This window comes from Cyclopterus lumpus, chromosome 10, assembly GCF_009769545.1.
Source record: "Cyclopterus lumpus isolate fCycLum1 chromosome 10, fCycLum1.pri, whole genome shotgun sequence".
NCBI lineage: Eukaryota > Metazoa > Chordata > Actinopteri > Perciformes > Cyclopteridae > Cyclopterus > Cyclopterus lumpus.
Window position 1 is genome coordinate 8648 of NC_046975.1, and position 63853 is coordinate 72500.

The 63853-nt window shown below is 40.4% G+C and overlaps 2 protein-coding genes, 1 long non-coding RNA gene and 2 other non-coding genes across 7 annotated transcripts; 4 read left to right on the forward strand and 1 right to left on the reverse strand.

Annotated features, from left to right (window-relative positions):
* The first annotated feature begins 9838 nt into the window (after positions 1-9838).
* Positions 9839-15267, forward strand: LOC117737768. 2 transcript variants are annotated; one of them, XR_004610063.1, is made up of 7 exons: positions 9839-9896; positions 12415-12491; positions 13339-13386; positions 13566-13631; positions 13904-14288; positions 14472-14519; positions 14801-15267. It is a non-coding gene; the product is annotated as an uncharacterized LOC117737768 (long non-coding RNA). The 2 variants fall into 2 exon arrangements; XR_004610064.1 differs by lacking the exon at positions 13904-14288.
* LOC117738075 lies at positions 11193-11390 on the forward strand. Its single transcript, XR_004610080.1, has one exon. It is a non-coding gene; the product is annotated as a small nucleolar RNA SNORA74 (small nucleolar RNA).
* On the forward strand, positions 12667-12864 carry LOC117738071. Its single transcript, XR_004610076.1, has one exon. It is a non-coding gene; the product is annotated as a small nucleolar RNA SNORA74 (small nucleolar RNA).
* Positions 15268-23073: 7806 nt separating the features above from the next.
* Positions 23074-26871, forward strand: hvcn1 (hydrogen voltage-gated channel 1). Of its 2 annotated transcripts, none has more exons than XM_034543282.1 (6): positions 23074-23302; positions 23794-24019; positions 24362-24466; positions 24557-24788; positions 25975-26087; positions 26439-26871. In XM_034543282.1, exons 2-6 carry the CDS (start codon positions 23846-23848, stop codon positions 26493-26495), a joined length of 681 nt encoding a protein of 226 aa, XP_034399173.1. In that variant the 5' UTR covers positions 23074-23302; positions 23794-23845; the 3' UTR covers positions 26496-26871. The 2 variants fall into 2 exon arrangements, with proteins under 2 accessions (XP_034399173.1, XP_034399171.1); XM_034543280.1 differs by lacking the exon at positions 23074-23302 and adding an exon at positions 23309-23695.
* A 48-nt stretch (positions 26872-26919) lies between these two features.
* Positions 26920-37543, reverse strand: tctn1 (tectonic family member 1). The gene is made up of 14 exons (XM_034543283.1): positions 37247-37543; positions 36806-36923; positions 34156-34289; positions 33432-33583; positions 33226-33328; positions 31990-32102; positions 31321-31341; positions 29720-29854; positions 29467-29592; positions 28702-28790; positions 28375-28512; positions 28139-28289; positions 27410-27541; positions 26920-27295 (listed from the first exon to the last, which is right to left on the reverse strand). The coding sequence occupies exons 1-14, from the start codon at positions 37530-37532 to the stop codon at positions 27149-27151; spliced, it is 1845 nt and encodes a 614-aa protein (XP_034399174.1). The 5' UTR covers positions 37533-37543; the 3' UTR covers positions 26920-27148.
* Positions 37544-63853: the final 26310 nt, after the last annotated feature.

Sequence of the window (63853 nt, forward strand, 5' to 3'; positions counted from 1 at the left end):
GTATTCTTTAGGAAAATTCATTTTTTGGCTGTTTCAAGGCTGATACGTCTTTTAAAACCATAAAAACATGGAGATGCAGTTTTAGGCAGTAAAGTTATGAAACCATCAGGTATTCATGGAAATGTCATGAAACTTGTAAGTCTTGTGTTCTGACACACTTTCTTGAAGAAAATCCACTTTTGGACTCTGTACAGTCTAAAAAGTTGTTTCGGACCATAAAAAGAAGTACATGTATTTTTTAAGCAGAAGAGTGATGAAAGCACCAGATATTCATTAAAATGCAAAGAAACATGTAAGTCTTGTGTTCTGAGACACTTTCTTGAAGAAAATCAAAGAACTTTGTATTCTTAAAGAAAATTCACTTTTGGACTCTGTACAGGCTAAAAAGTTGTTTCGGACCATAAAAAGAAGTACATGTATTTTTTAAGCAGTAAAGTGATGGAAGCACCAGATATTCATTAAAATGCAAAGAAACATGTGTTCCAAGACACTTTCTTGAAGAAAATCAAGGAACTTTGTATTCTTTAGGAAAAATCATTTTTGGGCTGTTCCAAGGCTGATACGTCTTTTAAAACCATAAAAACATGGAGATGCAGTTTGAGGCAGTAAAGTTATGAAACCATCAGGTATTCATGGAAATGTCATGAAACTTTCAAGTCTTGTGTTCTGACACACTTTCTTGAAGAAAATCCACTTTTGGACTCTGTACAGTCTAAAAAAATGTTTCGGACCATAAAAAGAAGTACATTTATTTTTTAAGCAGTAGATTGATGAAAGCACCAGATATTTATTAAAATGCAAAGATATATGTAAGTCTTGTGTTCTGAGACACTTTCTTGAAGAAAATCAAGGAACTTTGTATTCTTTAGGAATAATCATTTTTGGGCTGTTTCAAGGCTGATACGTCTTTTAAGACCATAAAAAGATGGAGATTCAGTTTGAGGCAGTAAATTTATAAAACCATCAGGTATTCATGGAAATGTCATGAAACTTGAAAGTCAGAGACACTTTCTTGAAGAAAATCAAGGAACTTTGTATTCTTTAGGAAAAAATTACTTTTGGCCTGTTTCAAGGCTGATTCGTCTTTTAAGACCATAAAAACATGGAGATTCAGTTTGAGGCAGTAAAGTTATGAAACCATCAGGTATTCATGGAAATGTCATGAAACTTGTAAGTCTTGTGTTCTGAGACACTTTCTTAAAGAAAATCAACAAAACCAAGTATTCTAAAGAAAATCCACTTTTGGACTCTGTACAGGCTAAAAAGTTGTTTCGGACCATAAAAAGAAGTACATTTATTTTTTAAGCAGTAGAGTGATGAAAGCACCAGATATTCATTAAAATGCGAAGAAACATGTAAGTCTTGTGTTCTGATACACTTTCTTGAAGAAAATCACGGAACTTTGTATTCTTTAGGAAAATTCATTTTTTGGCTGTTTCAAGGCTGATACGTCTTTTAAGACCATAAAAACATGGAGATTCAGTTTGAGGCAGTACATTTATAAAACCATCAGGTATTCATGGAAATGTCATGAAACTTGAAAGTCAGAGACACTTTCTTGAAGAAAATCAACAGACCAAGTATTCTTAAAGAAAATCCACTTTTGGACTCTGTACAGCCTAAAAAGTTGTTTCGGACCATAAAAAGAAGTACATGTATTTTTTAAGCAGTAGAGTAATGAAAGCACCAGATATTTATTAAAATGCAAAGTAACAGGTAAGTCTTGTGTTCTGAGACACTTTCTTGAAGAAAATCAACAAAACCAAGTATTCTAAAGAAAATCCACTTTTGGACTCTGTACAGGCTAAAAAGTTGTTTCGGACCATAAAAAGAATAACATTTATTTTTTAAGCAGTAAAGTGATGAAAGCACCAGATATTCATTAAAATGCGAAGAAACATGTAAGTCTTGTGTTCTGATACACTTTCTTGAAGAAAATCACGGAACTTTGTATTCTTTAGGAAAATTCATTTTTTGGCTGTTTCAAGGCTGATACGTCTTTTAAAACCATAAAAACATGGAGATGCAGTTTTAGGCAGTAAAGTTATGAAACCATCAGGTATTCATGGAAATGTCATGAAACTTGTAAGTCTTGTGTTCTGACACACTTTCTTGAAGAAAATCCACTTTTGGACTCTGTACAAACTAAAAAGTTGTTTCGGACCATAAAAAGAAGTACATGTATTTTTTAAGCAGAAGAGTGATGAAAGCACCAGATATTCATTAAAATGCAAAGAAACATGTAAGTCTTGTGTTCTGAGACACTTTCTTGAAGAAAATCAAAGAACTTTGTATTCTTAAAGAAAATTCACTTTTGGACTCTGTACAGGCTAAAAAGTTGTTTCGGACCATAAAAAGAAGTACATGTATTTTTTAAGCAGTAAAGTGATGGAAGCACCAGATATTCATTAAAATGCAAAGAAACATGTGTTCCAAGACACTTTCTTGAAGAAAATCAAGGAACTTTGTATTCTTTAGGAAAAATCATTTTTGGGCTGTTCCAAGGCTGATACGTCTTTTAAAACCATAAAAACATGGAGATGCAGTTTGAGGCAGTAAAGTTATGAAACCATCAGGTATTCATGGAAATGTCATGAAACTTGTAAGTCTTGTGTTCTGACACTTTCTTGAAGAAAATCCACTTTTGGACTCTGTACAGTCTAAAAAAATGTTTCGGACCATAAAAAGAAGTACATTTATTTTTTAAGCAGTAGATTGATGAAAGCACCAGATATTTATTAAAATGCAAAGATATATGTAAGTCTTGTGTTCTGAGACACTTTCTTGAAGAAAATCAAGGAACTTTGTATTCTTTAGGAATAATCATTTTTGGGCTGTTTCAAGGCTGATACGTCTTTCAAGACCATAAAAAGATGGAGATTCAGTTTGAGGCAGTAAATTTATAAAACCATCAGGTATTCATGGAAATGTCATGAAACTTGAAAGTCAGAGACACTTTCTTGAAGAAAATCAAGGAACTTTGTATTCTTTAGGAAAAAATTACTTTTGGCCTGTTTCAAGAATGATTCGTCTTTTAAGACCATAAAAACATGGAGATTCAGTTTGAGGCAGTAAAGTTATGAAACCATTAGGTATTCATGGAATGTCATGAAACTTGTAAGTATTGTGTTCTGACACACATTCTTGAAGAAAATCAAGGAACTTTGTATTCTTTAGGAAAAATTACTTTTGGGCTGTTTCAAGGCTGATACGTCTTTTAAGACCATAGAAACATGGAGATTCAGTTTGAGGCAGTAAAGTTATGAAACCATCAGGTATTCATGGAAATGTCATGAAACTTGTAAGTCTTGTGTTCTGAGACACTTTCTAGAGATAGATACGTCTTTAAAGACCATAGAAACATGGAGATTCAGTTTGAGGCAGGAAAGTTATGAAACCATCAGGTATTCATGGAAATGTCATGAAACTTGTAAGTCTTGTGTTCTGAGACACTTTCTTAAAGAAAATCAACAAAACCAAGTATTCTAAAGAAAATCCACTTTTGGACTCTGTACAGGCTAAAATGTTGTTTCGGACCATAAAAAGAACATTTATTTTTTAAGCAGTAAAGTGATGGAAGCACCAGATATTCATTAAAATGCAAAGAAACATGTCAGTCTTGTGTTCTGAGACACTTTCTTGAAGAACATCAAAGAACTTTGTATTATTAAAGAAAATTCACTTTTGGACTCTGTACAGGCTAAAAAGTTGTTTCGGACCATAAAAAGAAGTACATGTATTTTTTAAGCAGAAGAGTGATGAAAGCACCAGATATTCATTAAAATGCAAAGAAACATGTAAGTCTTGTGTTCTGAGACACTTTCTTGAAGAAAATCAAGGAACTTTGTATTCTTTAGGAAAAAATATTTTGGGCTGTTCCAAAGGCTGATAAGTCTTTTAAGACCATAAAAACATGGAGATGCAGTTTGAGGCAGTAAAGTTATGAAACCATCAGGTATTCATGGAAATGTCATTAACTTGTAAGTATTGTGTTCTGAGACACTTTCTTGAAGAAAATCAAGGAACTTTGTAATCTTTAGGAAAAATCATTTTTGGGCTGTTCCAAGTGTGATATGTCTTTTAAGACCATAAAAACATGGAGATGCAGTTTGAGGCAGTAAAGTTATGAAACCATCAGGTATTCTTGGAAATGTCATGAAACTTGTAAGTCAGAGACACTTTCTTGAAGAAAATCAACAGACCAAGTATTCTTAAAGAAAATCCACTTTTGGACTCTGTACAGCCTAAAAAGTTGTTTCGGACCATAAAAAGAAGTACATGTATTTTTTAAGCAGTAGAGTGATGAAAGCACCAGATATTCATTAAAATGCAAAGAAACATGTAAGTCTTGTATTCTGAGACACTTTCTTGAAGAAAATCAAAGAACTTTGTATTCTTAAAGAAAATCCACTTTTGGACTCTGTACAGGCTAAAAAGTTGTTTCGGACCATAAAAAGAAGTAAATGTATTTTTTAAGCAGTAAAGTGATGGAAGCACCAGATATTCATTAAAATGCAAAGAAACATGTGTTCCAAGACACTTTCTTGAAGAAAATCAAGGAACTTTGTGTTCTTAAAGAAAATCCACTTTTGGACTCTGTACAGGCTAAAAAGTTGTTTCGGACCATAAAAAGAAGTATATGTATTTTTTAAGCAGTAAAGTGATGAAAGCACCAGATATTCATTAAAATGCAAAGTCACATGTAAGTCTTGTGTTCTGAGAAAATCAAGGAACTTTGTATTCTTTAGGAGAAATCATGTTTGGACCATAAAAACATGGAGATGCAGTTTGAGGCAGTAAATTTATAAAACCATCAGGTATTCATGGAAATGTCATGAAACTTGAAAGTCAAAGACACATTCTTGAAGAAAATCAAGGAACTTTGTATTCTTTAGGAAAAATCATTTTTGGGCTGTTACAAGGCTGATACGTCTTTAAAGACCATAATAACATGGAGATGCAGTTTGACGCAGTAAAGTTATGAAACCATCAGGTATTCATGGAAATGTCATGAAACTTGTAAGTATTGTGTTCTGAGACACTTTCTTGAAGAAAATCAAGGAACTTTGTATTCTTTAGGAAAAATCATTTTTGGGCTGTTCCAAGGCTAAAACGTCTTTTAAGACCATAAAAACATGGAGATGCAGTTTAGGGCAGTAAAGTTATGAAAATATCATGTATTCATGGAAATGTCATGAAACGTGTAAGTCTTGTGTTCTGAGACACTTTCTTGAAGAAAATCAACAGACCAAGTATGCTTAAAGAAAATCCACTTTTGGACTCTGTACAGTCTAAAAAGTTGTTTCGGACCATAAAAAGAACATTTTTTTTTTAAGCAGTAATGGACGCACCAGATATTCATTAAAATGCAAAGAAACATGTAAGTATTGTGTTCTGAGACACTTTCTTGAAGAAAATCAAGGAACTTTGTATTCTTTAGGAAAAATTATTTTTGGGCTGTTACAAGGCTGATACGTCTTTAAAGACCATAATAACATGGAGATGCAGTTTGACGCAGTAAAGTTATGAAACCATCAGGTATTCATGGAAATGTCATGAAACTTGTAAGTATTGTGTTCTGAGACACTTTCTTGAAGAAAATCAAGGAACTTTGTATTCTTTAGGAAAAATCATTTTTGGGCTGTTCCAAGGCTGATATGTCTTTTAAGACCATAAAAACATGGAGATGCAGTTTGAGGCAGTAAATTTATAAAACCATCAGGTATTCATGGAAATGTCATGAAACTTGAAAGTCAGAGACACTTTCTTGAAGAAAATCGACAGACCAAGTATTCTTAAAGAAAATCCACTTTTGCACTCTGTACAGCCTAAAAAGTTGTTTCGGACCATAAAAAGAAGTACATGTATTTTTAAAGCAGTAGAGTGATGAAAGCACCAGATATTCATTAAAATGCGAAGAAACATGTAAGTCTTGTGTTCTGATACACTTTCATGAAGAAAATCACGGAACTTTGTATTCTTTAGGAAAATTCATTTTTTGGCTGTTTCAAGGCTGATACGTCTTTTAAGACCATAAAAACATGGAGATTCAGTTTGAGGCAGTAAATTTATAAAACCATCAGGTATTCATGGAAATGTCATGAAACTTGAAAGTCAGAGACACTTTCTTGAAGAAAATCAACAAACCAAGTATTCTTAATGAAAATCCACTCTTGGACTCTGTACAGGCTAAAAAGTTGTTTCGGACCATAAAAAGAATAACATTTATTTTTTAAGCAGTAAAGTGATGAAAGCACCAGATATTCATTAAAATGCGAAGAAACATGTAAGTCTTGTGTTCTGATACACTTTCTTGAAGAGAATCAAGGAACTTTGTATTCTTTAGTAAAAATCATTTTTGGACTGTTCCAAGTCTGATATGTCTTTTAAGACCATAAAAACATGGAGATTCAGTTTGAGGCAGTAAAGTTATGAAACCATCAGGTATTCATGGAAATGTCATGAAACTTGTAAGTCTTGTGTTCTGAGACACTTTCTTGAAGAAAATCAAGGAACTTTGTAATCTTTAGGAAAAATTACTTTTGGCCTTTTTCAAGGCTGATTCGTCTTTAAAGACCATAAAAACATGGAGATTCAGTTTGAGGCAGTAAAGTTATGAAACCATTAGGTATTCATGGAAATGTCATGAAACTTGTAAGTATTGTGTTCTGACACACATTCTTGAAGAAAATCAAGGAACTTTGTATTCTTTAGGAAAAATTACTTTTGGGCTGTTTCAAGGCTGATACGTCTTTTAAGACCATAAAAACATGGAGATTCAGTTTGAGGCAGTAAAGTTATGAAACCATCAGGTATTTATGAAAATGTCATGAAACTTGTAAGTCTTGTGTTCTGACACACTTTCTTGAAGAAAATCAACAGACCAAGTATTCTTAAAGAAAAACCACTTATGGACACTCTCTGTACAGCCTAAAAAGTTGTTTCGGACCATAAAAAGATCATTTATTTTTTAAGCAGTAAAGTAATGAAAGTACCAGATATTTATTCAAAATGCAAAGAAACATGTAAGTCTTGTGTTCTGAGACACTTTCTTGAAGAAAATCAAAGAACTTTGTATTCTTAAAGAAAATCCACTTTTGGACTCTGTACAGGCTAAAAAGTTGTTTCGGACCATAAAAAGAAGTACATGTATTTTTTAAGCAGTAAAGTGATGAAAGCACCAGATATACATTAAAATGCAAAGAAACATGTAAGTCGTGTGTTCTGAGACACTTTCTTGAAGAAAATCAAGGAACTTTGTAATCTTTAGGAAAAATCATTTTTGGGCTGTTCCAAGTCTGATATGTCTTTTAAGACCATAAAAACATGGAGATGCAGTTTGAGGCAGTAAAGTTATGAAACCATCAGGTATTCTTGGAAATGTCATGAAACTTGTAAGTCAGAGACACTTTCTTGAAGAAAATCAACAAACCAAGTATTCTTAAAGAAAATCCACTTTTGGACTCTGTACAGGCTAAAAAGTTGTTTCGGACCATAAAAAGAAGTAAATGTATTTTTTAAGCAGTAAAGTGATGAAAGCACCAGATATACATTAAAATGCAAAGATACATGTAAGTCTTGTGTTCTGAGAAAATCAAGGAACTTTGTATTCTTTAGGAGAAATAATTTTTGGGCTGTTCAAAGGCTGATACGTCTTTTAAGACCATAAAAACATGGAGATGCAGTTTAAGGCAGTAAAGTTATGAAAACATCAGGTATTCATGGCAATGTCATGAAACGTGTAAGTCTTGTGTTCTGAGACACTTTCTTGAAGAAAATCAACAGACCAAGTATTCTTAAAGAAAATCCACTTTTGGACTCTGTACAGCCTAAAAAGTTGTTTCGGACCATAAAAAGAAGTACATGTATTTTTTAAGCAGTAGAGTGATGAAAGCACCAGATATTCATTAAAATGCAAAGAAACATGTAAGTCTTGTGTTCTGAGACACTTTCTTGAAGAAAATCAAAGAACTTTGTATTCTTAAAGAAAATCCACTTTTGGACTCTGTACAGGCTAAAAAGTTGTTTCGGACCATAAAAAGAAGTAAATGTAGTTTCTTGAGTAGTAAAGTGATGAAAGCACCAGATATTCATTAAAATGCAAAGAAACATGTAAGTCCTGTGTTACGAGACACTTTCTTGAAGAAAATCAAGGAACTTTGTATTCTTTAGGAAAAATCATTTTTGGGTTGTTCCGAAGGCTGATACGAAACCATCGATTATGAAGCAAAATGGAAAAACCTTGAACGATATAAGGAAGGGATTTTCAACATACTTTAGAGTGCTTCTTAGATCCTCCAAAACCAAATCATATCTCATGTTCAATTGCTACGGAGACATCAGAGCCAGCGTGTCATTTAAAAAAAGTCAGCCTGTTCTCGGTGGCCACACTGAGCAATGACCGCCCGGTGCTGCGAGGCTCACTGGTCCTGCGAGCAGGACTTCTGATTCATCGGTGAAATGGGCGGATCAAGTCACATCCGTGCATTTGGACCGTGCTTGGCGAGAAGTGGACTTTGCATTGGCACATGTACTTGGGCTCCGACTGATGACGGACGTTTCTCAATACCAAGTACGCTGAGTATAAACGTGTGTACTTTTGGAATTTGGACTTGGGACTGGAGGACGCAGGACAGTCTTTTTGCAATTGGAACAGCAGCGAACTTGATGACGTCACCATGTCAGCTGTTCTTGCTCATGAGTTTACTCCAATTATTCACTGTAAATTATTTTTACAGTCAAACTAAATATGACAACCCTGCTTTTTTCGTTTTCCTTTAAAATATAATTATTTTATTTTGAATTGTGTGTGGGGGTTTATATATATATATGTGAACAAACATTAAACTCTAGAGTGCTCGTTAGATCCTCCAAACCCGAATGATATCTCATGTGTAACCGCTACGGAGACATCAGAGCCAGCGGATCATTTAAAAAAGTCATGCCGAGATGAGGCTGTTCTCGGCGGCCACACTGAGCGCTGACCACCTGGTGCTGCGAGGGTCACCGGTCCCGCGAGCAGGACATCAAATCTCCAAAACCTTCAGCGCATTTTTTTTGTCGGCTAAATCTCGACAAACCGACCACAGATTTGATGCTTAAACTAATAACATCTGAAAACATCCTAAAATTATATTCCGTGACTCAACAACAGTAGTATTTAGAAAAAGTATTTTCTCGTCCGCCATTGTTCCCCATCGCTGTTGCGAAATGCATTGTGGGATATTACCTGTCCAAAGTATGCACAAGTCTCCTCTGATGCATCCTTTGGGAACTGGGCGGATCAAGTCACATCCGGGCATTTTTACCGTGCTTTGCGAGAAGCGGACTTTTGAATTGGAACAGTACTTGGGCCGCGACTGATGACGTTTCACAAGTCCACGAGAACACAAGTACGGACAAGAACACATATTGAGAAACGGCCATTGATAAACGGCCAGTGCTCCTCCTGATTATATTGGCCTCTGTCTTAATTGACAGTGTCCCAACGCCCCCTAGTGGTGGGAGGTTAAACAAAACAAAATCAAACAAAATGGCTCTTACACCCCTAGATAACCAAATGGTTGTACCTGCTCAAGAGGTTCATATAATTTTAAGGAGACAGGTGCGATTTTAAGTTATTTAGAGAGATAGATTACATGTGTTTTTGCTACAGAAAGATGTAATACCCATTTACTTGAACATTTTCCCGCCTGGTTTCTTGTTCAGGAGAAGATGCGGTAGTGGTACATCTGCATGATGCATTTTTAGGAAGATCTTTGGAAGCGGAGAGCTTCCTTTCCCACAATGCATAGCGGTATCATCTACTTTATAAATCGGCGCTTGACTTCCGTTCTGCCTTTCAAACTGCTTGAATCTTCTTGTATGGTGGATCGCCGGACTTACTGTCAACTAGGGTACGTGTTTCACCATGTGTTGGTTTATGAATGAATCCATATCACGTACTTTATTAGATAAAGTAATACCCGCTCCAAAAAGTAAAATAGCTAGCTCTATAATAATGTTTTTCTAATGAACCTTTCGCGTCACTAAAACTGAAGATGCATTGAACCCTTTCCTGAATATTTCTGATAGCTAACGTTGATTTATTTTATACCCATCACGAAGCGGGACAAAAGCACAAACATCAAATATGTGAGTTAAATAAAAGGCTTGCGGTAAGACAACGTCATAGTGTAACGCCATGAACACGAATGTTACTTGTAGATTTAATAACGAGCTCTTACGTGAAACACTAAACCTCGACGTGTGCTAGGCATACTGTGCCTCGTGTAGGACTACTTAAGAGACGGCCCTGCATATGGCTAACGTTGATGCAGTCCTTGCAAGAGTTCTTGTTTCTGCAGACAAACTATAAAAATAATTTCATTCACTTACCAGTGTTAACGATTCTCCAAAATGTAAATTTGTTGACTATAAAACCAAACTTCCATGATGCCTAGTAGCATTTAAAAGACAATTTGGACCAAACTTTTTAGTGCAAGTTTTTACCAAAACTAAAGATGCATCGAACACTTTCCTGAATTTTTCTGGTAGCTAACATTGATTAATGTTTACCCATCACGAAGTGGAACAAATGCGCTAACGTCAACCATGTGAGTTAAATAAAAGGGTAAGACATTATGGCGTAATACCATGAACACGAATGTTAATAATGGATTATTTCAATAACAAGCTTCTAACTGAAACCCAAAACCTCGAAGTGTAGTAGGCATACTGTGGCTCGCATAGGACTACTTAAAAGAAAACTCTGCATATGACCATTGTTTGCACAAGTCCTTGCAAGAGTTCTTGTTTCTGCAGACAAACCATAAAATAACTAATTTCATTCACATGTTTTAGTGATAGACTGTTAAAAAGTTGTTTATTGACTAAAACCAAACTTCCATGATGCTTACTGTTGCAGCTAAAAGACAATTTTGGCTACATTTTCTAGTGCCGGTTTAAAAGCAAGTGGGCTGTTCTGCACATGGGATTCCCCTTTAATTGAAAGAGTAGCAACTGCTTTTCATTGTAGACTGCATGCCTTTATTGTGATGTTTGTTGTCCAGTCCAGAGATGCTGGAAATCATCAGTCCCTTTTGACTTGCAAGTAGGGCACAACTTGACATTAAAAAGTCATAACGATGCAAAAGTTGAGGCTCTGCTCACTTACTGTAGCAGAGCCTACATGGCTTTTCCATCCCGCCCACACCAGTGCTCAGTCAGCTGACCAGGTGATGTGTCTGGCTCAGTGTTACAGCGCTGGTAGAGTATGTGGCTGTACTGGTTCTAAGCTCTGCAGGTTCTGTTTTAGAGTCTGCTGCATCTGAGCCGTACAGTGCATGGCCCAACGAGAGTGGCCTGTCCTGATCCAACAGCAGGACAGGCCTAGTGCAGGGCCGCACATTCATATACTGACCGCAACGGATGATTTTGGGTTTGTCATCATAGAACGTTAATTTACCTCAACCCCAGATGAACCTTAACTTTCATTCTTCCCCTGATCATATTGAAGGTTGAATATTATTTGGCTTTTAGGGTTTAGGAAAATATCTAATGTGATTTAAGTTTATTATTCATAAATTAAACTACAGGGCTTAATTTGTCTACAATTGAATATGCATTGTACCTAGCATAATAAACTTCTTTTTTTTTTTAACATAAGTAATCTTGATGCAGTTTAACTGGCAAGAGTTAAAGAATGAATTTACAGGCAAAACGATGAAACATATCTTTGACAGAAACATGGCAACTGAATGTGTCCTGTTTGTTGATTGTGCAATTTTTTGTTTATTCCTGTGCAGAAATGGCAGTCCAGGTTAATTTGATTATCTTATAAGTTACCTTTCTAAAACTAAAGATGCATCGAACACTTTCCTGATTTTTTCTGGTAGCTAACATTGATTAACGTTTACCCATCACGAAGTGGAACAAATGCGCTAAAGTCAACCATGTGAGTTAAATAAAAGGGTAAGACAATAACATTATGGTGTAATACCATGAACACAAATGTTAATAGTGGATTATTTCAATAACAAGCTTCTAACTGAAACCCAAAACCTCGAAGTGTAGTAGGCATACTGTGGCTCGCATAGGACTACTTAAAAGAAAACTCTGCATATGACCATTGTTTGCACAAGTCCTTCCAAGAGTTCTTGTTTCTGCAGACAAACCATAAAATAACTAATTTCATTCACATGTTTTAGTGATAGACTGTTAAAAAGTTGTTTATTGACTAAAACCAAACTTCCATGATGCATACTGTTGCAGCTAAAAGACAATTTTGGCTACATTTTCTAGTGCCGGTTTAAAAGCAAGTGGGCTGTTCTGCACATGGGATTCCCCTTTAATTGAAAGAGTAGCAACTTCTTCTCTTTGTAGACTGCATGCCTTTATTGTGCACCAATGTAATGTTTGTGTTGTCCTGTCCAGAGATGCTGTGTCTCCTGTTGGTGAAGTGCTGTGGCAGCCATGGGATAGAGCTACAAACAATGCCTTAGAATCTAAAGGTGAATACACAAAACTTAATGTCGTATTACATAAATCATCAGTCACTTAACTTGCAAGGAGGGCACAACTTGACATTAAAGTCTTAAGATGTACAAGATGAGGCTTTGCTCAAGTTTCCCCCAACCCTCTTCAGTTACTGTAGCAGAACCTACATGGCTTTTCCATCCCGCCCACACCAGTGCTCAGTCAGCTGACCAGGTGATGTGTCTGGCTCAGTGTTACAGCGCTGGTAGAGTATGTGGCTGTACTGGTTCTCAGCTCTGCAGGTTCTGTTTTAGAGTCTGCTGCATCTGAGCCGTACAGTGCATGGCCCAACGAGAGTGGCCTGTCCTGATCCAACAGCAGGACAGGCCTAGTGCAGGGCCGCACATTCATATACTGACCACAACAGATGCTTTTGGGTTTGTCATCGTAGAAAGTTAATTTACCTCAACCCCAGATGAACCTTAACTTTCATCCTTTCCCCTGATCACATTGAAGGTTAAATATGGTTTGGCTTATAGGGTTTAGGAAAATATACAATGTTGTGATTTAAGTTTTATTATTCATGAATTGAATTACGGGGCTAAATTTACTGTCTACAATTTAATAAGCATAATAAATCTTTTTTATAAACATAATTGATAATCATGATGCAGTTTAACTTTCAAGATCTGCCAAGGGAGCTAAAGACTGCATTTACAGGAAAAGCGATAAAACATAACAGAAACATGGCAACTGAATGTGTCATTTTGTTTGGTTATGCAATTGGTTTGGAAGCGGCAAGCTCAAATTGCGTCATTAAAATCCGAGAAATGTCTGGTAGACTTGACTGAACCAAATATTTATTTTTTCCTTGTGTTGCAGGCAGATGCACAGCGTGGGACTAAAAGTAATGCTGAATGCCGACTGATGGTGAGTGTAATGTAACCAGTTGTTGGTTGTACCAAGTCATATCAATGCAGTGATGACTCTAGATGTAACGCATCATGCTGACAACACCATGGTGAACCATAAACCCAGAGCATATCTGCTAACTGTCTTCAATGATCAATAGGGTGATTTTCGTTTTATTGACCTTCATTTCTCTACAGGGGCATGTGGAGCAGCTGGGCTGCTTGGGGCAGCAGACAACTTGCAGTAAACTGAGACTTCCCTGGGTATGTATGACTTCTGTCTGCTTGGAATTAAGTGATGTTCACTTTTATGTATGTAGATTGTGTAAACCCAATTGTGTACTGCCACGGCAGAGGCCTCCCCTCAGTCGTGGAATCTTTACATTGGGAGAAAAACCTCAGGACTTGGCACAGGTTTACGTAAAAACACAATTACCAGAACCTGACTTAAGACCTGAAACACTGTTGTAAATATGTCTATGACACTAAACTTGGTTTGTGGGCTGTTTGGTGATACTTGCTCTTTGTGTGTGCAGTGTAATCCTCGCATGCCGGATAGATTGCCTGGGTCGTCAGTACACCGCAATGGTGCAACTCTGTCGGCTCAACCTGATTTAAGGCAATAGGTCGCATTGGGCTCAATCTCCACACTGTCTTTGAGGCGTGCTCCTGCTAAGTTAATGAGGTGTTAGGTGTCAAATCGTTGAGTGTTTGAGGGCTCTCGCGGACATTTTGAGCCCATTTTGAGCCCTTTCCGCAAGTCAGCATTAGATGTAGACTGCCCTAGGGGATTATCCACAATTCATTGCAATGTGCCATTAAACACGAGGTAACCGGTGGTATCATAAAGATGTAAATGGAGAATGGCACATATCGGATGCACAGCGTGGGACTAAAAGTAATGCTGCAGTCCGACTGATGGTAAGTGTGACCTAACCGGTTGTTAATTGTACACAGTCATGTCAATGCAGTGATGACTCTAAATGTAACACATCATGCTGACAACACCATGGTGAACCATAAACCCTGAGCATATCGGCTAACTGTCGGCAGTGATCAATAGGGTACTTTTCGTTTTATTGACTGTTCTTCATTTCCGTACAGAAGCATGTGGAGCAGCTGGCCTGCTTGCAGTGGACTGAGACTTCATGGGTATGTATGACTTCCCGTCGGCCAGGGATTAAAAGTGATGCTCACTATTATATATGTAGATGGTGTAAACCCAATTGTGTACTCCCACGGCAGAGGCCTCCCCTCAGTCGTGGAATCTTTACATTGGGAGAAAAACCTCAGGACTTGGCACAGGTTTACGTAAAGACACAATTACCAGAACCTGACTTAAGACCTGAAACACTTCTGTAAATAAGTCTATTACAAGAATGTACAATTTAGAATGTGGCTGTTTAGTGATACTTGCTCTTTGTGGTTTCTAGTGTTTAGTGTAATCCTGCCAGGCCGGATAAGTTCCTTTCAGTCCACCCGCTGGGATCTGCCTAGGTTGTCAGTACACCGCCAAGGCTCAACCTGATCAAGACTGTAACATACAACACTCGGTCTTAGAGCTCCTTCTAGTCTATGAGGTCTTGGGGATGTCCAAAAAAACCTGCTCAAAACCAAAAACCAGTAACTGGATTATTTGAAATGACCTCATCTTGTGAGGAAAGAGCCTCCAAGACATTCCAATAGGAGAGTAAAAAGTATAAAAAATGGCCACAATTATCTAACCGTGCTGCTGCAACATTGCCTTTGTTTGGCGCTGCCTGTATATAAATGACTGTCTTGAAGACCCCTTTTCAACCCCAAAGGTTACTAGGATTTGATTGCTCCATCTACAGGAAGTGCTTGTTTTCTGATCATGTCAATGTTAATGTCTCTGTAATAAACTTAGTTTGGTACCCAATTTGTGTCCTTTTATGATTTGTCACTTTAGCAAGTCACGTTAAAAGTATAATTCTAGTACGGTGTGTTTTTTTTTTTTTTTTTTCTCATTATTAACCCATGCAATGTCCCACCTGCCCAATAGGACTAACTAAAATGTACCCACCGCAGGCATAGAGGGGTTGCCAATTTTAACAAGCATGTACAATGATAACTTTAAAATGGACTGAATAAGTTCAGATAATTAGTTATATCATTCTGGATTCAGTTAATTTTGTGGCTGTTTGACCACTGAAAATGGTGTCCAAAAAATTAATAATTTACAACTGCAAAATTGATTTTAGAATTTAATTGTATAACATTCGTAATTGCAGTTGGTGAATGCAGGATGTGGTGGCTGAACAGGCATCTGGTACAAGAACTGAACTCGCTGCCGTTAATAGGGAGGACAGTTCTTATTTCAGAAAGCAGATTCAGTTTTTGTATAAAAACGGCCCTGTTAAGTCCAAACGGGTTTGGTAAAATCCACAAAATATTAAAATAACTGGAGTCACCAAATCTGTTATTATATAATAAGCTTATATTATATTGCACGACTAGTCATGTGTTGAATTTTTTTTACATTTAGAATGGAATTTAAATGTCAACTGATCAATAGTCTCCATTCCAACTTAATGTGTAGCCCTGTCTACACATTAACATTACCGAGAGGTGTTTATATACATATATATATATATTACATTACTGGGAGTGAGATGTGTTAATGAGGTCAGTTTGAGATGTGTTAATGAGGTCAGTTTGCCAGGGGAGACACACAGAGAGAGCACAGGGTGGGGGGAGAGACATAAGCAGAGAGCGCGAGGGGGGGGGGGTCCTTCCCTCCCTCCCTTCCTTCCCTCCCTTCCTTTTTTCCCTTCCTTCCTTTCTTTCCTTCCTTCCTTCCTTCCTGTGTGTGTATCATTGGACACAGACACACCCACATTTCCCTATCTCCTCCGCATATATATAATAAGATATAATGGCGCTCTATGGGGCAGAGAGGTGGACTTGCTCCCTCGTTAAGGCTTCTCTTGACAAATGTGGGAAACATTGTGGATTCCATCGACACGTGAGGACGAGCACAAAATTCCCTACGTTTTGATCCATAAATGGTGTAAAAAGACTGAAAATTCGGGGCAACTGGGTCAGTCGTTAGCAGGTCCGTCTTTCAATCGGGGTTGGCGGTTCAATCCCCGCCCTAGTCGATGTGTCCTTGAGCAAGACACTTAACCCTAATTGTTCCCTGTAGCAGTGTATGATTGTAAGTCACTTTGGATAAAAGCATCAGCTAAATGACATGTATTGTAATTGTGAGACTTGTGGCAAATACGTTTTATTTTTTTAGGACTTTCGGTTGCTCCCCCTAAAATCCACAAAATATTAAAATAACATGAGTCACCAAATCTGTTATTATATAATAAGCCTATATAATATTGCACGACTAGTCATGTGTTGAATTTTTTTTACATTTAGAACGGAACTTAAATGTAAACTTTGATCAATAGTCTCCATTCCAACATCCCTGTGTAGCCCTGTCTACACATTAACATTTAGACATCAGGATGTAAATAGTTTTATAGTTGCTCCCTCTCACTCTAGCAGTTGGCTCTCTCACTCTAGATCAATCAAGGTTATATGAGCCTGGCTGCTTCACATAGCCACACTGAATAATAGCAGGTGTTAGGCAGGACCATGGTCTAAACACAACCACGATTAATGCAAAACTGTGAGAAAGCCCAAGATGTGCCTGATTTTTGAAAGGCAAAAAAATATCAGGCACATCTTGAGGCATTCCTTGAGATTGTTTTTACGTGGGAGTTAAAGAACAAGGCCTGTTGAAAGATAACTCAGAGATTCTTTACGCAGGTGCTAGATGCCAGGGCATGCCATCTAGACAAACTATATCATAAGATAATTGAATTTGAAGGTGTTCGGGGTCTAGAAACAGTTTTGTCTGAGTTCAACATCTCAACGTTTCAGGTCATCCAGGTTTTTATGTCTCTGTAACAAGTGTGTGTTACCGCTGGTGGTATCCCCTAGCACAGGGACACTGTAGACAGGAACTGATTAGTTATCTTTATTAATACTCGAGGCAGATGCGGTTTCCGTCGTGCTCGTGGATCTGCTCCTGGGGATGGCAGCGTAGGTCCGGTGCTCTGCCGAATTCCCGCATACCTCTCCTTCGTCCCTACTGCCTTTTATAATGGGAAGCAAATTGTCATTAGCCCCAGCTGAGGCCAATTAGGGATCCACCTGGTACCGTTCCCTGAGCGCACTCCCCCATTCCCCTCTGCAGCTGAGCCTAACCACACCCGCCACCACAGTCTCTAAGACATGCTTTAAGTTAAGCAAATGTTTTGGTTTTGCTGGCTTGATCGATAGATATAATTGAGTATCATCTGCATAACAATTTTATTGAGTGTTTTCTGATAATATTGGCTTAAGGAAGCAACTATGAAGTGAATAAAATTTGTCCAAGCACAGAATCTTGTGGAACGCCGCGACTAATGTTGGTGGTCATCGAGACTTCATTGTTTACAAATACAAATTGAGATCGATCTGATGAATAGGATGTCAACCAACTTAGTGCGGTACCTTTAATTCCAATCGAGTGATCCAGTCTCTGTAATAGGATGTCTTGATCAACGGTGTTGAACGCAGCACTAAGGTCTAACAAAACAAGTACAGAGATGAGTCCTTTATCTGATGCAATTAGGTCATTAGCAATTTTCACCAGCATTGTCTCTGTGCTATGATGCTTTCTAAATCCTGATTAAAAATCCTCAAAGGATCTTAGAGAGGAAGGGAAGGTTAGAGATTGTTCTGTAGTTAGCCAACACCTCTGGCTCAAGAGTGGGCTTCTTCAGGGAAGGTTTAATTATAGATACTATGAAGGACTGTGGTACATGGCCTGTTAGCAAAGACACATTGACAATATCTAACAGAGAGGTGCCAATTAAAGGTTAAACTTCTTTGTACAGCCTCGTCGGGATGGGGTCTAAGACAGGTAAAAGGTTTAGAAGTAGAACTTCTTAAAGACAATTGGTCACGGTCAATGTGAGAAAAGTCATCTAAATATATAGCAGGGCTTACAGCTGGTTCTGAGGTTACTTAGGATAGATCGGTACTGGTTGAGGGCAGGAGATTATTAATCTTGTCTAATCTTATCATTAGGTCTATAAGAATACACGATTCCACAGAGCTGTGACTATCAGCCTCGCTATAGCGCTAAAGAGAAACCTGGGGTTGTTCTTATTTTTTTTCTATTACTGATGAGTAATATAATGCTCTGGCATTACGGAGGGACTTCTTAGATGTTTTAAGACTATCTCGCCAAACTAAGCAAGATTCTTCTAAATTGGTGGAATGCCATATGCTTTCACGATGTTTGCTTTAATTTGTGGGTCTGAGTGTTATACCAGAGTGAACTTCCTTTCTTGTATTATCTTCTTCAGAGGGGCTATCGAGTCAAGTGTCATTCTCAGTGAGCCTGTAGCACAATCGACAAGATGATCAATCTGGGACGGACTAAAGTTAGAACGGGAGTCCTGTTATATTGTATGGGGTCAGATCAGTCTCAATAATTGCAAATGCACACAGAGAGACTTACAAATGCAAACACAAAGATTTACAAATGCGCACAGAACAATTTACAAATATGTTCGATTTACAAATGCACAGAAGGATTTACAAATGCGCACAGAACAATTTACAAATATGTTTGTGTTTATTTAGTTGTCAATCGCACTGCATTTGTTTGTGGATTGCTTCACATGTGTGTGCGGATTTATGAGACTCCCCTGCCGTGGCTAGATTCATATGAGCATTTGTAAATCAAACATATTTGTAAATTGTTCTGTGCGCATTTTTAAAACTTTGTGTTTGCATTTGTAAGTCTCTCTGTGTGCATTTGCAATTATTGAGACTGATCTGACCCCATAATATTGAGACATGGTATTGAATTACCGCTGTACCGGTCCGTCTTGGTGAAGAGGGAGCTGAGCCGGAAGGCAAAGCTCTCCATTTACTGGTCGGTCTACGTTCCAACCCTCACCTATGGTCACGAACTCTGGGTCGTGACCGAAAGAACGAGATCTCGGATACAAGCGGCCGAAATGAGCTTCCTCTGTAGTGTGGCCGGGCTCAGCCTTAGAGATAGGGTAAGGAGCTCGGACATCAGGGGGGAGCTTGGAGTCGAGTCGCTGCTCCTTCGTGTCGAAAGGAGTCAGCTGAGGTGGTTCGGGCATCTAGTCAGGATGCCTCCTGGACGCCTCCCATTAGAGGTTTTCCGGGCACGTCCAACTGGTAGGAGGCCCCGGGGAAGACCGAGGACACGCTGGAGGGATTATATCTCCCGGCTGGCCTTGGAACGCCTCGGGATCCCCCAGAATGAGCTGGAAAGTGTTGCGGGTGAGAAGGAAGCCTGGGTCGGCCTGTTGAACCTGCTGCCACCGCGACCCGACCCCGGATAAGCGGGTGATAATGGATTGAATTAAATGCAGAAGGAATCACTTCTTTAAGTTCAGTTACAGTACTGTGAGTTAGACATCTGGTGTAGAAACCTTTGTCTAACTGTTTACACTCCGGTTGTAAGACTTCAAAAGTTATGAGGTAATGGTCTGATAAAAGAGGTTTCTGAGGAAAGACTATTAAATAAGGTTGAGGGTGTGAGTGGGTTTCTGTACTCTCTGACAGAAGCAAGTCAAATCTAATAATGAGATAAATGCAGCATGAAGGCAATCATTATTGACATCCAAGTGAATATTAAAATCTCCTACAATAATAATGATCCGTTTTAAGGACTAAACTTGATTGAAACTGAAATTTAGTATACGGACCTGTTGATTTAATTAATTTAAGCGGTGGGGCAGATACAGTCTCTATAGAGTTATGGCTGGGTAACTGCTCTAATGGAAGTGCAGAGAAGGGTGGAAGACTACAACTCTGCGTCCTGTTCTGTTCTGGGTTGTCATGGATTAAGTTCACTAATAAAATGTATCACATTTGCAGAAATAAGACCCGCTTCATCCAAAGTGGGATGAATGCCATCTCGACTCATCAGATCAGGTTTTTATCTATGTAGCCCACATTGTTTGCTGGACACCACCTGGACAACCAGCGGTTGAATGACAACATGCGGCTATACATGTCATCATTGATCAGATTGGGGAGAGGGCCAGAGAAAACTACGGAGTCCGACATTGTTTTGGAGTATGTACACACCGAACTCCACATTAAATTAAGACAATTGAGAGAAAAACATACATATGCAAATATGTATGTTTTTGTTCTGTATATCATGTGTTAAAAAAATGGCCTAAAACTGCATTTCATTGTGGTTTCATTGTTGCATAATGACAATAAATTCTTAAAGCACCTGTCATAAGATGAATTAAAAGGAATCTGAGGAATCATAAAATCGAAATAGTAAAGTTGTTAAAATCTCCCAAAGACAGACCTCAAGACAGGTAAAAAAGAAGGACCATCCTTTTGGCCCTTATTATGTCAGTTGATGTGCTTTGGTTCATTTAAATACAAAACATTTATACACACTACGTATACTAATGTATTTCAGCTTGGAGCTGCGTTATATACATTAGATTAGATTAGAAAACATTTTTTACAATTCAGTCAAATAAAACAACAGGACATATTACATTTAATTCAATTTAAATACTAAAAATTAAAAAAAATTCAATACAAATTAAAGTGTATACAGTGTTTCCTAAAGTATAAAGTGACAGCGGTGCAAGTTTTGTTGATTATCAATTTGAGGAGGATTTGGCCAGAGGTGATTTATTATAAAGTTTAATAGCAGTGGGCAGGAATGTTCTCCTGTATCAGGAATGTTCTTCTGTATCTGTCCTTGTGAAAGCGGAGCTGAAGCAGTCTGTTGGAGAACATGCTCCGCTGTCCATGCAGTAGGTGGTAGAGAGGGTGGTCCAGGTTATCCAATAAGGACAATAATTTCTTCAGTGTCCTCCTCTCCACCACCTGTTCTGGATAGTCCTGTTTGCAGCCAATGATGGAGCCGGCCTTCTGACTCCAATGCTGCTCCTCCAGCAGACTACGGAGAAGTACAGAGCACTGGCCACAACAGACTGGTAGAACATCTCCAACATTTTGCTGCACACATCGAAGGATCGAAGTTTCCTCAAGAAAAAGAGTCTACTCATCCCCTTGTTGTACACAGCGTTGATGTTGGCCTTCCAGTTCAGTCTGTTGTCGATGGAGACACCCAGGAAACTGTACTCCTGCACCATATCCACATCCTCTCCCAGAACTCTCAGCGGTTGTGGAGCCGTCGTCTTCCTCATCTCTCTGATCTTGGCCACATTCAGCACCGCCCCACTCCACAAAGTCATCCACTGTGCTCTACTTCCCGCGTGCAATAAACAGATGCAATGTCCAGTTTTTAACGTGAAAGGTTATTTATTTCTAAAGTTGTATGTTTTCCAACTACTAACAGATACATTCCCTGTCAAAACCCATTTGTCTGTTCCAAAAAGAAAGAAAGACATCAAAACATTCGTTGTGACACAGTGTCTGTTCTCCCACGCTCAAAAACGGTGTGCTCCTGCCAGTCTAGCAACACCTGGCTCCTCTTCTTCTTTTAGGGTTTTTATGGCAGATGGCATCCAACAAAAGGTGCAAACACCTGGCTCTAGTGCTCCTCCTGATTTATATTGGCATATGTCCTCGTTGACAGTGGCCCTACGCCCCCTAGTGGTGGGAGGTCCAACAACAAAAAATGGCTCTTACATGCTATATTGAAGACTCCTCAAAACATCCGTGAACTTCGAGGTATCTGAAGGTCTCTATGGTAACACAAGACGGTTTCATCCAATCAAATCATCAGATCCATTTCTAAATATGAATATATCTCACTGCGTCTGTTAGAACACTTCTCGGGTATAACATTTGGCCTTTATATTATTATAAATGCATACAGTAATGGAGCTCTGCTATATTGTCTGTGCAATAATTATGTAAGAATATGAACTTGAATGTTATTTTATTTTAATGTGTGTCATGAGTTATGGTCGACCAATAAAGTACCTCATAGCGTAATTATAAAATTTGAATTTTTCAACAGCAATTTGCTACATTTTTGTAACAGCCATAAATCTCCTCCAAATGAATTGCATGTGATGCGCCAGTTCTTGGTTTGGGCATAATAATAAATTTCTCTAAGTAATTCTAAAGCCAGTAGTTGGCAGTATGATCACAGACTTGTGGGTTATCAGTGCAGACTCAGAGTTGTAACTTGGAGAGCACAACTTGTGTAGCTGCAAATAGTTTATTAAAAGGTTGTAAATGTGCTAACTTTGACAACACAACATTAACACTTTTATAATTTGTGTTTTAGATACACAGCAGCGTAAAATGCATAGAATAGCCGGATTTAATCTGGGTCTACTGAAAGGTATTTAGGCCTGCTCAAGAGGATCCAAAAGGATGCAGAGAAAATAATCCCCCCAATAAATACGTTCTATTAAAATATTGGCACACCTAAATCATGTGATTAGTGCCATTTGAAATTGTTTTCGAAAGAGTGAAATAATGCAAATCCCCTTGAGGAAATGGGAATTAGAATCAGCTTCTATAGGCTACACATAAATTACTTCAAAGCAAACTTCATCCACAAATAGGTACAATTCATCCTAATTTCCATTCAAGACCATGTCCAAAATATTTTAGGAGCAGCATTTATTCGGCTCGTATATAATCTACCAAGAAACATTTATAGGAACGTCGATTTTAGAAACGTCATGAGGTACTTTATTGGTCGATCTGCTGGGAGGCGGGGCAAGCCTGGAAACAGTAGTGTCATACAAGTATTGTATCATAAATGAAATAAAAGTTTGTTTAATAGAACGTTCACATTTTAACGTGGACTCTGTTTCTGCTCAGAACGGTTTGTGTTCAAGAGTTTTTCTGCTCGAAGTTCAGAGTTTTCAGAGTTTTGCTCTGAGGAGAAGAAGATTGTGTTTTAAACGTCAAAGTGGAAGAGAAAGGTACGTAATTCAACCCGGTGACATTACTTTTAGGATACTATACAAAGAAACAAGGCCAGCGTTACATCTTTGCCTCTCGCGAAACGCGCAACGTCAGTAAAAACGCTGGGATGGCAAACCAAACGGATGTTTTTATCACGAGTTTCAGCCTGCGGTCCAACAGCTGCGACCCCTAAACATTCATTTTAAGGAAGCCTACAGCTCCTTTTGACAAGAAGCTTTGCTTTCTCAATAACATGTTGCAAACTTTAAAAAAAAAGCAGAAGTAAACTCAGATTGTTAGCGTATGGAGAAATCTGCCCCAAAAGTCTGCAACTTTTACAATATTTGGCTGTGCTATTATCGAGTGGCACAGACAACCGGAGGGGTTTCCTGAAATAACAACAACATTTTGTAAGTCGCAAGTTCTAAAATGAGTGTAGAGAAAGCTCTTGCTGTTGTGTCTGATAGACATTTGAATTGAAACACACCCTTCTCTTCTTCCCTCCGAGGTGAGCTGCTGAGGTGGGGCTTTGGTCCACTCCTTTTGTTGAGCCTGCCGTCATGGCTCGGTACCTGGGCTACTTCACCACCGTGGGCGATGGGCAACCGGTCCAGTGGGAGGATGACGAGCTGCACGTAAACAGTGAGGAGCTGAGTCCGGCCACTGGCCAGTTTCCAACAACGCTGACCTTCAGGGAGTCACTGCAGAGGCTCTACGGCTCAGAGCAGTTCCAGGTAAAGAAAGAAAGAAAGTTGCATGGTTTCTCCACGTTGATGGCCTTGATGTTTGTACAAGGTAACAGGTGGCATTTTCAAATTGCTTGTTTTGTGGACCATTGTCCACAACACAGATATATAGAGATGAGCTACAGAGGTATGGGAAGATACTTCTTTCTAACTCCCCACAGATTTTTGATCAGCCTTTCCCCCTCTGGAGACTATATAACATGTTTCCACTTATACAGTAGTTCTCCCCAGTATCTGAAAACCCACTTTGATGGGTAAGATTGGTGCAGTTCCCTTTTAAGTTGCTGTATAAAGAGGCACCTCCCACTGATTGACTGACTTTGCTTCCAGGTGTTGGTGGTGTGTCTGGTAATCCTGGATGCCATCTTTGTTCTGGCAGAGCTGCTTATCGATCTGTCTGTGATCCAGTTGGAACATGACCACCTTGCTCCTGAGGTGAGACACAGATTTGTTCACTTGCTCCATGCAAAACTCACATTTCTCATCAAGACCTTTGTATAACACCATTTACTGATTGTTGTACAGGTGTTCCACTACCTGAGCTTAGCTCTTCTCACATTCTTCATGGTGGAGCTGGTTGGTAAGCTGTACGCGTACCGCCTAGAGTTCCTTCAACACAAGTTTGAGGTGTTTGATGGTGCGGTGGTGGTGGTTTCTTTTGTGTTGGACATTGTGTTCATCTTCCATGAGGACGCCTTTGATGGAATGGGTCTCCTCATCCTGCTTCGACTCTGGAGGGTGGCCAGAATTATCAATGGTCAGTAACATGCCTTGAAGTATTGTTGTTTTGAATGACAATTGTTGTGTATATGAGGGTAGCGTGCTCTGCCTGGGAAGACACATTGCTCATAAAAGGTCTTTTTGTCTCTGCTGTAAGACAGGGAGGTGGAGCTTTTGTTACCCTTTTGATAAGAGTCACTGTGTTGTAGCGAAGCCTGTGCCTCTATAACAAGACTTTTTCTCTGCTGGGGGTGTCGGTGCATACCAGCAGACATTAAAATTAAGGGATGGTTCAGGTTCTTATCCTTACTCAGTGTTGGAACACCCCCAGTTTGAAGAAACATACAGAAGTATTGGGAGAGGAGCAAAGTAATGTATTGCTGTGGACAGGAGCTGCTTAAAAAATGTATATTTGACACCTACAAATAAATCTATATCAGTTTAAGTATACGCTATAATTTGAGTACTCTTTTATCGCTTTACCATGCCGTCACACATCTATGCTCTTTTTAGACTCCTTTGACAAAAACAGGGGTTTTACCTAACAGTACATGGGAGTTGCTGGTCACCACTTCACATTCTCTTGACGTTAGTTAATTTTTCGAATGTTTTAAAGTAAAATTACAACAATTCTGGCCACAGCTTACACACCTTGCTTAACCTCATGTTTGTCATCAGTTAAAAATATTGCGGTTTATCTGCACTCAAGTAACCTAACCTAGCTGCCTAAACTAAACTAAATCCCTAAACTAGGTAGTTCTGGAGGTAAATCTTTGGAAAATGATCACAACAAATTGCAACGGGCAAGGTCGGCATGTTTCAAAAATAAATATTATTCAAAATGAATGGTTTACATTTTATAAAGAGGTATATCACGCAGAAATACTTTATTTATTTGAGGCTAATTAGTCTTTGGTGAAATTTTGTTCCAACATGGTCATTTAGATTGTTATAGTATATTATATAACAATAATACTTGCTACTTAAAGACTATGGGCTGATTGTGATATTATGGACACCCAATCAAATCAATTCAGTTTATTTTGTATCACCCAGAATCACAAATTACAATTTTGCCTCAGAGGGCTTTCACAGACTCCCACCTCCTCTCACTGCAGCTCATTTACTTGAGTTTGCAGTAAAAATGTGCATGCCAAAAAAGAAGAGCACTACAAGCCTGCATAGTTGCTACATACCAAGATGACTATTTGAATGTGTTACAGGTATCATGGTGTCAGTGAAAACCCGTGCAGACCAGAGGATTCACAAGCTGAAGGAGAGCTATGACCACCTCGTTCAAAGAGTCACAGAGCTACAGGAGTGCAGTGATAAACTGGTGATCAATTATAACTTCTTCATACTAGATCAGAAAGATTATTTAGATTTACTTCGGTGAAAAAAAGTTTTCTAATGATCCACATACAGGAGCAGATATTTATATTATTTGTATCCTATGGTCAAAAACTTAGAGATGGTGGGTCAAATCGTTTTGACTTGAGCAGTCAGACAATCCAGCATCATCAGGCTATGCATTATGCATTATGCATAATGCGTCTTACCTGCACAAAACCTTGGGGGAATCTGGGCACAAGTATTTTGAAGCTCGCACAATTGACCCGAGTGTAAGCTTTGAATGATGTTCAACAACAGACTGACTCTTCTCTCTGTCTGTCTCCATCCATCTTAGGAACAAGAGAACCAGAAACTGCAAGCCCTCCTGCAGAAGAACAGCATAGTCTTCTAACTCATCGAGCTAACTCTTGTGGAGCACATACCTCTCTGTTATATTAAAACTACATACTCTATGAACTTTTATTTTATACCTGATTTCAGTATTCCTTCTACTAATTGACAGATCCTTAACTGTTCCCAAGTTACCTGAAGGGAAACAATCTTTTTTGAATACCTGTATCAGTGGATCCATATCCAGGTTTCGCGTCATGCGATGGAGGTCTGCATACCGTATGTTTAATGAATGTCCAGCCTGATATTGCTGGATGTCACACCATAAAGCTACAAAGCCATGGTCTTGAGTTAATAGTAAATATTTGAAACAAATCCTCACACTGATGACTTGTACATAAAACTACTGAGTGACGTTTATGTATGTATGTATGTATGTATGTTGTGAAAAATAAATGAAGTCATTTCATTTGTTTGTTGAAGTTCTTTATTATTTTTTACAAACTAAATTATATTTACATTATTCACACACTATACAGGAACACATAGGGTATATAGTAAATGTTATATACTAGTGAGAGGAATTAAAATGGACTGTTGAGACAAAGTACATGTACTGTTCGGAAAAAGGGGAACGTCAGGTCCTTCTAGACAGCTCGGACAAAAAAGAAGATTCCACATGAACTCTTTCCTTTTTCCATGTGTGTTCTGTGTTCAAACAAAAGGGAAGAAGAAGTCAAAGGGGAGTTTGGCGTTGATGGTGGGCATGGCTCTGTAACCAGGAAGAGCAGCAGTAGAAACTGGTACGAAGGCCACTGAGCTCCTGATTGAAAGGAGGCTGCTTCCTCCAGACAACTTGTCCTAAGGTAAAACAAAGAGTCAGACACAGTAGAAATGATTCAACTGCCATTGCAGGTTCTTTTTCTGTTAAAACTGGAAAGTTTTTGCCAGTATTTATGAAAAAGCGACTCTTACCAAACTGGTGGTGTTGGTTTGGATTACTTCTTTGATGCTCACTATCTGAGCTTGAGGGTTGACCAACGATCCATATTTAGTCCATTCAATTTCTATGTGAAGCGACAGTGGGATGCTGCACCTCTGTGCTTCCTGCAAAACACAAACAAACTACTGGATTGTGGCCCACAACAATGGTGTGGGAGACTGTGGCTCAGTCGTGAGCAGGGTCGTCCTTCAAATCAGAGAATACGTGGTTCGATCCCCGGCTCTGCTATTGTCATTGGGCAAGACACTTAACCCCAACATTGCTCCGCCTGCATGTGTGTGGCTGAATGATGACATGAAATGTTAAAGTACTTTGAGTGGTCGGAAGACTAGAAAAGCTCTACAGGTCCATTTAACACAGATTCCATGAATTAAATCAGCTTTTTATCTCAGCCAAAATACAACATCTCAACCTGAAACTTGAATGTTGAACTCACAGTTGTATAGAAAAACAACCCTCAAAAAAGTAGTGATTAGGAAATTATTAGAGATTAGCAAATTCAAACATATGTACAAATTAGGTTTAACCACTTCCAACAATCAATATATGTGTCATGAATTGAAAAAGTAAATTATATGAAATTATATTGTGGACAAAAGATGGTATCGTAATTATATGCTCTGATTTGACTTACACTTCTCCAATTAGATTCAGGATAAGACTAGACCTGAAGCTCTTTTCCGTTTTGAAACCATGCTCACCCCAGGATTGAAGGTGCTCTCAATTGGCACCCAGTCCAATGGATAGTCTAGCGGGGAGTTTCCAAAAGATGCCACAAACATTGCATGGGGTCCTCTCAGAACATCCAAAAGCACCTGAAGGACCAAGGAGCAGTTGACAGCATCTTCCAGTCTGCGGGGACAAGACCATCACCATCATATATGCATTAGGACGCAAGGAAGCACTGTACATTGAGCAGATGTGTTGTATGTGTTGCCTTAATGCGCAGCCAGACACAGAGTCCAGGCCGAACAAGACAGGGGAGCGTTGATGAGGTCCCTGCAGACAGTCCTGGTCCTCAGCACTATGGAGAAGAGATACTGTGTCTCGAGGGTTGACGCTTCGAGCAATCCCTGTGACGACAACTGCTAAGGACAAATCCGGGGCATTGTAGCACATCAGAGCATCATTCCTGCCTCATCAAACACTGTCAAAGTATCCATACTACTGCTGTCAAAAATATATAACTTAAATGTTCACACTGATTCATACTGTCTGTAAATCAAGGTGAGGGAAATCCAGCATCCAGGCAAGTAAAGGATATTCTGCTGTTCTTGTTCCAGAAACAAGAGGTAGTCCAACCACATAACCTGGATTTCCACTGTAGTGGACAGCCGCCTCCTCCCCATTCTCCTGTTTAATAGACACAAGCTCCGGTACATTATTAGGGCACCAAGTAGTCAGATCAAAGGACTGATTCACTGGCAGTGCTCCATAGTATGGTCTGCTTCTCCACATTCACGGTTGGGCCAGTCTTGTAGCCCCACCTGACCAGAGCAACTTTTGATAAAATTAGCTAACAATAATTTGAAAGCTATGTCAGTAGGCATACATCATCAAAATATCTGCAATCAAGACACAGGTTGAGTGCTACAGGTGTCTACATCATCGGACTAGTTTCTAAAATGTTTTACAACTCTGCATCCTTACATGTACAGGTTCACTCTAGTTTTTTTAAGTTTCAGTCATTTCTCAAGCTTTGTCCCCTCTGCAGCTTAGAGTATAATATAAAAAATGGCAACTTTCGAGGCAAATAAAGTTAAAGTTGTGAGTCAACCGAAAACTGTTCTATTAGTTTCAACAACTCATATACAATAGAAAGCTCAAGCTATCCTCCTAATGCAGATATGTTCCTTTTGGCTATGCCATCCTTTAACTCGTACTGATCTTGTTTTATTAAACCTTTTTTTAAAGAAAATTCGGTGTCTACTAAAATAGTGTTTCTGAGTGCAACATAGCACTCCTATGATTTCCTAAAAAAAGCAACCCCCTTGAGGACAACACTCCAAGACACTTAGACATTGCCAACCTGGACAAATGTGATGTGAAACTCCTGTTCCAGGCGTAGTGCTGCTTTACGGACGAATCCAAGTACCAAAGACACCGTCACATTCACTATCTCACCAGCTGGGTTGTACTTAGTCACATAAGCAACCTATGGAGAGAAAAATGTCTAATTGGTCCAGCAGACGAGGACTTCTTTTTTTAAAGAGTTTGAATTTTACGTCTTAAACTTCAGATATAAATCTCAAAATACAGGTTGTGTGTTGGATTAGGCTCACCTTCAGCACCACATTAGCACAGAAGGTCGGGTTCAGGTGAACAGGGTTGAGGTTTTCTCCTCCACTGACCTTCAGCTCTGTCTGAGTCCCATCGACAGACTGCAGGACGACTGAAGCCACCTCCACAGGAACAAGCTTAAGCAACATCATAAACACCCACTTTATTCAACATTTATTTAACCCAAATATCTTTTCAAATTTTTTACCCTCTGCTTTACCATCAGAGGTTTTACTCTGGATAACAAAGACAATGGATCGGTTTCTCCATCACTTTGGTCCAGACTGAAACAACTCAACTATTGGATGGATGGCCATTTTTACAGACATCAGGATAAGGACTTTTCATCTAGTGCAACCATCAGGTCAAAAGGTGAATGTGTCCAATACTTTGGTTTAGAGGGTCAGACAAAACTATTGACATTCTCGTTGTTGCAGATAGTGTGTGTATTTCAAAAGAAATGGGCCTTTGGAACAATGGCTGTTATTCTTGAAAACAGGCTGTCGGACAATAGGGCTTTTGGTCCAATGGGACAACTTTTGGACTAGTAATAGTAGGCCATCAGAAAAATGGTATGGCACCTTTTTATTCGGATTGTTTTATTGCTGCGGACTAGACTTTTAGTCTTATTTCAGTGTGTTTTACCAGCATAAAAATGTCCTTTAGCGTCCATTTTCTTCATTTTTTAACAGACATGTTGTTAACATGGGGTAATTACAGTTTACAAAACAAAGTTGGTCATGCATGTTCACTGTTGTGGATTACATACACATACACCACTGCTTGATTTTCATTGTCGGAAAAAATCTTTCTGAGAAATCTAAGACACTAACTATTTGTTTTGATTTAATAGTTTGCAGCAATGTAAAGCAAAAAGTAAAGTGTTGTGTCAATGCAAATGTGAAAACTGAATACTTCCTTCTTCTCGGTAACTGAGAGAGAAATGTAAAAATGTTTTTGGTCATCAGAAACTATCTGCCATTTAGTACAGCCCAACATGCATGCCATGATATTTTCACACCTATCACAAGCCTCACAACAACTATACAACCCATCATATCACTCTATAACCAGACAAAAAAACAATGAAAGTTGTATAAGCTATTCTTTTTAAATGCCTACATGGTCATGCCCCTTCCTGCTTATTGAATGTGTTACAAGACACCAGCAGAGTGAACACACGGGCCTCAGGAAACAGGAACTGTCGTATTGTGCAATACCTCATTTGGACAATCAGTTTTCTCTGTTCAAGGAGCAAAAGCATGGCACTGTCTACCAACAGATTGAAAATGGAACACAATTGTAATATTTTTAATAGAGGTATTAAATCATGGTTAAGAGAATCAACATTATTCTCACACCTAACACCCCTTTAAACACACTTGTACTTTGTGTAGTAATGTGAAGACATCATTTTCAGATAATGGAGAGAACATGCGACAATATACACATATATGACGACAGGATTGTGTTTCAAGATGTTTGTTATGAGTTTGTTTTAAACCTTATTCTGACTCACTTAAATGATGAATCGCTTATCAAAATAAGTCAATTAATTTTCTGTCGATCACCTAAACCTAAACAAAAAAGTAAACATACTTACTGCAGCATCTTGAGTCTTCCCCTGTTGAGTGGAAAAGATGTGGTCTTAAAATTACCATCAACTGATTATCTGTGTTTTCAGCATTACTCATTAATCTTGTGCACAAACATCCATGCTACTTGTTTTGTTTGTGAATGGTAAATGGTTGACTGTAAACTGTACTCGTATAGCACTTTTCTAGTCTTCCAACCACTCAAAGACACTACATGTCATCATTCACACCCATTCATACACTGATGGTAGGGGCTAAGGTGCCAGCTGCCCATCAGGACTAACTAACATTCATAAAATATGTATACAGTGCAGGAAAGGCCTGCGGGAGCAATCTCGGGTTAAGTGTCTTGCCCAAGGACACATCAACAAGGACTAGGAAACCGGGGATTGAACCGCTGACCCTGCTCAATAGAGCAGGCTTATTAGAGCAGGGTCATCGGTTCAATCCCCGATCATTAAAACTCACCAAAGAGGAAATTACAACACCTAAGAGATCAGCTGTTGGGTATTGCACTTTCATAAAATTAGAGAACCCGCAAAAGACTTTACTGTAAATCAGGTGGATTAACATTTTAATACCAGTGCATCTTCTGGAGTGCATTAAACGTCCCTAACTGATGATGTCTTTGACAGTGAGTGTTTGAAGGTAAATGTTCTGCAGAGTAAATCACTTACTGCAAAGATCCAGATGTCGGTGTAGGTGTTCATGCTGAGAGCGGGCAGAGATCCACAGTCCTGCTGCAGGACTACACGCCGAGAACACCAACTGCTCTGATCCTTTAGAAACGCTGGGGAGATAAACAGGAAAAGGGTAAGCAACAACATGCAAAAACTATTTTAAGCATGTTTGAATTATATTATTACTATTATTATTATTACTTATTATAATTATTATTATTATGTATTTCCGAAGATGACAGACTATTACAAAAATACAAGTATCAAATTGTGGATTTGACAGAACTATTAAACTGATGCAGTATGAAACATGCAAAGATGAAATAATCTCAATATGATTACATAATAGTATGGAGGGATTTTCGCCTTATGTCTATGACATATCATATCTACACCACTCTCCTGAATGTCTCCTGTATAACCCAGATGTTACAAGGTATAAAGTAAAAAGTGAGCCCATGTAGAATAATCTATAATATGAATTAGGCTGGGTGAGGTTTGATTATATTTTACAAAACTTCACGTTGCATTACTTTACGGCCTTGCTCTGAAACAAACAAAAACAATTCGCTGTAGTATTAATGAAAACGTCACATACAGGCACGATTTAAAAACTATTGTATTCAATTTTCCACATTTTTAGATCTTTAAGTCTTTTTTCTAGTGGTGTGTCAACAAACCCTTTTAATAAGTTCATTGTTTGGACCACAGTATAGAATCCTGCTTACGGCTACGAACAACAATTATCTGAAAGTTACAGATGTCTCTTTCCCAATGTAAGTCATGGGGAAAAAGTCTTTTTGGGCCCCCGTGGAACTCGAGACGGAGCTAAAATTGTAATTCCACCATTTGGCCACGATTTAAAATCAGCCTCAAAGCGTGCTGTTCTTCTTTCTATGCCCGCTTGTGCATTAATTACACATTAAATAGCAAGCCACTTCCTTGTTTTGGTACAGTTGGTTTATAAACCTGATGCAACTGTATTCAAATACACACCAACTGTACTCAAACAAAGTACAAAGTAAGATGTTTGAGGTCTCTGCTATGAAAGCCTCATTAGTCTGATAATCTGACAGAATTGACACTGTTTTCTAATTTGTGTTACAAATCAGTCAGTTTGCTGACTTAATGACTCCACTCTACTTGTTAGCATTCATCATAATCCCATAATCATCACAGTTGCCACAGTTTAGCAAAAGTTACACTGTCCCACATACAGTGGGTAGAAGTTACCTGCAGGACTGGTGTCCATACAGTCAGCAGTGATACAAGGAGCTGGCAGCCAGAACATCCCTCTTTGTCCACTCTCTCCTGCTGTCACCATCACATCCCCACACTGAAACCATAAACCATCAGCAGAGAATGAACATTGCTCTTTTGCGAATACTCAGTTGTTTGAGACAAATAAAACAGATTAACAGTTCAAAACAGAGACTTGCCTGGTATCCAGACAAGGACTGGAGCTGTGCAGGGGTCACCAGACCACCGTTCTCCTCTGAGCCAAAAATAAAGCTGGTGAATTCCTTAAAGAGTGAGTCAAAGTTGCTGTCAGTTGGAAGAGCAGGTGAAGGGTGAGATAATCCATCAACACCTAGACAGAACAAATAGTCAGCAAATGAGACAAACTTGGAGATAGTAAAGTACTTTGTTACATGGCTGCATACTGTACGTACAAGTATCCATACAATTCTGCATAATATACTCTGAAATTTAGAAAGATTACACCAGCCTTATCATTTCAATTCAGCATAAAAGGAATGGTTTGGTGTGATTGAGGTACTTATCCTTAATCAGTGTGTTATCTTGAGCACAGCCCTTTCTGACGCCGTTATGGCCATCTCCAATAATCTAAATATAGCGTACACTCCAACTGATATGGATTTTATTAAGGTGTAAAATACGTTTGGCTCCTGCACCTGTCCACAGCATTACATGACTTTGCTCCTGCACTTGTACTCCTGTCTGTTTCTTCAAACTGGGGGCATGCCGGCAGATATCTACTGTAGGTAATACACTGGCTATAGAGTAGAACAACCCCACTTTAAAAAAAAATCCAAACACTCCCTTTAATGTTCATTTAAATCCAATAATTGAAAAATTGGTGTAAAAATGCTATATTCATAGTTCATTTCAAATCCAAATGAAAGACCATTAATGACTTACGGTTCTGTGACTGAATGCAGAAGACGTCATAATTAGTTTTGTTCTGGACAGATGACTGTAGTTCTGAGAAGCCATCAACAGTTCTCCCTAAAGAGTAAGTTGCTACATCAATGCTGCACAGCTGCTTTTTGCCACTTCAAACAAAAAAAAACACCAATGATTAGCCAGAACATATATTGTATGTACAGATGTTACATTGCTTATCCATTGTGAATAACCACCGGCCTAGAATCGGCCACTGCCCTCGGGTCAATAACCATTTCCTCAGTCTCCTTCACCCGATGGTTACTGTCACACCATTCATTGCATAAATCTCTATTTGTGCATTAGGCCCTTGATGGATAGTTTTCAGGGTGGATTCTGGTGCAGATAGAAGAGGACGAGGGTTTCGACACAGCCCTGAGGGGCATCAGTGCTGATTAATTCTGGGATATGAGGTTGCATTGTTAACCTAACACACTGGGAACTATTAGGTACAAAAGAAAAAATATCATTTAAAAATGTTAATAAATAATAATTAAATTAAATTGATTTAGGATAGCCCCAAATCACACCCATCTGTTTTAATTTCTGAATTAATATGTGAGAAAGAAGTGTATTAAAAAGCTGAGCTAAAATCAACAAACAGTAGGAGTACATAAGATTTTTGGTCTTCCAGATGTCGATGTGTGTGTGATGCTATTAATTCCATCATCTGTGCAAAAAATTAATGTTTTTTCAGGAACAGGTGCAGTTATTGATTTCTTCCATAGGGTGGGGATGGTGTATCTACAGATGGGGAATCATGCTGATGTCAGTTCCTCTGCACATGTTTAAGGAGAAATGCAGAGATACCATCTAGCCCTGTAGCATTCTAAGTTAAAGGTCTGCCTAAAGGTGATTGGACTTAATACCAGCCTTGCATCCTGGTCTTGATTGGTGATGCACCATCATAGCTTAAGGAGCATGTAGTACCATATTGCCCCACTAGAGAGCTGCGCTTACTAAATGCGGGGCTACTTGTGGTTCCTAGAGTCTTCAAAATTAGGATGGGAGCCAGAGCCTTCAGTTAAGCTTGTCTTTTATGGAACCAGCTTCCACTTTCAGTCTGAGAGGCAGACACAGTCACCTCATTTAAGAGTAGACTTAAGACTTTCCTCTTTAATAGTGCTTATAGTTAGGGCTGAATCAGGTTTGCCCTGGTCCAGCCCCTAGAAATACTGCTATAGGCTTATAGGCTGCTGGGGGACGTTTTAGGATACTGAGCACCTATCTCCTCTTCTCTCTTTATGGATGAATTTACATCTCTCCATTGCACTTTACTAACTCTGCTTCCTCCCCGGAGTCTTTGTGACTTCACGTCTCATAGGGTCCATTGGACCTGGCTGTATCTGATGCCTCCAGCCTGGTGAGCCGGCCTCCTGGGTTGGCCCTGCTGATCGCCCCTGCTTCCATCCTCTCCACCTCCTTCTGTTTCATGGATTGTGGAGGTCCATTCATACATTGTCATATTCATTGAATGTGTTTATGTAACTCTGTAATGCTGTTAATTCTGTACACATGACATCTACTCATCTGTCCATCCGGGGAGAGGGATCCTCCTCTGTTGCTCTCCTGAAGGTTTCTTCCCTTTTTTCCCTGTGAAAGGTTATTTTTGGGAGTTTTTCCTGATCCGATGTGAGGTCCTGGGACAGGGATGTCGTATGTGTACAGATTGTAAAGCCCTCTGAGGCAAATTTGTAATTTGTGATATTGAGCTATACAAAATAAACTGAATTGAATTGAACATTGAAGAGGCGTGTCAGCCCAACAATGTCCAGTGCCTTCAGCATCTCAGGGCTAATCTCGTCCACCCCCGGCGACCTATTGAAGGACCTATTGTTCTTCTACTCTTTATTATTATTAGAGACCGAGCACCGACGTAGTCGGAGAGAAGGACCTATTGTTCTTCTAATGTTTATTATTATTAGAGCCCGAGCACCGATGTAGTCGGAGGGAAGGACCTATTGTTCTTCTAATGTTTATTATTATTAGAGCCCGAGCACCGACGTAGTCGGAGAGAAGGACCTATTGTTCTTCTACTCTTTATTATTATTAGAGACCGAGCACCGACGTAGTCGGAGAGAAGGACCTATTGTTCTTTTAATGTATATTATTATTAGGGCCCGAGCACCAACGTAGTCGGAGCGAAGGACCTATTGTTCTACTAATGTTTATTATTATTAGAGACCGAGCACCGAAACGGTCAAATCGAAGGACCTATTGTTATTCCTGATGGTTATTATTATTAGCCCTACAAATATTAATGCCAGCCCACAAGGCTTTTGATGTTTCGTGGAACAATGTTGAAAAAAGAAGGTGCTTTTTTTAAATCATAACTGTACAACTATATATGTGGTGTTACAATGAGGTGGCTTCTGAAGCAGTGTCTCCTGTCTAATCTTATTTTAAGTAGAATGAAACATGTTGTGTGCAGCACCTCCACATAGGATTTAAGATTGATAAGATATATTTTGTGTGTAACATAGGGTCCACTTCAGCAATACATATAAGATAGGCAACCTTGCCACAGATGGTTGAGACCTTGTAACTAAAGACAAGGTCTCAAAAGACACAGCAGGCTAGTCAGCAGCAACCCCCCTTTTCCCTTTGGACTAGGTGGGACACTTGCCTGACAGAGTCCACTAAGCAGCCGGTAAACAGAGCCACCTCCTCACTACATGCTCTATCACAGCAGCAGTTGATGTCACACACATCCTTGTGTATGTCACAGGGACACAGGCTGCCGACTGAAACACAGCAATGCTCAGGTTAGACAAATAAATTCCCACAACAAAGCCTGTTTATCCACCTTGGTGTGGGTGTGTTGTTTGCTGAAAGAATATACATTACAAGGCCATTATGTCAGCATGTGCATTGTGTAAAGCCATGTTCCAGCACCTGTACATCTTTGATATGTTTGCGTGTGCTCAAGAAGATTGGACGATATATATATACATATACATATACATGTATTATTTTTAAAAACATATTGTCCCTACAATAATATACACAATATCTTAACGTAATACGTAATAACTGAGGAGTGCATTGAGGTCTAGCCACAGATTACCTTCAGTCACAGGAGGGAGCAGGCGGCCGGTGACGGGCAGAGGTTCAGCGGGCGATGTCGGCTGAACAGTACTGCTGTAGCTCGATGTTGTTGGGGTTGTCGAGTCAAACTCTGTCGGCTGTGTGGTTGTATAGTTGTCCGTAACATTAAATGTTAAGTTCTGGTCACCATATGTCGTATTAAAGTTGTAGCTTGTTATATTTCCGTGTGTAGTTCCGGCAGTAGACAAGAGAAACAAACATAATAGGTTTGAAGTGGACAAAAACACAGCGGCTGAAACCGCCATCTTTGTTTTGATCGTTGCTATGGTTCTTCTTCTTCGTTTATTCCGTTTACGGGTTACTGCCTTTAATTAAATATTACTGCCACCTGCTGTCCGAACGTGATTGTTTAAATTAAACCAGGTTTGACGGATGTTGCCATTTTGAGAGGCTATTAGCCTCAGAAACTCCTAACCCTGTCAAAACACACGGTGAATGATGTTGCTCATGGAATTTGTCTTTCCAAAAACACTGTCCCAACAATAAAAAGTGTAAATTCCTAATTCACAGTATTGGATACATCAAGTCTTCTGAAGTAATTACTTGAAAGTCAATGTAGAATTTAGCCTAAATGTTATTTGAAAATGGTACATTTACTAGCTTTCCCCACTGTGGGACTAATAAAGGATTCTCTTATTTTATCACATGATATTATCTTTTCTTAAAGCCACATCTGCTTGCCTGTTTCTGTCCCCTTTATGGATCTAAGTTCAACAAAGACTCCCTCTTTCACTCTTTCTTTAGCTCAGACACATGTTCTTGTTCACTTATTGCTTGGTGTCAGTTTGAGATTTTAAGCCAAGATTGCATGTAAGGAAGCGTATTTTTTAATACAGCCTTAATTCTCTACAGTTTGTAAAAAATGTTGTTTGCAGTGTTTTTGTTATCCACAAGATGGCAGCACAAGACAGTGAAACACAGAAATACTTAACTTTACTGGAATCATACTTTAATCCAGAGAGAGAACAATTAATATATATATATAGATATATCTATTAAGAAAACGAGAATTGCTGTCATTGGATAAAATCACTTAAAATAGATCCGCTAGAAAGGAAATAATATGTGGGGTAAAATTATTGGATGGGACAAATTATAGGTCTGTGTGAAGGTGCCGAGGTGAGGTCACCGGTTGAACTTCCACTATAGTTTCATAAATCATTCTGATTGTCTGCTGATCCCATACGTAAATTACATGTCATGTGTGCCAACCCTACAGAGACCTTAGTTAATTTAAACACTGACTTAGTTTTTAGGCCTCTGCGAAATAACATACCCAAACTAAGAAGGGTGTATCTCCTCTACTGCAAGAGCTATTTGAATAAGTTTGGTGTTATAATAAAAGTAAACACTTGTGATAATACTTCAGATGTGTAGATATCAGCCTTTATGCTACTGGTTAAGATTAAATGAAGATGGCACACAGCATACATTAAACACGTTACTGGTTCGCCTTGTAAAAAACACTTATTATTATGATTATGTCTTTGAAATGATGCAGCTGAAAGGTTTTAACTTCCTCAGAATCCTAGCACAATATATGAACAGTATCTATGCAAAGTGAAGCAGAACAAAATTAGAGCCTTGATAGTAAAGATAGTTTAGGGGAGGTCTCCAAAATGGGCATTTGGGCCCATTGGGCACCATCTGTGCCATTTGAGTTTTCTCAATTACCAGACTATATATCTCACTTTTATATTACTAATGGGGTTCAATACATGCACATGTATGCACAAACATTTCTTCATCTAATCTTCAAAAGGTAAGCAGAATTTGCGGACCGTAAAGCGATGATGCAATTTGTGTTACTGTGTTCTTTTGCCTGGATCTCGGTGATGGTTTGGTGCAGAGGGATTTTAAATATGTTTGGAATCTGTGTTGAATCCTCTTGGTGTCTAGCTTGGGTCGCTAGGCCCGGAAAACTATCAAGTGAGCTTGCTTAAGGCGTATTATAAATATGATACTTGAGTTCTTATTTTAGTATTGTGTGAGTTGTGTTTGGAGCATTTGAAAACGGCTTACTAATTATTGTAGCGCATGTTGTGCTGTTTAATGTGATTAACATAATTATATTATTTTGTCATTATCTTTCTGGTTTTGCCTGAACCCCACCTGAATCAAGGTGACAAAAGGTTGTTAAGGCATTCCAAATTGTAATCTATGAACTATGCAACAATTTTCACCAGAGATATTCACACATTTACAAGGATATAAAACAGAGAAATGCAGCACATCCTCACATTTGAGAAGCTAAAATCAGAAATGTTAATTATTTATCACATTTTTGGCTCGTACATTTTTGTAAATTACCTAATCATCCTAAACTAAACATCCCTTCCAGGAAATACTGAGCACCGTTTCTGCAGGTTGCCAAATGTAGCTGTTAAATTCTCCATTGTGTTCACCAGCTTGTCTCTAACTGTGTCTGTCTGCTGTTTGCTGCTGAGCAGGTAGTGTACAGTGGGTTTATCAGAGCCTTTTCATTGAAACAGCTGCCTGCTGCATCTACAGCTGAAAATTAATGAGAATTAATGAATTATTTTCCAATAACATAGCTGGCAGCACTAGTTAAAAAAATTGCTGAAACAGCCAGTCCCTTGAGACCTTCCTCTAAAGCCACTCCCCCAACAGCTGTACAGCTAGCACAGGCAGGTAGGACATTTTTTTTTTACAGTCCTGCAACATCCACATACACCTCCTTTTTTGTCAAAGCATTTGACAGTGATTGGTGTCGGATTTAAAGAGAATTTCAACAAATATAACAAAAAAGTTTTTGGAAGATTACCAGGCCAAGCTGTAAATGACATTAATAGGCACACAAGAGTCATTTAATTTGTTCACTAATTTGGCAGATTATAGACACAGACTGGAAATGGAGCGAGAAAGAAGGGTATGACATGCAACATGCAAATGTCCCGAAGCTGGAATCTAACCTAATCTTATCGCTATGAGAACTGTTTTTACTTTGAAATTAAATAGTTTAGGAGGAGAAAAAAAATAGGTAAACAGCTCTACGGACCTGAACACTTTTTCATTTTTAGAGGGCTATAACACACACACACACACACACACACACACGCACACACACACACACACACACACACACACACACACACACACACACACACACACACACACACACATATTATCCTTCAATTAAGCAAACTGTGAGCGACCTCAAGAAGTCAAATGGGGTCAAACGGGGAAGTCAAATGGGGTCCTTTTCTCGCTCTCCTGATTCAAATCTGACTCCTTGACCTCTGATCCCTCCTGTCACTCCCTCTCTTTATATGGACTTGTGCAGCTTGTGTTTCCTGTTACAGCTCACTCTGCCTCTCTCCCAGTAGTGTGTCCTGCCCTATATACTCATTAATTAATTCTCAATGGCCATATAGGCAGCGTGGGCCGGTCCACTGATAAATATATTAAGTCTTTGTGGATAATGTGGGCGGGGGAGGGGGGTGGGTTGTGGCACACCTGCTGTATGGATGGTGATGTTCAAGGTGTGAGTGTGTGTGTGAGTGCTGGGGCATGGTCATTGAACGATAAACACAGGTTATCACAAGGTCACCACCTCAATTGCATCGCTTGTGTTGTGTGTGTGTCTGTGTGGTTGGGTGGCAGTGAGAGGAAGGAAGTCTAATTAAGCATTAATTAAGAAGCAAACCGTTTATTGAATAAATAACAGGGTCATTAACAGAACACACAGCAGCCGGCCTCTCCCCATCAGTGTTTCCTCCCTCTGATGTCACCGTGACAACGCTGCTGTAACTCGACTAATAAACCATGTATACTTACTCTCAGGATTACTGAGAGACTAATAGACTTTCAGATGCCAGCTAGTAGCTTCTGGGGACTCATTTCAGTCTCTCATTTAGATCCTTCCTGAAGATCTAAAACATGTTTCTTGGGTTAAATATCCATATTATAAGAAAAAATGTAATATATGCTACATCACTCGCTGACTCGGTCGTAGTTCTAAACGAGCTGAGGGGTATTCAATTAAGCCGCGATCGGAATACAGCTATTTGATTGTCCGAATAGCATCACGTGAGATGATTAAAACACATGTTATTGGTCGATGTGTTTTCTGGAACGCTGAACGCCGTAAAGGCCAGAAAAGCTGTGCCGTTTAAAATAGAAGCGTGCCGTCAACATTTTATAATTCTCAATTATCGGTTATAGGTCCAGGGTCCAGATGCGTATGTGTACAGATTGTAAAGCCCTCTGAAGCAAATTCATAATTTGTGATATTGGGCTACAGAAAATAAAGTGAATTGAATTGAATTGAATTGAATACAACGGCGTCTGGGCCGGACTCGGACCGCGTTTTGTCTTTTAGCGACCCCTGCAATAAAAGGTGGTGTTAAAACATCCTGCACAAACCCACCATTGTTAAAATAGCCAAGCTACGGTCATTAGCATTTTTTTATTCACTCAAACAAGATTTGAAGGAAAATCTTGTTTAGCAAAACTCTACCGTACACTACGCTGTAAGATTGAACTGCAGATGTTGCTCTGTTTAGTCAAAAACTCAAAGCGCTTTACACCCTTTCATACACTGATGGTATGGTCTACCATGTAAGGTGCCACCTGTCCAGACTAACTAATCATTTATACCCATCACACACCGGTAGCACAGCCTTCGGGAACAATTTGGGATTAAGTGTCCTGACCAAGAACTGACATCGACGAGAGGATCCATAGAAAACAAAAAAGAGATGAGGACCTGGTATATAAAGTGAGTCAAATTGAGTTGAGGTAAATCAAACCAAAATGAGAAAATGAGGCAGAAAACATCATCATCATCAGTTTCATCAGTTACAATAACATGTACTCACCTAGGGAATAGCTGAAATCTATGGACATAGACTCTCTCATGCTGTGTGCCCTTTACTGTGCTTTGTGTCATGTTCCACTGCTTCTCAGGAAATAGTATCCTTGTCTGTAAATCTGCTGTATTCCTGCCTTCAACTGGCTGTAACTCACCATACAAAGCATGTACAGTGGGGCAAAAAAGTATTTAGTCAGCCACCATTTGTGCAAGTTCTCCCATTTAAAAAGATGAGAGATGCCTGTATTTTTCATCATAGGTATACCTCAACTATGAGAGACAGAATGGGGGGAAAGAATCCAGGAAATCACATTGTAGGATTTTTAATGAATTAATTTGTAAATTCCTTGGTAAAATAAGTATTTGGTTAACTACACACAAGCAAGATTTCTGGCTCTCACAGACCTGTAACTTCTTCTTCAAGAGGCTCCTCTGTCCTCCACTTGTTACCTGTATTAATGGCACCTGTTTGAACTTGTTATCAGTATAAAGGACACCTATCCACAACCTCAAACAGTCACACTCTAAACTCCACTATGGCCAAGACCAAAGAGCTGTCAAAGGACACCAGAAACATGATTGTAGACCTGCACCAGGCTGGGAAGACTGAATCTGCAATAGGTAAGCAGCTTGGTGTGAAGAAATCAACTGTGGGAGCAATTATTAAAAAATGGAAGACATACAAGACCACTGATAGTCTCCCTCGATCTGGGGCTCCATGCAAGATCTCACTCCGTGGGGTCAAAATGATCACAAGAACAGTGAACAAAAATCCCAGAACCACACGGGGGGACCTAGTGAATGACCTGCAGAGAGCTGGGACCAAAGTAACAAAGGCTAACATCAGTAACACACTACGCCGCCAGGGACTCAAATCCTGCAGTGCCAGACGTGTCCCCCTACTTAAGCCAGTACATGTCCAGGCCCCTCTGAAGTTTGCTAGGGAGCATTTGGATGATCCAGAAGAGGATTGGGAGAATGTCATATGGTCAGATGAAACCAAAATATAACTTTTTGGTAAAAACTCAACTCGTCGTGTTTGGAGGAGAAAGAATGCCGAGTTGCATCCAAAGAACACCATACCTACTGTGAAGCATTGGGGGTGGAAACATCATGCTTTGGGGCTGTTTTTCTGCAAGGGGACCAGGACGACTGATCCGTGTAAAGGAAAGAATGAATGGGGCCATGTATCGTGAGATTTTGAGTAAAACCCTCCTTCCATCAGCAAGGGCATTGAAGATGAAACGTGGCTGGGTCTTTCAGCGTGACAATGATCCCAAACACACCGCCCGGGTAACGAAGGGAGTGGCTTCGTAAGAAGCATTTCAAGGTCCTGGAGTGGCCTAGCCAGTCTCCAGATCTCAACCCCATAGAAAATCTGTGGAGGGAGTTGAAAGTCTGTGTTGCTCAGTGACAGCCCCAAAACATCACTGCTCTAGAGGAGATCTGCATGGAGCAATGGGCCAAAATACCAGCAACAGTGTGTAAAAAGCTTGTGAAGACTTACAGAAAACGTTTGACCTCTGTCATTGCCAACAAAGGGAATATAACAAAGTATTGAGATGAACTTTTGTTATTGACAAATATTGTTATTAAGTGGGAGAACTTGCACAATTGGTGGCTGACTAAATACTTTTTTGCCCCACTGTATGTGTGTTTGCAGTGTATCATGTCCCAGTGCTACTGAGCCCCACCTCTGCTCCTCTAATCCTCTCGGCCTAACCCACTCTCGGTCTCTGTCTCCATCTATCTGTCCATTTATCTTTCTATCTCTCATCAGGTCATCGTCTCTACTGTTTCTGCCTTCAAAATGTCCCCCCTCTCTCTCGCTGTCGAGACCAGTGTCCTTCATAACAACACGTGCACAGATAACAAACAGTTTTTAGAAGCCTTGGGCTGTAACTCCAGGATTCAGCAATACACTTTGATACTTGTACGGTCTCTCAATGAATAAAGCATGCTTTAATAAAGAAAATCATCATTTGTGAAGAATTTTGCAGAATCAAACAATATATGTAACACTATACACTAATATATTTCTGCATAAAACAGTATCTGTAAATCAAAAAAGAAAAGAAAAGAAAATGATTCAAATATAAATATTATCTGGAAGCGTTGTCTTTGTCTTTCTATAGCTTTTCATCTCTTATTCTGTCCTCTCCCTCTGTCTGTCATTCTGTCATCTTTCTGTCCTGATAACATCTTGTTATCAGCTTTCCAAATTAAAACACCAGCCTCATGCCCTTCGCTGACACATACTCGGTCTGTGTCTTTACGCGTGTATGTAGGTCACAGTGTTTTGCCATTCTCTTGCTACAAAGGTCGTGCGGGGGGAGGTTTTTAATCGGAGTCAAACTACCACAGTTTGGTTTATGGTAAAACATGGAAACATTGTTTTCTATCTTTTTCAATTGGATGTATGCAAATACAATAGACGTTGATAGGTGTGCATCTGAGGTTTAGAAAAGTTATGTTACCGCCAATATTATACTCCATCCATTTTCAATACCGCTTATCCTCATTAGGGTTGCGGGGGCGCTGGAGCCTATCCCAGCTGACATAGGGCGAAGGCAGAGGACACCCTGGACAGGCCGCCAGTCCATCGAGGGCACATGTAGGGACATACAACCATTCACTCTCACATTCACACCTATGGGACATTTAGAGATCAATTAACCTGCAGCATGTCTTTGGACTGTGGGAGGAAGCCGGAGAGCCCGGAGAGAACCCACGCTGCCACGGGGAGAACATGCAAACTCCACACAGAAGGACCGCTCCGACCGGGAATTGAACCCGCGGCCCTCTTGCTGTGAGGCGACAGTGCTAGCCACTACACCACCGTGCAGCAATATTATACTCTTTGGCCCAAATTTTCTTGGCACATAAAAAGGGATTTTTGCACAAGAAAGGCTCTAACTTTGGAAAATCATCTACTGCATGAAAGAAAGCTGTGATGTAACAGCTGTGGGCCAGTGATCGAGAGAACAAATCAGTCCTGCAAAGGTTCCGCTGTCGAAGGTTCTTGGAATCCACCGGATTTTAACTCGATCTTGTCTCAGTCTCAGACAAAAAGGATTCTGGATTTTATTTCAAGACCTCTCAAGGCTACTACAAGTGCTGGGGTAACACTAAACTGCCTGTGCATTTTCATTTATTTGTTCAGTTTTATTTCAGTTTATTTGTTGACATCATTACTGTGATTGAATGTTGCTGCTTCAAATACAACCAATAAATTGACAAATTTCTAATTAAAATTCTTTGTCACCCCTCCCAACATCCCTTCATATTATGTCCAAAAAAGTGAACAGGACAAGAAGCTGTGGCTGTCCGAGTTGTCAGTAATAAATACACTGCTGCCATGTTTCTACAGTAGGCCAGAATGGCCGAACAATTTGACTTTTAATGTTTTTCCGTTGGCTACCGTAGTTCTCCCACCCATTTGCAACACAGTAGAAGTTTCGGTTGGTTGCAATCTTAAAGTGTTTATTAATGTACATAATTAGTCAACAATTAAAACCTCTACTATGAAGACATATTTTATAATATTACTGCCATATAGTTAAATATAACTATATGTCAGTTATCCCATGTTTCCTTGTTATAGCAAATACATTCATAAAGACTTATACCTGCCTACAGCTATATTCTGAGGCATTATAAACGATTTAAAATATGTTTATAATACTGCTATGAATGTTAAATAGGGGAACTTGGAATAAAGTGTTAGCTGTCTAACTTTAATATACAGTAGATGAACAGTCATTCATATCATATTCACTCTATAGAATGAGAATTATAAATCATAACAATGACCTTGGCGTTGCCAGATTTCCATCCAGTTATTACTGGTTATTACTGCCAATGAAAATAGAAAAACACAACCACTGATTTATCCCCAGCAGCTGTGTTTGCAGAGCTCAGCTCATTTCAATCACAAATGGCAGTATCTTGATTTAAACCGGCCACTGTTTTAATAGGCCAAATTTAAACTTGCCCGATTAATCAAGTAAACATTCAATATCTCCCATTCAGCAGGCAAGCGGTGAGCTTCTCAATATGAATTTTCCGGGAGATTTCTCTATTGATCGACAGACAGATGATTTGTGAGATACATTGTGTGGAGATCAATAGGCGGTTAGTCAATAGCTCATGGCGAGAAATGAACTGTGGTGACGTGAAGGCCACAAAGTCAAGTCTACATGTAGTCTGGCATGAAAATGAAAATGTGCATGGTGTTTCCATACGGGGCCAAGGACAACCAGTAACCTCTTGGTCGCAAAACTGCTCCGCTACAAGCAGCCAATGAGGTTTAATAAAGTAGAGAAGCACAGAGCCTGAGGAGACAGCAGGGTGGCCAGTGACTTTTACAGCAATCAGGCTCATGTTTCTCCTACACACACACACACACACGCATGCACGCATGCACGCACGCACGCACGCACGCACGCACGCACGCACGCATGCACACACACACACACACACACACACACGCACACACACACACACACACACACACACACACACACACACACACACACACATAGAGCTATTGTACAGGGGTTCCACTTTGCTGCTCTGCTCTGTTGGGAGACCTCTGTATTTGGGGGAGACTGCTGTGGGTGTGCTGTATATGTGCACTCTATGTATTTCTCTTTATGGTGTGTTCAGCCATTCAACCCACTAGGTTTGGCCTGACCGCTGTATGTGTATGTGAAAGAACAGTAAGGTTAGAGCAGTGTCAAAGCCAAGCCGATGATGAATGGCATTAGTTTAGTCTGTCATTACATACTGGTGTTTTATGTAGGGGTCAACTGTAATGGAGGAGAGGTGGGGAGAGGAGAGAAAAGGAGCGGAAAGGATGAGAGTACCGGAGAGGCGAGGAAGGAAAGTGAACAGTGCTAACATTGCAATGATGTCCTCTAGATGGTACCACAGAAAATGAACGGGTGCACCAGCTATTTGTAAAATATCTGTGTGAAGTCCTTCTTACATTCTTAGTACATACTTAAGCTCTTATCAAACTATTGGCTTAGAGAGAGAGAGAGAGATTTAAAACACATACTCCCTGTGGTCCCTTCGGGGGTCAGTCATGCCCCATCGGGCATGACTGACCCCAACCACACACACACACACGCACACGCACACAAACGCACACGCACACAGACACACACGCACGCTCTCACGCACGCACGCACACACACACACACACACACGCACACACACGCACACACGCGCACACACACGCACACACACACACACACACACACACACACATACACACACTGTGTAATAAAGAGAGAGAGAGAGAGAGAGAGAGGGGAAGAGAGGGAGAGGGTATGTGTAGGGGATTTGCTCTAGTTGTTTTAAACTACATCCTGTACTCTCTAGGTGAATAACCCCTCATCTACACACACTGTCACAACACACACACACACACACACACACACACACACGCACACACACACACACTCACACACCACTGCCACCACCAATGGCCAATGAACGCTGTATTAGCCACCTTAAAATAGGCTGAGGTGCTGTGTGGAGACCCAAACACATAGGGTCCTGCTGGCTGACCAACCTTGTTATTAAGTTAATATGGCCAAACACAACCTAACGGTGACATGATTTAAAGTGGCCCCTCAGCAGCCTGTCACCCGGGTAGCTGTTTTACTCCTGGCCACACCAGGTGACACCTTAAACCCTGAAGCAGGTGAACAACAAATAGTTGTTTCCAGCAAGCACTTCGGGGATGCAGGGTTACATGCGGGCATGAGACCTGGGACCTGACCGGTGCAAATTTCATCCTCGCAAGCGCCTGTTGACTGGGAGGGTATGCGTCAGCAAATAGTCAGGAAATAACAACCAGTAACTCTGTTATAATCTGTTAGCAACATGGATGATGTTGTGTTTTGTAGGTCTATTTCGATATAATATGACCAACAAAAATAAGCAGAAAGCATGAAACAGTCCTCTACAAATCAGTCTCTCAGGAAAAATAGTAACTATTACAGTAAAGACCTGATAAAAACAATGTAATGAACTGTTATCAGATCCATTTGGCAGGTCAGGTTAAGTGAGAACGCCCTGCTCAAACAGTTCAACCGCAGTACTAAATGACTTTGGTCATTAATATCTGTTTGTCTTTTGATGTGTGTGCCAGAGATAATCCCATTATGGATTGAGCAGGAGGTGGGTTACATAGACAGGTGACTATTACAAGGATATCATGGAGTTTAAATCAGTGTCTGGACCCTCAAGTCCAAACTCTAAAGAGAATTTGGATTTACGTAGAATTACGTAGGTCAGAGAAGTTATTTCAAATAGTGTCCTCCAAAAAGAAAAATGTCGTCAGCGACACCAGAGCCAATAACCAGCAATGGCCAGACTCCCAAAAGTTAACTTTTTCCACGAACCGTTTAAACCAGTATGTCTCATATGTTCAGAGACCGTGACGATTAATAGAAGTGGCAATGGGAAGCACCACTAGGAGACAAAACAAATCAAAGGAAGGCACAGAAAATAAACCTGAGAGCCCAATATGATCAGAATTCTGATACATTAATTAACTCCCCAACATGGTAACAGGGGGTAATAGAGCTGAACCAAGTAGTTTTAATAACCACACATAAAGTCCCTGAACACACATTTCTCTTATTAGAAGATGAGAAGAATACAATATCGTGACTCTTTTTAGTGACATCACTTCACAACTGAATGAACTGAATTTAAAGCTGTCGGGCAGTTCAGTTCAATTCATTATTCTTAAATGGAGAGCTGTATTTTAAAATTAAAAATGTTCCAAAGCTTTCTGTAATGTAATTTATTCTTAGATGTGGTCCTTATTTAACTTGAAACGAGAGAAGAACATTTCCTTATCATTAGAGTATGTATTATTTATAGATATTATTCAATTGAACTTCCTTTATTTAGTTAGTTAGTTAGTTGTTGACTACATACAGACGTTAATACAACTGCTAGGCTACTTCAATATATATTGGACTAAATCATAGCGCTAGTTAGACATGTTCTGGACCTTACATGAGGAAATAATCTCTAAATGGACCTTGTTGAATATGAATTGAATATCACTGGGCTATAATTGACTCCATGGTATTGTATTTACCATTGATTGTTTAAATATATTATCCTATCACTGATAGGCTCAGATTGTTATTGTAAGTGTCTGACAAAATTACGAAAAAGGACCTTTCCATAATGTTGTCAGACATTTACAATAACAATAACAAAGAAATAAAACAATTTTCTTTACTTTTTACTTGATCCGGTCTGTAAGTCTCACTCTAAGGGAAGCCTCCTTCTGAAATGTCATGAGAGGTGACCACAGTAAAAACATGAGGGAGACTTGGAGAGAGGAAAATAGTTTGTTGTAATGGGAGTAAGAAAGTGTAGATAAGTGTTATCTAAAAAATTGTTAATGGCATGGCTAAATATTTAGCTGATCTGTAACAGTTCAGCTCCACACCTTCTTTCTGTTAATAGTTGTTTTCATTATATCTGTTTGTCTATTAACTCTCTTGTCATTTCAGACCTGTGTCTGTGTCCCTGTTTCTGTCTGTTCTGTTCCTGCCGTTACTCCAGTAAAGGATTATTATTTGCTTACTCTGTTTTGTCCATTGTGCTTGGGTCCCTGGTCTTCGATCCGTGACATGATCTCAACAATGTGGATGAAGCATAACTTCTAAACAGAACTCTGGACATTTTTTTCCCCTTATTTCCAGTAAAAACAAGATTAAACTCACTGTACTCTGCCTTTTCAGCAATAAACAGCAACAAGACATGGTTAGAGACTTGCTGGTGAACATAGTGAAGCATTTAGCAGCTGAAAAGGGAGATATTCCTGTAGGAGTTGATTGGAGAAGGTGGAGACCAAAACAGAGCAAAAAGGAGAGGACTTACAACCATTAGTCACCAGAAACATGAATTTAACTGAATGCTAATTTGCTATAAAAATAGCCACGACAATGAGTTAATTTACTGTTGTATATACAGTTTATAAATTCAATAAATATAAGGCTCTGCCCTTTCACTTTTTTTGACATAGGTTACTCCTCATTGTTGCCTGACCTGAAGTGGAGACCTCCAACATTGTTGGCTTTTGGGTGCAAGGTGAGCGTCCAGGGTGCTGTGTGGGTTAGAGTAATGGTGCGGATTCAAGCGCAGCCCTCAGCCCTCAGCTGGATGTCATCCCCACTCTGCCTGCTGGGCTTCAGCAAAGCTAACCTCTGTCTGTGGTGGGTCCACAGGTCAATATGGTGTTTTACCAACAGGAAAGTGATTCTCCGCAGCTGTCAACATCTATCAGCCTCAATCACACACACACACACGCAAACACACACAGTCCAGCCAATCACCCACACGCACACACCCGCAAAAACGCAGAAACACTGGGGCCAGCCACTCATAAAGCCGTAAACAACAGAAAATGGTATGTGGCTGAAAAAGTGTCAGCTCAATTGGATTCTGCAAACACTGCTGTGTTTTTCCACAGCTCTTTTATTTCCTCTGTCCATGTTGATATGTCTGCTATCTTCTCGGCTTGCCTGGAGGTTTTTACTCCATCTAAAGGCTATCAGAGTGATGATGCTCATGGCTCTGTATTTTTCCCCTATTCACTCATCAGTTGAATCCTTCAGACGCCAATGCCAAGAATGTGAGTGCTTGGGTTAGAGCAAAATTAGCCATGCTTTCTCAATTGTTACCTAATTGGCTGGATAGTAATGGACAATGGTTTTAGACATGTTACTGTAAATAAAGCATGCTTAAAAATACAAATATTAGTAATCCATAGCTAATTTAGTCAAGTTTTCTTTTCTTATTAAGTCTTAACAGTCAAAAGCCCTGTTAGCAGCTTCGAGAGGTTACTGTGGAAAAAGCCACTCAAAAACATACAGACAATATTCCTATACTCTTAAGCATGGCTGCCTAGTTATGTTTTAAAATGGGGGAGTGAACGGGCAAAGATACATACTTGGAAGGGGGACCTGGTGGTCTTGCCCAGAAAAAAATCTAATTCAAAACCAATTTACTGCATGTCTACTTTCGGCTCGGAAATGTAAAGCCAATTTGGAAGCACTTTAAACTTCCACTCTTGGTTTTGTATGAGAAAATTACCCAACTTCTCATAGAAATAAACAAAGGTGTTTTAGGGTGTGGCTACCTTATGATTTATAGGTCACTACCATGGCTTTGTTTGAAAGTTAATTGTGATATTTTGATCAACACAAAATGTCTTATTTAGTTTGGTTGTACTACAACCTTTTACACAAAACCCTTTTTTTGTTTTTTTGGAACCCAAGGTATATGGCATCAGCCACAATGCTGAACTTTGAGACTTCAAACCAAAGTCAACAAACCAATGGGTGAAGTCACAGTGAATTCAATACTTGTATACAGTCTATGTCTTCTTCACCACCTTATTTCTTTGATTAAGTCAAGAAACTGCCACCTGCCGTGGAGGTGGAAACAGACCCCAACTTAGCAGCTTGGAGTCCCAGTTGGATGCTTACAATGTCAACATGGACACCAGTTAAAAACGCTCAAAGGATAAAGCTTCTGTCCCCTTTTTTGTATAATCTCATTATGATATAATTGATCACACTTTATTACACTTTGTGTTGCTAGATTAGTTATATTATATTATATTTTACTTTATTCATCCCAAGGGGGTGATTCCTTGACCTAGCAGCAACACATTATCTTTACAAATATACAATAAAATATAATAAAATAGTAATGCATATTACATTTAAGAATATCAATAATAAAGGAAATGAAAATGTAAAAAATCAAGTCAAAATGAAAGTGTAGACAGTGTCTCTAAAGTATAAAGTGACAGCAGTGCAAGGTTTATTGATGATCAATTTGAGGAGGATTTGGCCACAGGTGATTTATTATAAAGTCTAATAGCAGTGGGCAGGAATGTTCTCCTGTATCTGTCCTTGTGACAGCGCAGCTGAAGCAGTCTCTTGGAGAACGTGCTCCGCTGTCCCTGCAGTAGGTGGTGGAGAGGGTGGTCAGTGTTATCCAATATGGACAATAATTTCTGCAGTGTCCTCCTCTCCACCACCTGTTCCGGAAAGTCCTGTTTGCAGCCAATGATGGAGCCGGCCTTCCTCACCAGTTTAGTGAGTTGGTTGGTGTCTGGAACTTAATTTAGACCCTGCTGTTGAAACACAATGAGGTTCTCAAAAGGTTCCCAGTCCCTGGGGAAATGTTCTGCCGTCGCAAAGGGGCTCAAGATGGTGAACATGCTAAACATTAACATGTTTAGCATGTTCCAATGTGATCATGTTGGCAGCATTTAGTTCAAAGCAATGCTGTGCCGATGTATAGCCTCTAGACCAGTGGTTCTCAACTGGTCTGGATGTGGGACCCAGTATCACCCCTGAATCGAGGAACATTTTCAACTTCTCAAATTGATTTAATTAATGAAAAACACGAAAAAACCATGGTGAATGGAAGCTCTTTTTGAGCCTGCTGGTTCTGGAACGGAGATTTCTATAGCACCTCCCGGGACGGAGTGAAGCACTATTGAAATGGCGTCCTCTGTACACAAAAAGTCCATCCTGGTTTCAGCCTTTACATGGGATCCGCAATTAGAAAAAAAAAATAGAATATTGCCAGCCTTATTCTTGAGGGAATGGTACTGTCATTGTAATGCATTGCAATTATATGATACTATCTGGGTATATATGTTGTGACTGTGTATCAGTCATGTGTCTTTTGCTGAAACTCATATATTAGTACAGAAAAATGTTTACTGTAACAGTGAAAAACGAATCACAGGGTTCTCACTGCTCACAATATTATGTCTTATCAGGAGTGTTTATGTGACATATGGATCTTATTGTTACTGAATGTGCATGTCTCTTTGTGTATTCACAGGATTGGTTTGAGGGTTACATCTGTGTAGTCTAATGGGATGAATTGTACAGAGTGTGTCTGTGTCTTGTGATTTAGAAGTGTGGCCCTATATTCTCTCTGCCATCTTGATTGTTTTATCTCCCACACACACATACACACACCTGACAGGCCTATCCAGGCTAATAGATAGTATTTTAAATCATATTACCTCCATTACAAACTGTTTTATTGTCCTACCACATCTGTCAACCTACTGAGTGGCTACGATGTGTGTGTGTGTGTGTGTGTGTGTGTGTGAGATACCAAGCTCTCTCCTCTCCTCTCCTCTCCTCTGATCTTATCTGTTTAGTGGGAATGAAGCCATGCTGGAGGACAGTATGTTGGTGTTGGTGCTAAAAGATTGAGCTGTAGGACATAGATCAGAGAGAGAGGAAAGAAAGGGACAAAGACATAAAGACATTGAGAGAAAGACGTAAGAAAGAGACAAAGAATAACATATAAACTGGTTGTGTAATCAGTGATCCTGACCCCACTTTGTCAGCATCATGTGTGTGAGAGAGAGATAATGAGAGAGAATGAAAGACAGCATTTGGAACATCTGAATCCAACATCTGTAAAGGTTAGAGGTGGAACTGCGGACGAGAAGAAATTGTCATTAAACTTAACTTGGTCAGTTGACCCAGGAAACATATTTGTTCAGCAGTATGTGGGGTGGAAGCAGACATGCCAAAAAAGTAAACATTTGTGTATGCCATAGAGGAAAACATGTTCTTTCCTAATTTAGGGAAACGGATCCTTTAATGCTTCTCCGCGAATTGCCACCTTAACGTGGTGGAAGAGTTTGAGAGGCTCATTGATCCTGGGAGCTATATTGTCCAGGGCATTAGTAGGGTCTCCCAGAGCAAACAGGTCTCGGTGGAGAGCCCAGACTAAGAGCGGTTCAAAAAACCCTGATGGATAGCAGCCCATGGACTTCAGCTACCTTGCCTGGACAAGGGAAACTGGGGTACCCTCCCGGAGCCAGACCCAGGAGTGGAGCTCGCCGGCGAGCGTATCGTGGCTGGGCCTTAGGCTAAGGGGTCCGGGTGGTGCTCAGCCCGAAGAAACAACATGGAACAGCCACCCTGTGGACTCACCACCCACAGGGACAAGCATCGGGGTCGGGTGCTGGGCAGGGGACCTGGACGAGTCGATCACCGGCATAGATTAGCTCTAGGGATGTGGAATGTCACCTCGCTACTGGGGAAAGAGCCGGAGCTAGTGCGGGAGGTGGAGTGGTACCAGCTAGATATAGTTGGGCTCATCTCTACGCAGAGCACTGGCTCTGGAACAAAGCTCCTGGAGGGTTAGAGTTTGTCTTTGTGTGGAGTTGCCCAGGGTGAGAGGCGCCGGGCGGGAGTGGGCATACTCACAAGCCCCCAGCTGAGTGCAGCTGTGTTGATGTTTTCCCCAAAGAACGGGAGGGTCGCCTGGGCAATGACAGAGAAACCTGTCGGGGGGTGATTGGGAGGAACGCCGTTTTGTTATTGGACTTCTGTGCTAGCCACGGTTTGTCCATAACAAGCACTATGTTTGAATATAAGGTGGCTCATAAGTGTACCTGGTACCAGAACGTCTGATCAATGATCGACTTTGTAATCGTATCATCTGATCTGCGGCCGTATGTCTTGGACACTCGGGTGGAGAGAGGAGCAGAGCTGTCAACTGATCTCCACCTGGTAGTTAGTTGGATCAGATGGTGGGGGAGCCGGATACAAAGACTGCTGCTGCTTCTGACATGGGGGACATCGCCGGGTGGTTGAAAGAGCACTTTGAAGAACTCCTAAATCCGGCAAACATAGGAGGCAGCGCCTGAAGACTTGGGAGGGGTCGCCGGGGGTGGATGAGATAAGCCCTGAGATCCTGAAGGCACTGGACATTGTTGGGCTGACACGCCTCTTCAATGTTCAATTCAATTCAATTCAATTTATTTTGTATAGCCCAATGTCACAAATTGGCTCCGGTAACCTTGTTGTGGGCTTAGGTAACACTTGTTGACTGATGTTGTGATGGCAGTTTAAAGGGTAACTTAGGTAGTTTCCATCTGGACCCTATTTACCCAGGTTTTTGCCTTGAAGTGACTTGTGGGGACAACAATAATTAAAACTGGTGCACCATTTTCAAAAAGAAAATATGAGCACTTTTCTAGTCTTCCGACACTTTAACATGTCATGTCATCATTCACCCACTGATGGGAGGAGCTATGTTTCCACCTGCACAAGCTAGCAGTCACACACACATTCATACACTCATTCATACACCGTAGGCACAGCTACAGGAGCAATTTGGGGTTAAGTGTCTTGCCCAAGGGCCCAAGGAAACATTGACATGGGCTAGTGGAGCCAGGGATCACATTTTTCGATTCAATTCAATTCAGTTTATTTTGTATAGCCCAATATCACAAATTTGCCTCAGAGGGCTTTACAATCTGTACACATACAACATCCCTGTCCCAGGACCTCACATCGGATCAGGAAAAACAGAGGAGGATCCCTCTCCCCGGATGGACAGAAGCAATAGATGTGTAGAGAATGAATAGCATTACAGACTTACATAAACACATTCAATGAATATGACAATGTATGAATGGCCCTCCACAATCCATGAAACAGAAGGAGGTAGAGAGGAGGGGGGGCGGGGCGATCAGCAGGGCCAACGCAGGAGGCTGGCTCACCAGGCAGGAGGCATCAGACACAGCCAGGTCCAATGGACCCTATGAGACGTGAAGTCACAACGACTCCGGGGAGAAAGCAGAGTTGGGGCAATCAAGAGATGTAAATGTATCCATAAGCAGAGAGATAGGTGCTCATTCTATCCTAAAATATCCCCCAGCAGCATATAAGCCTATAGCAGCATTTCTAGGGGCTGGACCAGGGCAAACCTGATTCAGCCCTAACTATAAGCACTATTAAGAAGGAAAGTCTTAAGTCTAAATTAGGTGACTGTCTACCTCACGGACTGAAAGTGGAAGCTGGTTCCATAAAAGAGGAGCTTGATAACTGAAGGCTCTTGATCCCATCCTAATTTTGAAGACTCTAGGAACCACAAGTAGCCCCGCATTTAGTGAGCACAGCTCTCTAGTGGGGCAATATGGTACTACAAGCTCCTTAAGATATGATTGTGCATCACCAATCAAGGCTTTGTAGGTGAGGAGAAGAATTTTAAATGTCATTCTTGATTTTACAGGGAGCCAGTGCAGAGCAGCTACTACAGGAGTAATGTGATCTCTTTTCTTAGTTTAGTTTTTGTTAGTACAACTGGAGGGACTTAAGAGATTTATTAGAGCAGCCTCATAATATGGAGTTGCAGTAATCCAGTCTAGAAGTAACAAACGCGTGAACCAGCTTTTCTGCATCTTTTTGAGACAAGATGTGCCTGATTTTTTAAATGTTAAGTGGATGAAAAAATGCAGTCCTTGTGATTTGCTTCATGTGGGAGTTAAAGGACAAGTCTCGGTCAAAGATAACTAGAGATTCTTTACAGTGGTGTTGGATGCCAGGGCAATGCCATCTACAGAAACCACATCACCAGATAATTGATCTCTGAGGTGTTCAGGGCCGAGTTTGTCTGACTTAACATCAGGAAGTTGCAGGTCCATGCTGGAATTTTAGCGAACTGGTTGGTCTCCTCTGGTTTGATCGATAGATATAATTGAGTATCGTCTGCATAACAATGAAAGTTTATGGAGTGTTTCCTGATAATGTTGCCCAAAGGAACCATATATAAGGTAAATAAAATTGCTCCAAGCACAGAACCTTGTGGAACTCTGTGATTAACGTTGGTGGTCATAGAGGCTTCATCGTTTACAAATATAAATTGAGATCGATCTGATAAATAGGATTTAAACCAACTTAGTGGGGTACCTGAAATGCCAATCGACTGATCCAGTCTCTTTAATAGGATGTCATGGTCAATGGTGTCGAACGCTGCACTATGGTCTAACAAAACAAGTACAGAGATGAGTCCTTTATCTGATGCAATTAGGAGGTCATTTGTAATTTTTACCAGTGCTGTCTCTGTGCTGTGGTGTTTTCTAAATCCTGACTGAAACTCCTCAAATAAACTATTATGATGTAGAAAGTCACACAACTGATTTGTGACTACTTTCTCAAGGATCTTAGAGAGGAAGGGAAGGTTAGAGATCGGTCTGTAGTTAGCCAACACCTCTGGATTAAGAGTGGGCTTTTCTCAGGAAAGGTTTAATTATAGATACTTTGAAGGACTGTGTTACATGGCCTGTTAGCAAAGACACATTGACAATATCTAATAGAGGTGTGCCAATTAAAGGTTTAACTTCTTTGTACAGCCTCTTCGGGATGGGGTCTAAGACAGGTAAAAGGTTTAGAAGTAGAACTTCTTAAAGACAATTGTCACGGTCAATGTGAGAAAAGTCATCTAAATATATATCAGGGCTTACAGCTGGTTCTGAGGTTACTTAGGAGAGGTTTAATTACAGATACTTTGAAGGAATGTGGTACATGGCCTGTTAGCAATGACACATTAACAATATCCAACAGAGAGGTGCCAATTAAAGATAACACGTCTTTAAGCAGCCTTGTTGGGATGGGGTCTAAGAGACAGGTAGACGGTTTAGAAGTAGAAACCGTTGAAGACAATTGGTCCAGGTTGATGGGAGAAAAGCCATCCATACACCAGGGCATATAGCCATTTCCAAGGCCACTCCACTTGAGGACAGATCGGCACTGGTTGAGGGCAATCTTGCCTCTAATAGTTACAATCTTTTCATTGAAGAAGTTCATGAAGTCATTACTACTGAGGTCTATAGGAATACACGGCTCCACAGAGCTGTGACTCTCTGTCAGCCTGGCTAAAGTGCTAATGAGAAACCTGGGGTTGTTCTTATTTTTCTCTATTACTGGTGAGTAATAGGCTGCTCTGGCATTGCGGAGAGCTGTTTTATATGTTTTAAGACAATCTCTCCAAACTAAGCGTGATTCTTCCAGATTGGTGGAACGCCATATGCTTTCAAGCTTTCGTATAGTTTGCTTTAGGTCACGGGTCTGAGGGTTATACCAGGGAGCAAACCTCCTTTGCCTCACTGTCTTTTTCTTCAGTGGGGCTATCGAGTCTAGTGTCATTCTCAGTGAGCCTGTAGCACTATCGACAATATGATCAATCTGGGACGGACTAAAGTTAGCACAGAAGTCCTCCGTCACATTGAGACGTGGTATTGAATCAAATGCAGAAGGACTGTCAGTTAGACATCTGGTGTAGAAACTTTTGACTAAAGGTGTGAACGGTAGTATGAACTCAAAAGTTATGAGGTAATGGTCTGACAGAAGACCTCCAAATGCTCAATGTCAATGACACATGCAAGAACAAGGTCAAGGGTGTGGCCAAAGCAGTGAGTGGGTTTCTGTACTCTCTGACAGAAGCCAATCAAGTCCATCAATGAGATAAATGCAGCACTACGGCAATCATTATCAACATCTACATGAATATTAAAATCTCCTACAATAAACCTTATCAGTTTTAAGGACTAAACTTGATAGAAACTCTGAAAATTCAGAAATAAATTCTGAATATAGACGTGGTGGCCGGTACAGTATAACAAATATAATTGGCTGTAATGTTTTCCAGGTTGGATGTGAAAGACTAAGAACAAGGCTTTCAAATGAGTTTATTAATTTATTAATAGGCTTGAGTCAAAGATGGCTGCTACTCCACCTCCTTGGCAGGTGCCTCGAGGAATGTAAGTATTAATATGACTTGGAGGAGTTGCTTCATTTAGGCTGACATATTCTTCATGAGATGGCAGAGATGTAATATTTAGGAGTCCACATTTAATTATCCTGTTTTGTTGCACGATTGCACTAGTGTTGTTAACCTTTATGAGGTTATTTTGTATGACTCCTCTTCTGGTTGTCAGGATCTGGAGTTGTGTGTCGTGTTTCCTGTTTTATTTTGAAGTCCTCGTCTCTCGTGTCCTCTGTTTCCCTGCACTTCCTGTCCCTGTGATTGTCTGCCATGTCCCTGATTATTTCCTCCTGTGTCTAATCACCTGCACCAGCCCTGTGTATTTAAACCCTGTTCGTGTCATTACCCTTTGTCAGTTCGTCCTGTTTTGATCGCTACAGATCATGTGTGTGAGTCTGTCTTTTTGATTCTTCTAATCCTTGGATTGAGCAATAAAGTTTCCTTTTTTGACATTGTCTGTGTTTGGGTCCAGTTCCTGCGGCTACACCCATAACACTGGTTACTTTTGATTTAATTAATTTAGGTTGCCACGGGACAGACACAGTCTCTATAGAGTTATGGTTAAGGGTGGGTAACTGCTCGAGAGGAAGTGCAGAGAAGGGTGTAAGACTACAACTCTGCTTCCTGATCTAAACCCTGGGTTGTCATGGATTAAGTCCGTTAATCACCTTGGTCAAATTTGCAGAAATGAGAAGCGCTCCATCCAAAGTGGGATGAATGCCGTCTCTTCTCATCAGATAAGGTTTTCCCCAGAAAGTCTGCCAGTTATCTATGTAGCCCACATTGTTTGCTGGGCACCACCTCGACAAGCAGCAGTTGAATGATGACATGCGGCTATACATGTCATCATTGATCAAACTGGGGAGAGGGCCAGAGAAAACTACGGAGTCCGACATTGTCTTGGCATAAGTACACACCGATTCTACATTAATTTTAGTGACCTCTGACCGCCGCAGTCGGGAGTCATTACAGCCGGCGTGTTTTATAATCTTACTGTAACTACGCTCATCTTTAGCCAGCAGCTTTAAACAAGATTCAATGTCGCCCGCTCTGGCCGCCGGGATGCATATGACTTTGGTCCCTGGCTTCGCTATCTTCACATTTCTGACTATGGAGCTGCCGATAACCACATTGGGTTTCTCAGCGGGTGTGTCGCCGAGTGGGGAAAACCGGATGGAAACGTGAAGAGGTTGGTGGTGCTCAGTGGGCTTCTGTTTAGACTTACTACCCCTTCGAACAGATACCCAGCCATCAGGCTGCGCGGGGGCTGCTAGGGAACAGTGCCTATGGACTGGCAGACCGGGGTGGTGGTTCCCATTTTCAAAAAGGGGGACTGGAGAGTGTGCTCGAACTATCGTGGGATCACACTACTCAGCCTTCCGGGGTAAGCTTATGCCAGGGTGCTGGAAAGGAGGCTCCGACCATTGGTTGAACCTTAGATTCAAGATGAGCAGTGCGGATTCCGTCCCGGTCGTGGAACTATGGACCAGCTCTTTACCCTCGCAAGACTACTCGAGGGGTCCTGGGAGTTTTCCCAATCAGTCTACATGAGCTTTGTGGACTTGGAGAAGGCTTTCGAACGGTCCCTTGGGGGGTTTTGTGGGGGGTGCTGCAGGAGTATGTGGTGCCGGACTCGTTGCAACGGGCTATCTGGTCTCTGTACGCCTGCAGTAAGAGCTGTGTTTGCATTCTCAGCCTTAAGTAAGTCACGTTTGCGGTGGGTGTTGGCCTCTGCCAGGGCTGCCCTTTATCACCGGTCCTGTTTGTGATTTTCATCGACAGGATATCAAGGCGCAGCCTGGTGGTGGAGAAGGTCAAGTTTGGGGGTCTCGGGATCGCTTCTCTGCTGTTTGCAGATGATGTGGTCCTGTTGGCCTCCTCACACCGTGACCTCCGGCATTCATTGGGCCATTTTGCAGCCGAGTGTGAAGCGGCGGGTATGAGAGTCAGCACCTCCAAATCTGAGGCCATGGTGCTCTGCCGGAAACCAGTGCCTGCCCAAGCGAAGGAGTTCAAGTATCTCGGGGTCTTCTTCACGAGTGAGGGTAAGATGGAGCAGGAGATCGACAGGCAGATCGGTGTGGCTGCAGCAGTAAAAAAACAGGCGCTGCACCGTCTTGGTGAAGAGGGAGCTGAGCCGGAAGGCAAAGCTCTCAATTTACTGGTCGATCTACGTTCCAACCCTCACCTATAGTCTGGGTTGTGACCGAAATAATGAGGTTGCTGATACAAGTGGCCAAAATGATTTTACTTCGTAGGGTGGCTCAGCCTTAGAGATAGGGTAAGGAGCTCGGACATCAGGAGGGAACTTGGAGTTGAGCCGCTACTCCTTTGCGTCGAAAGGAGTCAGCTGAGGTGGTTCGGGCATCTAGTCAGGATGCCTCCTGAACACTTTGGATGCCTCCTGGACGCTTCCCATTAGTGGGAGGAGACTCCGGGGAAGACCAAGGACATGCTGGAGCGATTATATCTCCCAGCTGGCCTGGGAACACCTCGGGATCCCCCAGAGTGAGCTGAAAAGTGTTGCAGGTGAGAGGGAAGTCTGGGTCAGCCTGTTGGGTCTTCTGCCACTGCGACCCGACCCTGGATTAAGCGGAAGAAAATGGATGGATCGATGGATCCTTTAATGCATTACGACTACTTTTACTTTTCATACCTTGATTACAAAACATGCTTTTACTTAAAATAAGGTTTTGAATGCACAAATTATACTTGTATTTTCACAGTGTGGTATTAGTACTTTAACTACAGTAAAGGATATGAAGACTTCTTTCATCCCTGATTGATGTAACTAACAATAACTAATACAATCAATATTACATTAATTAAGCCTAACAGTTAATTTGAGAACATCTTACGATGGGATCAAACCAGCTGCAATGCTAAATCTTTACCTTCCGTCAGACAGCTCTTTCTGCCTGGAAGCTGAAGCCCTTTCTCTGCTCTGTTCAAATTCATAAGGCTCCTTTGACAAAAACAGCCATTTTACTTTTCAGAAGATAGTAGTTGTTGGTCTACTGCTGCCTCAGTTGTTTTTTTGTGTTATCGTTGTCACGGCTCTGCCGTTTCCCTGTGTCTCAAGTGTCCCACACACATCCTTACACAGAGAACAGACGTTCTTTGTGTAAGGATGTGTGTGTGTGTGTGCATGTGTGGCGTCGGCGTAGCTTCCATCACCCGGTTCCTGGGCTCATTGCCAACACCTGCCTGTAATCCTGTTCATCACACCATCCTGTGAAATACTCTTCCGGCTTCCTTTGCACTCGTCGCCAGATTACAGTGTGAATCTCGGCCGCTCTGAGTACTTTTTTTGATTTACTACTTCTTGACTTTATGACTAACCTCTGTTCCTTGTGCCTGCACTGCAGCCCTGCCCCTGCCGCTCACGCCACCACACCTCCCTACCTGCATTCACCGCTGGCTCTGCCAGACCACCAGCGATCTTTGAAAATATTCTAAATGTCGTGTACACTTAAACTTTGATTTTCTGAGGTGTCTAAAATACATTTTGCTGCTGCCCCCGTCCTCAGCAGTACATTGCTTTGCTCCTTTGTTGATACTGTCTGTTTCTCCAAACATGGGGCGTGCCGGCCGTCATCTACTGTTGGTAATACACTTTCTATGGATAAGTCCTTCACACAAACCCTCTTCAAAAAATTCAAACTATCCCTTTAAGCTAGTGAGTGGACTTAGTGTTGATCCATCATTGCTGTCTTTTTATCTAGTTATTTAAGTCATTGGGAAGACATCTCCACTGGACTGTGTGACCATTTATAATCTATCTTGGCCAAAATACATTTGTTAAGAATGTATTAGAATTAACCAACTAATTAGAATTGAATGTATTTCAATTGTAGTATTTCCTCATACTTAGTTGTCTTGAGGAGAACAAACACAGTGACATTTACATGATAACTTATCTGTTATGCATTAGTCAATTATATAATTAACATTGGCAAAACTAATAGTTACAAATAAGAACTTCCACAATCCAATTAACAAGTTAATCCAATTAACAAGAATGTTTTCTGCTGGTGGCTTTCTTGGATTTTCTTTGAAAGCTTACATGATGAAAGTGTCAATACATATTAATGGTTTTGCATGAATGATTCTTGATGTTGAAGCCCGATGGTCCAGCAAAGAAGCCAAAACAAAGAGCCGGATCATTTACAAGGCCAAAGTGGTGTTTGTTAGTCAAACTCAAATCCCTCCTTAACATTATATGTATCTCCGCTTTCATTACACTGCACTGTGTATGTTGTTCTGGTAACAGGCAGCAAGGTCACGGCAGATGATGGTAGTGTGTGTGTTTTATTGATAGAGGTTACTGGGTAGAGCATTGATTTAACCAGTGCATCCCGTACGACTTGCAATGGTGCCTCCACAAGGAGGTGGAGAATGCATCAGTGTGTTGATGCATAAAGCTTCCATGCAGAACACACTCTGATGAGACACACACACACACACACACACACACACACACACACACACACACACTCACATGCTCTGATACACACATTTGTGTTTAACTCACTTCATCCAGAACAGTCTCTGATGGCTTTATCATTCTCCCTGCTCCCATGCACCCTGCTGATCATTGTGTGTAGGTGTGTGTGAGAGTGTGTGTGTGTGAATAATATAGAATAATATTCTTGGGGAATATTCAGATTTATAGTAAGGTTATTAATTGCGGCGGCGCTTTAAGTTATTCCTACTTTATGGGGTGGAAAGATAATAACCTAATAAGTTTCCGTGTGTGTGTGTGTGCCAAGGCTTGTGTGTGAGATAAGTGAGGTCAGTGTGTGTTTGTTTTGTTTCCAGTACTTCATATTCAGTATCAAGTCCAGAGAGGCTGAACATATAGCTCATCTTTACCAGCAGTATTTGTTTGATTTATTCTGTCACTCATAGCAACTATTAGCTCAGTCCAGAGAGCTCTAAAGGGACAAACCACTTATTTTAAGAATGAGTAATTGTAACTCTGATAGTGCAGAGCGGTCCTATCAGTAACTGTGAATGTGAACAACTCTCCTCTATGGGATGTCACCCACAGGCAAGGAATTGAGACACATTATGAGAATGAGGAAA

Coding starts and splice junctions, on each gene's coding strand:
- hvcn1 (XM_034543282.1), top strand. CDS start 23,846: ATGGCTCGGTACCTGGGCTACTTCACCACCGTGGGCGATGGGCAACCG. Junction 24,467..24,556: donor ATGACCACCTTGCTCCTGAG/GTGAGACACAGA, acceptor ATTGTTGTACAG/GTGTTCCACTACCTGAGCTT. Junction 24,789..25,974: donor GGTGGCCAGAATTATCAATG/GTCAGTAACATG, acceptor AATGTGTTACAG/GTATCATGGTGTCAGTGAAA.
- tctn1 (XM_034543283.1), bottom strand. CDS start 37,532: ATGGCGGTTTCAGCCGCTGTGTTTTTGTCCACTTCAAACCTATTATGT. Junction 33,329..33,431: donor AGTCCTTGTCTGGATACCAG/GCAAGTCTCTGT, acceptor TTATGGTTTCAG/TGTGGGGATGTGATGGTGAC. Junction 27,296..27,409: donor AAACCAACACCACCAGTTTG/GTAAGAGTCGCT, acceptor GTTTTACCTTAG/GACAAGTTGTCTGGAGGAAG.